Source organism: Gobio gobio (genome assembly GCF_949357685.1).
Source record: "Gobio gobio genome assembly, chromosome: 16".
Classification (NCBI taxonomy): Eukaryota; Metazoa; Chordata; class Actinopteri; order Cypriniformes; family Gobionidae; genus Gobio; species Gobio gobio.
The window spans coordinates 51,174,425-51,246,513 of record NC_137109.1 but is presented as its reverse complement, the minus strand read 5'-3'; the positions used below and the strand labels follow the sequence as shown (position 1 = coordinate 51,246,513).

At 34.6% G+C, this 72,089-nt stretch overlaps 2 protein-coding genes across 3 annotated transcripts in view; both read left to right on the top strand.

Annotated features, from left to right (window-relative positions):
- The first annotated feature begins 18,973 nt into the window (after positions 1-18,973).
- dele1 (DAP3 binding cell death enhancer 1) lies at positions 18,974-52,610 on the top strand. Of its 2 annotated transcripts, none has more exons than XM_079839645.1 (12): positions 18,974-19,139; positions 24,405-24,522; positions 24,602-24,698; positions 27,784-27,928; positions 32,590-32,754; positions 32,828-32,862; positions 35,211-35,292; positions 41,894-42,036; positions 43,454-43,615; positions 45,855-45,947; positions 46,054-46,198; positions 50,442-52,610. In XM_079839645.1, exons 1-12 carry the CDS (start codon positions 19,109-19,111, stop codon positions 50,678-50,680), a joined length of 1,455 nt encoding a protein of 484 aa, XP_079695771.1. In that variant the 5' UTR covers positions 18,974-19,108; the 3' UTR covers positions 50,681-52,610. The 2 variants fall into 2 exon arrangements, with proteins under 2 accessions (XP_079695771.1, XP_079695772.1); XM_079839646.1 differs by having other exon boundaries at positions 19,015-19,139; positions 46,147-46,198; positions 50,442-52,604.
- A 10,804-nt stretch (positions 52,611-63,414) lies between these two features.
- apbb2a (amyloid beta (A4) precursor protein-binding, family B, member 2a) overlaps positions 63,415-72,089 on the top strand; it is a gene marked incomplete at its 5' end in the record, with an annotated part of 73,794 nt that continues 65,119 nt past the window's right edge. The window contains 2 exons of the mRNA XM_079839357.1: positions 63,415-64,354; positions 67,816-67,949. Coding sequence (XP_079695483.1) covers positions 63,415-64,354; positions 67,816-67,949 — 1,074 coding nt within the window. The remainder of the gene's footprint in view (positions 64,355-67,815; positions 67,950-72,089) is intronic.

Sequence of the window (72,089 nt, the reverse complement as noted above, 5' to 3'; positions counted from 1 at the left end):
TGACTGTATTCTCGAAATATTTTGACTGTATTCTCAAAATATTTTGACTTTAATCTCGAAATATTTCGACTTTATTCTTAAAATATTTTGACTTTATTCTCGAAATATTTTGACTGTATTCTCAAAATATTTTGACTTTGATCTCTAAATATTTTGACTTTATTCTTGAAATATTTTGACTGTATTCTCGAAATATTTTGACTTTGATCTCGAAATATTTCGACTTTATTCTTAAAATATTTTGACTTTATTCTCGAAATATTTTGACTGTATTCTCAAAATATTTTGACTTTGATCTCTAAATATTTTGACTTTATTCTTGAAATATTTTGACTGTATTCTCAAAATATTTTGACTTTAATCTCGAAATATTTCGACTTTATTCTTAAAATATTTTGACTTTATTCTCGAAATATTTTGACTGTATTCTCGAAATATTTTGACTTTATTCTCGAAATATTTTGACTTTATTCTCGAAATATTTTGTCTTTATTCCCGAAATATTTTGACTTTATTCTCGAAATATTTTGTCTTCATTCTCGAAATATTTTGACGTTAATCTCGATATATTTTGAATTTATTCTCTAAATATTTTGACTTTATTCTGGAAATATTTTGACTGTATTCTCTAAATATTTTGACTTTATTCTCTAAATATTTTGTCTTTATTCTCGAAATATTTTGTCTTTATTCTCAAAATATTTTGACGTTAATCTCGAAATATTTTGACTGTATTCTCGAAATATTTCGACTTTATTCTCGAATTATTTTGACTGTATTCTCAAAATATTTTGACTTTGATCTCTAAATATTTTGACTTTATTCTCAAAATATTTTGACTTTATTCTCGAAATATTTTGACTTTATTCTCGAAATATTTTGACTGTATTCTCAAAATATTTTGTCTTCATTCTCGAAATATTTTGTCTTTATTCTCAAAATATTTTGTCTTTATTCTCTAAATATTTTGACTGTATTCTCAAAATATTTTGACTTTAATCTCGAAATATTTTGACTTTATTCTTAAAATATTTTGACTTTATTCTCGAAATATTTTGACTTTATTCTCGAAATATTTTGACTTTATTCTCGAAATATTTTGTCTTTATTCCCGAAATATTTTGACTTTATTCTCGAAATATTTTGTCTTCATTCTCGAAATATTTTGACGTTAATCTCGATATATTTTGTCTTTATTCTGGAAATATTTTTACTCTATTCTTGAAATATTTTGACTTTATTCTCTAAATATTTTGTCTTTATTATCGAAATATTTTGACTTTATTCTCTAAATATTTTGTCTTTATTCTCGAAATATTTTGTCTTTATTCTCAAAATATTTTGACGTTAATCTCGAAATATTTTGACTGTATTCTCGAAATATTTTGACTGTATTCTCGAAATATTTTGACTGTATTCTCAAAATATTTTGACTTTAATCTCGAAATATTTCGACTTTATTCTTAAAATATTTTGACTTTATTCTCGAAATATTTTGACTGTATTCTCGAAATATTTTGACTGTATTCTCGAAATATTTTGACTGTATTCTCGAAATATTTTGACTGTATTCTCAAAATATTTTGACTTTAATCTCGAAATATTTCGACTTTATTCTTAAAATATTTTGACTTTATTCTCGAAATATTTTGACTGTATTCTCAAAATATTTTGACTTTGATCTCTAAATATTTTGACTTTATTCTTGAAATATTTTGACTGTATTCTCAAAATATTTTGACTTTAATCTCGAAATATTTCGACTTTATTCTTAAAATATTTTGACTTTATTCTCGAAATATTTTGACTGTATTCTCGAAATATTTTGACTTTATTCTCGAAATATTTTGACTTTATTCTCGAAATATTTTGTCTTTATTCCCGAAATATTTTGACTTTATTCTCGAAATATTTTGTCTTCATTCTCGAAATATTTTGACGTTAATCTCGATATATTTTGAATTTATTCTCTAAATATTTTGACTTTATTCTGGAAATATTTTGACTGTATTCTCTAAATATTTTGACTTTATTCTCTAAATATTTTGTCTTTATTCTCGAAATATTTTGTCTTTATTCTCAAAATATTTTGACGTTAATCTCGAAATATTTTGACTGTATTCTCGAAATATTTCGACTTTATTCTCGAATTATTTTGACTGTATTCTCAAAATATTTTGACTTTGATCTCTAAATATTTTGACTTTATTCTCAAAATATTTTGACTTTATTCTCGAAATATTTTGACTTTATTCTCGAAATATTTTGACTGTATTCTCAAAATATTTTGTCTTCATTCTCGAAATATTTTGTCTTTATTCTCAAAATATTTTGTCTTTATTCTCGAAATATTTTGTCTTTATTCTCAAAATAATTTGTCTTTATTTTCGAAATATTTTGCCGTTAATCTCGAAATATTTTGACTGTATTCTCGAAATATTTTTACTTTATTCTCGAAATATTTTGACTTTATTCTCAAAATATTTTGTCTTTATTTTCGAAATATTTTGACTGTATTCTCGAAATATTTTTACTTTATTCTCAAAATATTTGTACTTTATTCTCGAAATATTTTGACTGTATTCTCGAAATATTTGACTTTGATCTCGAAATATTTTGACTGTATTCTCGAAATATTTTGACTTTGATCTCTAAATATTTTGTCTTTATTCTCAAAATATTTTGTCTTTATTGTCGAAATATTTTGACTGTATTCTCTAAATATCTTGACTTTATTCTCGAAATATTTTGACTTTATTCTCGCAATATTTTGTCTTTATTCTGGAAATATTTTGACTTTATTCTCTAAATATTTTGACTTTATTCTCTAAATATTTTGTGTTTATTTTGCGAAATATTTTGACGTTAATCTCGAAATATTTTGACTGTATTCTCGAATTTCTTTTGACTTTGATCTCTAAATATTTTGACTGTATTCTCGAAATATTTTGACTTTGATCTCTAAATATTTTGACTGTTTTCTCAAAATATTTTGTCTTTATTCTTGAAATATTTTGTCTTTATTCTCGAAATATTTTGTCTTTATTCTCGAAATATTTTGTCTTTATTCTCTAAATATTTTGTCTTTATTCTTGAAATATTTTGTCTTTATTCTCTAAATATTTTGTCTTTATTCTCTAAATATTTTGTCTTTATTCTCTAAATATTTTGACTTTATTCTCTAAATATTTTGACTTTATTCTCGAGATATTTTGTCTTTATTCTCGAAATATTTTGACGTTAATCTCTAAATATTTTTACTTTATTCTCAAAATATTCTGACTTTATTCTCGCAATATTTTGTCTTTATTCTGGAAATATTTTGACTTTATTCTCGAAATATTTTGTCTTTATTCTCGATATATTTTGACGTTAATCTCGAAATATTTTGACGTTAATCTCGAAATATTTTGACTTTATTCTCGCAATATTTTGACTTTATTCTCGCAACATTTTGACTTTATTCTCGAAATATTTTGTCTTTATTCTCGAAATATTTTGACGTTAATCTCGAAATATTTTGACTTTATTCTCAAAATATTTTGACTTTATTCTCAAAATATTTTGACTTTATTCTCAAAATATTTTGACTTTAATCTCAAAATATTTTGTCTTTATTCCCGAAATATTTTGTCTTTATTCCCGAAATATTTTGTCTTCATTCTCGAAATATTTTGTCTTTATTCTGGAAATATTTTGACTTTATTCTCTAAATATTTTGACTTTTTTTCTCTAAATATTTTGTCTTCATTCTCTAAATATTTTGTCTTTATTCTGGAAATATTTTGACTTTATTCTCTAAATATTTTGACTTTTTTTCTCTAAATATTTTGTCTTTATTCTCGAAATATTTTGTCTTTATTCTCAAAATATTTTGTCTTTATTCTCGAAATATTTTGACTGTATTCTCGAAATATTTTGACTTTGATCTCTAAATATTTTGACTGTATTCTCGAAATATTTTAACTTTAATCTCGAAATATTTCGACTTTCTTCTCGAAATATTTTGACTGTATTCTCGAAATATTTTGACTTTAATCTCGAAATATTTTGACTGTATTCTCGAAATATTTTGACTTTAATCTCGAAATATTTCGACTTTCTTCTCGAAATATTTTGTCTTCATTCTCGAAATATTTTGTCTTCATTCTCGAAATATTTTGACTGTATTCTCAAAATATTTTGACTTTGATCTCTAAATATTTTGACTTTATTCTCGAAATATTTTGACTGTATTCTCGAAATATTTTGACTTTGATCTCTAAATATTTTGACTGTATTCTCAAAATATTTTGACTTTATTCTCGAAATATTTTGACTGTATTCTCAAAATATTTTGACTTTATTCTCAAAATATTTTTACTTTATTCTCGAAATATTTTGACTGTATTCTCGAAATATTTTGACTTTAATCTCGAAATATTTCGACTTTCTTCTCGAAATATTTTGTCTTCATTCTCGAAATATTTTGACTTTATTCTCAAAATATTTTGACTTTATTCTCAAAATATTTTGACTTTATTCTCAAAATATTTTGACTTTATTCTCAAAATATTTTGACTTTATTCTCAAAATATTTTGTCTTTATTCTCGAAATATTTTGACTGTATTCTCGAAATATTTTGACTTTGATCTCGAAATATTTCGACTTTCTTCTCTAAATATTTTGTCTTCATTCTCGAAATATTTTGACTTTATTCTCAAAATATTTTGACTTTATTCTCAAAATATTTTGACTTTATTCTCAAAATATTTTGACTTTATTCTCAAAATATTTTGACTGTATTCTCAAAATATTTTGTCTTCATTCTCGAAATATTTTGACTTTATTCTCAAAATATTTTGACTTTATTCTCAAAATATTTTGACTTTATTCTCAAAATATTTTGACTTTATTCTCAAAATATTTTGTCTTTATTCTCGAAATATTTTGACTGTATTCTCGAAATATTTTGACTTTAATCTCGAAATATTTCGACTTTCTTCTCGAAATATTTTGTCTTCATTCTCGAAATATTTTGACTTTATTCTCAAAATATTTTGACTTTATTCTCAAAATATTTTGACTTTATTCTCAAAATATTTTGACTTTATTCTCAAAATATTTTGTCTTTATTCTCGAAATATTTTGACTGTATTCTCGAAATATTTTGACTTTGATCTCTAAATATTTTGACTGTATTCTCGAAATATTTTGACTGTATTCTCAAAATATTTTGACTGTATTCTCGAAATATTTTGACTGTATTCTCGAAATATTTTGTCTTTATTCTCGAAATATTTTGAAATTAATATCGAAATATTTTGTCTTTATTCTCAAAATATTTTGACTTTATTCTTGCAATATTTTGACTTTATTCTCGAAATATTTTGACATTAATCTCGAAATATTTTGACTGTATTCTCAAAATATTTTGACTTTAATCTCGAAATATTTTGACTTTATTCTTAAAATATTTTGACTTTATTCTCGAAATATTTTGACTTTATTCTCGAAATATTTTGACTTTATTCTCGAAATATTTTGTCTTTATTCCCGAAATATTTTGACTTTATTCTCGAAATATTTTGTCTTCATTCTCGAAATATTTTGACGTTAATCTCGATATATTTTGAATTTATTCTCTAAATATTTTGTCTTTATTCTGGAAATATTTTTACTCTATTCTTGAAATATTTTGACTTTATTCTCTAAATATTTTGTCTTTATTATCGAAATATTTTGACTTTATTCTCTAAATATTTTGTCTTTATTCTCGAAATATTTTGTCTTTATTCTCAAAATATTTTGACGTTAATCTCGAAATATTTTGACTGTATTCTCGAAATATTTTGACTGTATTCTCGAAATATTTTGACTGTATTCTCAAAATATTTTGACTTTAATCTCGAAATATTTCGACTTTATTCTTAAAATATTTTGACTTTATTCTCGAAATATTTTGACTGTATTCTCGAAATATTTTGACTGTATTCTCGAAATATTTTGACTGTATTCTCGAAATATTTTGACTGTATTCTCAAAATATTTTGACTTTAATCTCGAAATATTTCGACTTTATTCTTAAAATATTTTGACTTTATTCTCGAAATATTTTGACTGTATTCTCAAAATATTTTGACTTTGATCTCTAAATATTTTGACTTTATTCTTGAAATATTTTGACTGTATTCTCGAAATATTTTGACTTTGATCTCGAAATATTTCGACTTTATTCTTAAAATATTTTGACTTTATTCTCGAAATATTTTGACTGTATTCTCAAAATATTTTGACTTTGATCTCTAAATATTTTGACTTTATTCTTGAAATATTTTGACTGTATTCTCAAAATATTTTGACTTTAATCTCGAAATATTTCGACTTTATTCTTAAAATATTTTGACTTTATTCTCGAAATATTTTGACTTTATTCTCGAAATATTTTATCTTTATTCCCGAAATATTTTGACTTTATTCTCGAAATATTTTGACTTTATTCTCGAAATATTTTGACTTTATTCTCGAAATATTTTATCTTTATTCCCGAAATATTTTGACTTTATTCTCGAAATATTTTGTCTTTATTCCCGAAATATTTTGTCTTCATTCTCGAAATATTTTGACGTTAATCTCGATATATTTTGAATTTATTCTCTAAATATTTTGACTTTATTCTGGAAATATTTTGACTGTATTCTCGAAATATTTTGTCTTTATTCTCAAAATATTTTGACGTTAATCTCGAAATATTTTGACTGTATTCTCGAAATATTTCGACTTTATTCTCGAATTATTTTGACTGTATTCTCAAAATATTTTGACTTTGATCTCTAAATATTTTGACTTTATTCTCAAAATATTTTGACTTTATTCTCGAAATATTTTGACTTTATTCTCGAAATATTTTGACTGTATTCTCAAAATATTTTGTCTTCATTCTCGAAATATTTTGTCTTTATTCTCAAAATATTTTGTCTTTATTCTCAAAATATTTTGTCTTTATTCTCAAAATAATTTGTCTTTATTTTCGAAATATTTTGCCGTTAATCTCGAAATATTTTGACTGTATTCTCGAAATATTTTTACTTTATTCTCGAAATATTTTGACTTTATTCTCAAAATATTTTGTCTTTATTTTCGAAATATTTTGACTTTATTCTCTAAATATTTTGACTTTTTTTCTCTAAATATTTTGTCTTCATTCTCTAAATATTTTGTCTTTATTCTGGAAATATTTTGACTTTATTCTCTAAATATTTTGACTTTTTTTCTCTAAATATTTTGTCTTTATTCTCGAAATATTTTGTCTTTATTCTCAAAATATTTTGTCTTTATTCTCGAAATATTTTGACTGTATTCTCGAAATATTTTGACTTTGATCTCTAAATATTTTGACTGTATTCTCGAAATATTTTTACTTTAATCTCGAAATATTTCGACTTTCTTCTCGAAATATTTTGACTGTATTCTCGAAATATTTTGACTTTAATCTCGAAATATTTTGACTGTATTCTCGAAATATTTTGACTTTAATCTCGAAATATTTCGACTTTCTTCTCGAAATATTTTGTCTTCATTCTCGAAATATTTTGTCTTCATTCTCGAAATATTTTGACGTTAATCTCAAAATATTTTGTCTTTATTCTCGAAATATTTTGACTGTATTCTCAAAATATTTTGACTTTAATCTCGAAATATTTTGACTTTCTTCTCGAAATATTTTGTCTTCATTCTCGAAATATTTTGTCTTTATTCTCAAAATATTTTGACTTTATTCTCAAAATATTTTGTCTTTATTCTCGAAATATTTTGACTGTATTCTCAAAATATTTTGACTTTGATCTCTAAATATTTTGACTTTATTCTCGAAATATTTTGACTGTATTCTCGAAATATTTTGACTTTGATCTCTAAATATTTTGACTGTATTCTCAAAATATTTTGACTTTATTCTCGAAATATTTTGACTGTATTCTCAAAATATTTTGACTTTATTCTCAAAATATTTTGACTTTATTCTCGAAATATTTTGACTGTATTCTCGAAATATTTTGACTTTAATCTCGAAATATTTCGACTTTAATCTCGAAATATTTTGTCTTCATTCTCGAAATATTTTGACTTTATTCTCAAAATATTTTGACTTTATTCTCAAAATATTTTGACTTTATTCTCAAAATATTTTGACTTTATTCTCAAAATATTTTGACTTTATTCTCAAAATATTTTGTCTTTATTCTCGAAATATTTTGACTGTATTCTCGAAATATTTTGACTTTGATCTCGAAATATTTCGACTTTCTTCTCTAAATATTTTGTCTTCATTCTCGAAATATTTTGACTTTATTCTCAAAATATTTTGACTTTATTCTCAAAATATTTTGACTTTATTCTCAAAATATTTTGACTTTATTCTCAAAATATTTTGACTTTATTCTCAAAATATTTTGACTGTATTCTCAAAATATTTTGTCTTCATTCTCGAAATATTTTGACTTTATTCTCAAAATATTTTGACTTTATTCTCAAAATATTTTGACTTTATTCTCAAAATATTTTGACTTTATTCTCAAAATATTTTGTCTTTATTCTCGAAATATTTTGACTGTATTCTCGAAATATTTTGACTTTCTTCTCGAAATATTTTGTCTTCATTCTCGAAATATTTTGACTTTATTCTCAAAATATTTTGACTTTATTCTCAAAATATTTTGACTTTATTCTCAAAATATTTTGACTTTATTCTCAAAATATTTTGTCTTTATTCTCGAAATATTTTGACTGTATTCTCGAAATATTTTGACTTTGATCTCTAAATATTTTGACTGTATTCTCGAAATATTTTGACTGTATTCTCAAAATATTTTGACTGTATTCTCGAAATATTTTGACTGTATTCTCAAAATATTTTGACTGTATTCTCGAAATATTTTGACTGTATTCTCGAAATATTTTGTCTTTATTCTCGAAATATTTTGAAATTAATATCGAAATATTTTGTCTTTATTCTCAAAATATTTTGACTTTATTCTTGCAATATTTTGACTTTATTCTCGAAATATTTTGACATTAATCTCGAAATATTTTGACTGTATTCTCAAAATATTTTGACTTTAATCTCGAAATATTTCGACTTTATTCTCAAAATATTTTGACTTTATTCTTGAAATATTTTGACTGTATTCTCGAAATATTTTGACGTTAATCTCGATATATTTTGAATTTATTCTCTAAATATTTTGTCTTTATTCTGGAAATATTTTGACTTTATTCTTGAAATATTTTGACTGTATTCTCGAAATATTTTGACATTAATCTCGAAATATTTTGACTTTGATCTCGAAATATTTTGACTTTATTCTTGAAATATTTTGACTGTATTCTCGAAATATTTTGTCTTTATTCTCGAAATATTTTGAAATTAATATCGAAATATTTTGTCTTTATTCTCAAAATATTTTGACTTTATTCTTGCAATATTTTGACTTTATTCTCGAAATATTTTGACATTAATCTCGAAATATTTTGACTGTATTCTCAAAATATTTTGACTTTAATCTCGAAATATTTCGACTTTATTCTCAAAATATTTTGACTTTATTCTTGAAATATTTTGACTGTATTCTCGAAATATTTTGACTTTGATCTCTAAATATTTTGACTGTATTCTCAAAATATTTTGACTTTAATCTCGAAATATTTTGACTTTATTCTTAAAATATTTTGACTTTATTCTCGAAATATTTTGACTTTATTCTCGAAATATTTTGACTTTATTCTCGAAATATTTTGTCTTTATTCCCGAAATATTTTGACTTTATTCTCGAAATATTTTGTCTTCATTCTCGAAATATTTTGACGTTAATCTCGATATATTTTGAATTTATTCTCTAAATATTTTTACTCTATTCTTGAAATATTTTGACTTTATTCTCTAAATATTTTGTCTTTATTATCGAAATATTTTGTCTTTATTCTCTAAATATTTTGTCTTTATTCTCGAAATATTTTGTCTTTATTCTCAAAATATTTTGACGTTAATCTCGAAATATTTTGACTGTATTCTCGAAATATTTTGACTGTATTCTCGAAATATTTTGACTGTATTCTCAAAATATTTTGACTTTAATCTCGAAATATTTCGACTTTATTCTTAAAATATTTTGACTTTATTCTCGAAATATTTTGACTGTATTCTCGAAATATTTTGACTGTATTCTCGAAATATTTTGACTGTATTCTCGAAATATTTTGACTGTATTCTCAAAATATTTTGACTTTAATCTCGAAATATTTCGACTTTATTCTTAAAATATTTTGACTTTATTCTCGAAATATTTTGACTGTATTCTTGAAATATTTTGACTTTGATCTCTAAATATTTTGACTTTATTCTTGAAATATTTTGACTGTATTCTCGAAATATTTTGACTTTGATCTCGAAATATTTCGACTTTATTCTTAAAATATTTTGACTTTATTCTCGAAATATTTTGACTGTATTCTCGAAATATTTTGACTGTATTCTCGAAATATTTTGACTGTATTCTCGAAATATTTTGACTGTATTCTCAAAATATTTTGACTTTAATCTCGAAATATTTCGACTTTATTCTTAAAATATTTTGACTTTATTCTCGAAATATTTTGACTGTATTCTCGAAATATTTTGACTGTATTCTCGAAATATTTTGACTGTATTCTCGAAATATTTTGACTGTATTCTCAAAATATTTTGACTTTAATCTCGAAATATTTCGACTTTATTCTTAAAATATTTTGACTTTATTCTCGAAATATTTTGACTGTATTCTCAAAATATTTTGACTTTGATCTCTAAATATTTTGACTTTATTCTTGAAATATTTTGACTGTATTCTCGAAATATTTTGACTTTGATCTCGAAATATTTCGACTTTATTCTTAAAATATTTTGACTTTATTCTCGAAATATTTTGACTGTATTCTCAAAATATTTTGACTTTGATCTCTAAATATTTTGACTTTATTCTTGAAATATTTTGACTGTATTCTCAAAATATTTTGACTTTAATCTCGAAATATTTCGACTTTATTCTTAAAATATTTTGACTTTATTCTCGAAATATTTTGACTGTATTCTCGAAATATTTTGACTTTATTCTCGAAATATTTTGACTTTATTCTCGAAATATTTTGTCTTTATTCCCGAAATATTTTGACTTTATTCTCGAAATATTTTGTCTTTATTCCCGAAATATTTTGTCTTCATTCTCGAAATATTTTGACGTTAATCTCGATATATTTTGAATTTATTCTCTAAATATTTTGACTTTATTCTGGAAATATTTTGACTGTATTCTCTAAATATTTTGACTTTATTCTCTAAATATTTTGTCTTTATTCTCGAAATATTTTGTCTTTATTCTCAAAATATTTTGACGTTAATCTCGAAATATTTTGACTGTATTCTCGAAATATTTCGACTTTATTCTCGAATTATTTTGACTGTATTCTCGAAATATTTTGACTTTGATCTCGAAATATTTCGACTTTCTTCTCTAAATATTTTGTCTTCATTCTCGAAATATTTTGACTTTATTCTCAAAATATTTTGACTTTATTCTCAAAATATTTTGACTTTATTCTCAAAATATTTTGACTTTATTCTCAAAATATTTTGACTTTATTCTCAAAATATTTTGACTGTATTCTCAAAATATTTTGTCTTCATTCTCGAAATATTTTGACTTTATTCTCAAAATATTTTGACTTTATTCTCAAAATATTTTGACTTTATTCTCAAAATATTTTGTCTTTATTCTCGAAATATTTTGACTGTATTCTCGAAATATTTTGACTTTGATCTCTAAATATTTTGACTGTATTCTCGAAATATTTTGACTGTATTCTCAAAATATTTTGACTGTATTCTCGAAATATTTTGACTGTATTCTCAAAATATTTTGACTGTATTCTCGAAATATTTTGACTGTATTCTCGAAATATTTTGACTGTATTCTCGAAATATTTTGACTGTATTCTCGAAATATTTTGACTTTATTCTCGAAATATTTTGACTGTATTCTCAAAATATTTTGACTGTATTCTCGAAATATTTTGACTGTATTCCCGAAATATTTTGTCTTCATTCTCGAAATATTTTGTCTTTATTCTGGAAATATTTTGACTTTATTCTCTAAATATTTTGACTTTTTTTCTCTAAATATTTTGTCTTCATTCTCTAAATATTTTGTCTTTATTCTGGAAATATTTTGACTTTATTCTCTAAATATTTTGACTTTTTTTCTCTAAATATTTTGTCTTTATTCTCGAAATATTTTGTCTTTATTCTCAAAATATTTTGTCTTTATTCTCTAAATATTTTGACTGTATTCTCGAAATATTTTGACTTTGATCTCTAAATATTTTGACTGTATTCTCGAAATATTTTTACTTTAATCTCGAAATATTTCGACTTTCTTCTCGAAATATTTTGACTGTATTCTCGAAATATTTTGACTTTAATCTCGAAATATTTTGACTGTATTCTCGAAATATTTTGACTTTAATCTCGAAATATTTCGACTTTCTTCTCGAAATATTTTGTCTTCATTCTCGAAATATTTTGACTTTATTCTCAAAATATTTTGACTTTATTCTCAAAATATTTTGTCTTTATTCTCGAAATATTTTGACTGTATTCTCAAAATATTTTGACTTTGATCTCTAAATATTTTGACTTTATTCTCGAAATATTTTGACTGTATTCTCGAAATATTTTGACTTTGATCTCTAAATATTTTGACTGTATTCTCAAAATATTTTGACTTTATTCTCGAAATATTTTGACTGTATTCTCAAAATATTTTGACTTTATTCTCAAAATATTTTGACTTTATTCTCGAAATATTTTGACTGTATTCTCGAAATATTTTGACTTTAATCTCGAAATATTTCGACTTTCTTCTCGAAATATTTTGTCTTCATTCTCGAAATATTTTGACTTTATTCTCAAAATATTTTGACTTTATTCTCAAAATATTTTGACTTTATTCTCAAAATATTTTGACTTTATTCTCAAAATATTTTGACTTTATTCTCAAAATATTTTGTCTTTATTCTCGAAATATTTTGACTGTATTCTCGAAATATTTTGACTTTGATCTCGAAATATTTCGACTTTCTTCTCTAAATATTTTGTCTTCATTCTCGAAATATTTTGACTTTATTCTCAAAATATTTTGACTTTATTCTCAAAATATTTTGACTTTATTCTCAAAATATTTTGACTTTATTCTCAAAATATTTTGACTTTATTCTCAAAATATTTTGACTGTATTCTCAAAATATTTTGTCTTCATTCTCGAAATATTTTGACTTTATTCTGGAAATATTTTGACTTTATTCTCAAAATATTTTGACTTTATTCTCAAAATATTTTGTCTTTATTCTCGAAATATTTTGACTGTATTCTCGAAATATTTTGACTTTCTTCTCGAAATATTTTGTCTTCATTCTCGAAATATTTTGACTTTATTCTCAAAATATTTTGACTTTATTCTCAAAATATTTTGACTTTATTCTCAAAATATTTTGACTTTATTCTCAAAATATTTTGTCTTTATTCTCGAAATATTTTGACTGTATTCTCGAAATATTTTGACTTTGATCTCTAAATATTTTGACTGTATTCTCGAAATATTTTGACTGTATTCTCAAAATATTTTGACTGTATTCTCGAAATATTTTGACTGTATTCTCAAAATATTTTGACTGTATTCTCGAAATATTTTGACTGTATTCTCGAAATATTTTGTCTTTATTCTCGAAATATTTTGAAATTAATATCGAAATATTTTGTCTTTATTCTCAAAATATTTTGACTTTATTCTTGCAATATTTTGACTTTATTCTCGAAATATTTTGACATTAATCTCGAAATATTTTGACTGTATTCTCAAAATATTTTGACTTTAATCTCGAAATATTTCGACTTTATTCTCAAAATATTTTGACTTTATTCTTGAAATATTTTGACTGTATTCTCGAAATATTTTGACGTTAATCTCGATATATTTTGAATTTATTCTCTAAATATTTTGTCTTTATTCTGGAAATATTTTGACTTTATTCTTGAAATATTTTGACTGTATTCTCGAAATATTTTGACATTAATCTCGAAATATTTTGACTTTGATCTCGAAATATTTTGACTTTATTCTTGAAATATTTTGACTGTATTCTCGAAATATTTTGTCTTTATTCTCGAAATATTTTGAAATTAATATCGAAATATTTTGTCTTTATTCTCAAAATATTTTGACTTTATTCTTGCAATATTTTGACTTTATTCTCGAAATATTTTGACATTAATCTCGAAATATTTTGACTGTATTCTCAAAATATTTTGACTTTAATCTCGAAATATTTCGACTTTATTCTCAAAATATTTTGACTTTATTCTTGAAATATTTTGACTGTATTCTCGAAATATTTTGACTTTGATCTCTAAATATTTTGACTGTATTCTCAAAATATTTTGACTTTAATCTCGAAATATTTTGACTTTATTCTTAAAATATTTTGACTTTATTCTCGAAATATTTTGACTTTATTCTCGAAATATTTTGACTTTATTCTCGAAATATTTTGTCTTTATTCCCGAAATATTTTGACTTTATTCTCGAAATATTTTGTCTTCATTCTCGAAATATTTTGACGTTAATCTCGATATATTTTGAATTTATTCTCTAAATATTTTTACTCTATTCTTGAAATATTTTGACTTTATTCTCTAAATATTTTGTCTTTATTATCGAAATATTTTGACGTTAATCTCGAAATATTTTGACTGTATTCTCGAAATATTTTGACTGTATTCTCGAAATATTTTGACTGTATTCTCAAAATATTTTGACTTTAATCTCGAAATATTTCGACTTTATTCTTAAAATATTTTGACTTTATTCTCGAAATATTTTGACTGTATTCTCGAAATATTTTGACTGTATTCTCGAAATATTTTGACTGTATTCTCGAAATATTTTGACTGTATTCTCAAAATATTTTGACTTTAATCTCGAAATATTTCGACTTTATTCTTAAAATATTTTGACTTTATTCTCGAAATATTTTGACTGTATTCTCAAAATATTTTGACTTTGATCTCTAAATATTTTGACTTTATTCTTGAAATATTTTGACTGTATTCTCAAAATATTTTGACTTTAATCTCGAAATATTTCGACTTTATTCTTAAAATATTTTGACTTTATTCTCGAAATATTTTGACTGTATTCTCAAAATATTTTGACTTTGATCTCTAAATATTTTGACTTTATTCTTGAAATATTTTGACTGTATTCTCAAAATATTTTGACTTTATTCTCGAAATATTTTGACTTTGATCTCGAAATATTTCGACTTTATTCTTAAAATATTTTGACTTTATTCTCGAAATATTTTGACTGTATTCTCAAAATATTTTGACTTTGATCTCTAAATATTTTGACTTTATTCTTGAAATATTTTGACTGTATTCTCAAAATATTTTGACTTTAATCTCGAAATATTTCGACTTTATTCTTAAAATATTTTGACTTTATTCTCGAAATATTTTGACTGTATTCTCGAAATATTTTGACTTTATTCTCGAAATATTTTGACTTTATTCTCGAAATATTTTGTCTTTATTCCCGAAATATTTTGACTTTATTCTCGAAATATTTTGTCTTTATTCCCGAAATATTTTGTCTTTATTCCCGAAATATTTTGTCTTCATTCTCGAAATATTTTGACGTTAATCTCGATATATTTTGAATTTATTCTCTAAATATTTTGACTTTATTCTGGAAATATTTTGACTGTATTCTCTAAATATTTTGACTTTATTCTCTAAATATTTTGTCTTTATTCTCGAAATATTTTGTCTTTATTCTCAAAATATTTTGACGTTAATCTCGAAATATTTTGACTGTATTCTCGAAATATTTCGACTTTATTCTCGAATTATTTTGACTGTATTCTCGAAATATTTTGACTTTGATCTCGAAATATTTCGACTTTCTTCTCTAAATATTTTGTCTTCATTCTCGAAATATTTTGACTTTATTCTCAAAATATTTTGACTTTATTCTCAAAATATTTTGACTTTATTCTCAAAATATTTTGACTTTATTCTCAAAATATTTTGACTGTATTCTCAAAATATTTTGTCTTCATTCTCGAAATATTTTGACTTTATTCTCAAAATATTTTGACTTTATTCTCAAAATATTTTGACTTTATTCTCAAAATATTTTGTCTTTATTCTCGAAATATTTTGACTTTAATCTCGAAATATTTCGACTTTCTTCTCGAAATATTTTGTCTTCATTCTCGAAATATTTTGACTTTATTCTCAAAATATTTTGACTTTATTCTCAAAATATTTTGACTTTATTCTCAAAATATTTTGACTTTATTCTCAAAATATTTTGTCTTTATTCTCGAAATATTTTGACTGTATTCTCGAAATATTTTGACTTTGATCTCTAAATATTTTGACTGTATTCTCGAAATATTTTGACTGTATTCTCAAAATATTTTGACTGTATTCTCGAAATATTTTGACTGTATTCTCAAAATATTTTGACTGTATTCTCGAAATATTTTGACTGTATTCTCGAAATATTTTGACTGTATTCTCGAAATATTTTGACTGTATTCTCGAAATATTTTGACTGTATTCTCGAAATATTTTGACTGTATTCTCGAAATATTTTGACTGTATTCTCGAAATATTTTGACTGTATTCTCGAAATATTTTGACTTTATTCTCGAAATATTTTGACTGTATTCTCGAAATATTTTGACTGTATTCTCGAAATATTTTGACTGTATTCTCGAAATATTTTGACTTTATTCTCGAAATATTTTGACTGTATTCTCAAAATATTTTGACTGTATTCTCGAAATATTTTGACTGTATTCTCGAAATATTTTGACGTTAATCTCGAAATATTTTGACTGTATTCTCAAAATATTTTGACTTTATTCTCTAAATATTTTGACTGTATTCTCAAAATATTTTGACTGTATTCTCGAAATATTTTGACTTTATTCTCAAAATATTTTGTCTTCATTCTCGAAATATTTTGACTTCATTCTCAAAATATTTTGACTTTTTTCTCAAAATATTATGTCTTTATTCTCGAAATATTTTGTCTTTATTCTCAAAATATTTTGTCTTTATTTTCGAAATATTTTGACGTTAATCTCGAAATATTTTGTCTTTATTCTCAAAATATTTTGTCTTTATTCTCGAAATATTTTGACGTTAATCTCGAAATATTTTGACTGTATTCTCGAAATATTTTGACTTTATTCTCGAAATATTTTGACTTTGATCTCTAAATATTTTGACTGTATTCTCGAAATATTTTGACTGTATTCTCGAAATATTTTGACTTTATTCTCTAAATATTTTGTCTTTATTCTCGAAATATTTTGACTTTATTCTCGAAATATTTTGAAATTCTAGATTTTTTTTAAGTCTAAACATGTTTGTGATGCATTAGTCAAACACAACAGACACACACACACACACACACACACACACACACACACACACACACACACACACACACACACACACACACACACACACACACACACACACACACACACACACACACACACACACACACACACACACACACACACACACACACACACACACACACACACACACACACACACACACACACACACACACACACACACACACACACACACACACACACACACACACACACACACACACACACACACACACACACACACACACACACACACACACACACACACACACACACACACACACACACACACACACACACACACACACACACACACACACACACACACACACACACACACACACACACACACACACACACACACACACACACACACACACACACACACACACACCTCTGCTGGATAACAACTCAAGTGTTTAACTCAAAGTCATGCACTTTTCATGCATTCATTCAAGAATACAGCAAATATGCCATTCATACAGGAAATGACTGGAATGCAGCTCTATTACGATGAACAGCTGTTTCTAAACCATAACGGTCACTCTGAAGTCCTTTATGTGGAAACAGAGGAGGAAAGGGTTGCAGTGGTGGACCAGTCTCAATAAATACCATATATCAACATGTATGTTATCATGTATGTATGGGGTTATTACAACATATACTCACATGTTTATCACTTTAGCAGTGGTTTATGAACCTTCAGAGGTTTTCCTGTAAAATCACCAGTATTGACAGACAGACAGACAGACAGACAGACAGACAGATAGACAGATAGACAGATAGACAGATAGACAGATAGACAGATAGATAGATAGATAGATAGATAGATAGATAGATAGATAGATAGATGGATAGGAAGTTTAAGTGAGTCTCAGTGGTTTAGAAATAGTTCATAGAATGTCAGTTAATGGAGTCTGATGAGCCTCTCCAACTGTCAAAATTTGAATTTTGTCAGTTGGAGTTTGAACTGTCTTGGCTCATCTGAACATTCATTCAATTAAAGTCAATGGGATTTTTCAGAGTTTTGATCGTCAATTTTAGGAAAACCTTAAGTTTGATCAGTTAGAAAATATATAGCACACTAAGTCAGAACAGTCTGAAGTTCTGAGCCGAATTTGGAGTTTGTAGAGTTAAAGCTCTAGGAGGAGATAGAGTTGTAAATTTTAGGGTCAGAAGACAATAGGATTTCAGTAAGTTGGCTCTCTCAAGCCAACTTAATTATATTATTAAATTTGAATGATCATTTTGCTCCAAATGTTGAACATATGTTATGTAAAATGTAAATGTAAATACTGAAATTGCTACACAGATGCTTCCATGTAATTAAGAGTGTGTGTGTGTGTGTGTGTGTGTGTGTGTGTGTGTGTGTGTGTGTGTGTGTGTGTGTGGCGGCCTCTGTCGGCAGAACACTGAACTTCATGCTCATGTTGTTTGGGGTGGTTTCGTCATATCCGCCGTTCGCCCTTCGCTGAGCTCCTCCTGTGACTCGTGACTGTCGGAGAGAATCATGGCGTGAGTTTATTAATAATCATAAACACAGAAAACCACAACAGCGAGCGACATGTGGAGGATCCAGAGCGCCGTGGGCAGAGGTGAGAGGTCATCACACACTCTCCAGCTCTCACACTGTTACTGTACATCGACACTGATATGATATCTGATATATAGTTACAGTGTTTCTTCATTGTGTGTCAGCTCCATTGATATGAGCGTGACTTTAGTTGTGTCTTAATAAAACACACATTTGAACAAGTCTGAGGATAGTTTCAGTTCCTGACGTGTGATCAGAACAAATGTCAAATATATGATCATTAATGTGAGAAATTAAAAAACTGGTTGTTTCATACGAGTAGAGTTGCTCACAGTTATTGAGTCGCGCACAGATGTGCTTTACTGATTTGTGAAGGAGACGCACCACACAAACAAACTATCTTTCACTTATACACACACACACACACACTCATGTTGTGTTTTCATGTTTTATGGGGACTTTATTATATTCTATCCATGGGCGTCAGTTTGGTTTGAGATGTGCTGGGGACAGAGACGCATTCAGAAGTGCTGGTACATGATGCATTATTTTCTTTTCTCTTTAGCGCAGGTCCTGGGGCAGATATGTTTAAGCTTAGTTTGTGCCAATCCTGGGTTTTAGGTACCATTAAAGTGGTTTGGCTTTTAGCCGTGTTCATCTCCATAGTAACTTACCCTCCATGGCTAACCTGCTCCAGGGCAGGTTATGTTCTGGACTCAAACTGAAATTGGACCAATCAGCTGTGAGCAAAGTGACACGCCTCTGATGCAATGAAGCCACGCCCCCTGTTTCTACTCCAAATTAAAGGTCACTACATAGCAAATGGTTTTAAAATACTAAAGCGTCCCAATTTTAACAATGCTTATTTACAATAATAATAATTTTGACTGATTTAGATATAAGTTATGTCATTATTATACCCCTAATAAATTACACATGTATCATTTTAGTTAATCAATCATTAAAAGGCACTTAGTTAAAAATTAATATAAATAGCCTATATACAGGTTATACAAATAAGCTTTAAAATAAATAAATAAATCTATACAAATTACTACATGTGAGCTTAAATGCTTTCATAGACAGCTCTTTTCTTCTTCCTGTGTAAATTTGTTTAAATTCTTAATATTTTTCAATCATGTAATATTCTGCAGAAGACGGAAATGAATCTCAGTTTGACTGATCCACAGCGTGTGATTGGCTGTTCACTGCTGATGTCACAGCTAAACTCAGGATCAAAGCCTGAGTTGACAGAGAAAGCTGATGATCAGCATCAGGGGACCAACAAAGCCTGAATAGATTGGTTTGGTTTTGTCAACTCGAAACTTATCCTGTAACCCTGAGTTTGTTAAACTACCATCATGTTACAGGCCCCTGTTTTGAAAGACTATGTCCTGTAGCTTACTAATGTAAATAAATAAAAATGTCAGCTGAGAGACATTGCGGGTCTTATAGCCTATCTTACTCATGCCGACGAAAGCGCCCCGCGAATTATTTAATATTTTTCATTTTTGCAATTTTTTTTACCACTTCTCAGAGTCCCACGTGTTTTTTTTTTTTTATCCTCCCTATTACACATTAGTTGCAGCCATTAAAATAGTTCAGTTTTGTTTTTAATGTCAAAGTAGTTATATTTCGTTTCGTTTCTTTATTAAGTTAATTTAGAAAAATGTTTGAAGCATTTTTTTGTTTGTTAAACTAAAGTTTTTGCTTTTTAAAGTGACGACCAAGCGGCCAGCGGCCGACAGTGAGTTAACCCAACACTTTAGCCTCTGAAAACAACACTTGACTTGTCTTGCTTATTAAATCCATATAAACACTTAAAGCATCGTTTAAACGTTTAGCCTATTATCACCACCATCACAGTAAAAAGGCATTTTTGACAAGATGAGGCAGGCAGATCGCAGCGGCACGCGCAAACAAAACGGGCTACACAATCTAAACAAATAATTAAAAATAAAAAACATGCTGGTTGTCTTACCTTAGGCTACACCTCTCCGCGAAATGAATATAAATCCGATCTTCAATTCCCGTGCTATATGCACATTTAACGGAGTTCATGTCAACGAAATCAACCGATATGAGTATTTTATTCATCAGCTCTTTTCAACATCAAAGACCGCATTATGAGAACGAGCGACCTAAACACTGGTAAGAGCATTTAGTCTCATTCATTTTAATGAAGATGATTGTGCTTTTGAGCATCTAAAACTTAGCTTATTTTCAGTTTCACTTGTGGCAGTTTGCGTGTTGCCTTGCTTTACTCATTTGCGGCGATGCGTGTTGCATAGCGCCGTCCTATAGCCTAAAAAAGCCCGAAGCCCGGCCCGCGTCTGAGGTAGGCTATGACTGGAAAATTGGCCCGAAGCCCGGCCCTAGGGCGTAAAAAAGTCGGGGCCCGTCGGGCTCGGGCAGAAATGTAGGGCTCTACTTTGAGTAAGGCTGAAAGCGTCTTTCTTTTTAATACATTTCTTGAATGTCTCAATTACAGTAGGCCTAGCCTATAGATAATTATGATATTTGTGGCTGCACCGGGGTCCGTCATTACGCTAAATCATGAGCGGTCCATGGCTCCTGCTACCCATGGCTGTTAAGAACTGTATAGGCTACATCAATCCATTACAACAATTTCGTGCTATGGGCACTGCCACTGATACAGGCAGCGGAAGAGCCTATTTTACGGAGCTTGCTTCTGCTTTTCAAACGTTAAAACGACATAAGATGTCGTTATTATGAGAAAAGATCTCGTTATTATGACACAATTGAGTGGAAAAAATAATGTGTGTGTCAGCAATGCTTCACCGTAAAATTGAACTCGAGGTTTAAAAAAAAAAGAAAAAAAAGTGGTGGGTACAAAAGGACTCATGACGAAATCTGGTGGGTACGCGTCCCCCCCCGAAATCGACACCAATGATTCTATCCCCCTACACTGCCCTAAACCTACCCATCTCACACACACACACACACACACACACACACACACACACACACACACACACACACACACACACACACACACACACACACACACACACACACACACACAGCCCCTAAACCTACCCATCACACACACACACACACACACACACACACACACACACACACACACACACACACACACACACACACACACACACACACACACACACACACACACACACACACACACACACACACACACACACACACACACACACACCCCCTAAACCTACCCATCACACATACACACACACACACACACACACAGCCCCTAAACCTACCCATCACACACACACACACACACACACACACACACACACACACACACACACACACACACACACACACACACACACACACACACACACACACACACACACACACACACACACACACACACACAGCCCCTAAACCTACCCATCACACATACACACACACACACACACACAGCCCCTAAACCTACCCATCACACACACACACACACACACACACACACACAGCCCCTAAACCTACCCATCACACATACACACACACACACACACACACACACAGCCCCTAACCTACCCATCACACACACACACACACACACACACACACACACACACACACACACAGCCCCTAAACCTACCTATCACACATACACACACGCGCACACACACACACACACACTGCCCCTAAACCTACCCATCTCACACACACACACACACACACACACTGCCCCTAAACCTACCCATCTCACACACACACACACACACACACACACACACACACACACAGTGCCCCTAAACCTACCCATCTCACACACACACACACACACACACACACACACAGCCCCTAAACCTACCCATCACACATACACACACGCGCACACACACGCGCACACACACACGCACACACACACGCACACACACACACAGCCCCTAAACCTACCCATCACACACACACACACACACACACACACACACACACACACACACACACACACACACACACACACACACACACACACACACACACACACACACACACACACACACACACACACACACAGTGCCCCTAAACCTAACCATCACACACACACACACACACACACACACACACACACAGTGCCCCTAAACCTAACCATCACACACACACACACACACACACACACACACACACAGTGCCCCTAAACCTACCCATCTCACACACACACACACACACACACACACACACACACAGCCCCTAAACCTACCCATCACACATACACACACGCGCACACACACGCGCACACACACGCGCACACACACGCGCACACACACGCGCACACACACGCGCACACACACGCGCACACACACGCGCACACACACACGCACACACACACGCACACACACACGCACACACACACGCACACACACACACACACACACACACACACACACACACACACTGCCCCTAAACCTACCCATCACACACACACACACACACACACACACACACACACACACACACACTGCCCCTGCCCCTAAACCTACCCATCACACACACACACACACACACACACACACACACACACACACACACACACACACACACACACACACACACACACACACACACACACACACACACACTGCCATATCTTAACTGGATTATGCTCATTTGCACTGCCGACTGTATTTATAGTACCAATGTTTACATTTGCATTTTGCACTGTACTTCTAACTGTAATATGCAACCACTTTCCACTGCACTTTACACTTTTTTTTTTCCGGATAGCTCTGTCCATAATTTATTGCACTACCCTAATCCACTGCTATTCCTCATATTAGCCTAGCATATTATTGTATACCTCTATCTGTAAAATTCTGTTTATAGTAATAGCCATCTGTATATTTATTCACTGTACATATTCACCTGTAAATTCAGTTCTGTTTATAGTAATAACGTCTCTCTATTTATACATATTTATACATATTCAGTACATATCCATGTCCTGCACTTACGCAACCATTGTATATCCTGCACTTGCTGCTATTGCACTTCTGGTTAGACCTAAACTGCATTTCGTTGCCTTGTACTTGTACTTGTGTAATGACAATAAAGTTGAATCTAATCTAATCTAATCACACACACACACACACACACACACACACACACACACACACACACACACACACACACACACACACGTAAATACACACAAAGACTTCCATAAGAAACACTGTAGAAAATGTCTTCCTTACACACACACACTCGTTCATCTGATCCTTGACTGTAAAACTGCGTGTGTTTTGCCAGCTGATGTTGTATTTGTCTGCTGATGAACCCAGAGCTCATAAACGCGCCGCTTCTCTCTCGTCCTCAGTGTTGAGCCGCTGTCATGGCTCCGCTCCGCTGCGGCTCTCTCAGGGTCATCATGTGGAGGATGAGGTCCTCAACTCCTCCATCCGGACCGGCGGCCGACACGCCTCGGACAGCTCCAGGTACCGCAGCACACGCGTGTTCAGTGATGTCACACGTGACCCCGCAAACAACCCCATTAACGTTGTGTGTGTCCGTCAGTTCTCAGAGGGGGCAAGAGGAGCAGAGGCGGAGACGGACATCTCACTCCTGCCTCAGCGGACTGCAGAGATACAGCGCTCTGGACGCCGTGGGCTGGGTATGGCTCCACCAATCAGGAGACAGGAACTAGGGCGGCACGATTCTTCGAAACCGAACCACGATTTGGCTTGTGTGCAATTATGAAAGCGCAAAGGCTGCGATTTTAAAGGGTTAGTTCACCCAAAAATGTAAATTGTGTGATTAATGACTGAGCCTCATGTGGTTGGACACCCGTCAGACCTCCGTTCATCTTCAGACACAAATGAAGATATTTTAGTGTAAATCTGATGCTCTGAAAGGCCTCCATTGGCTCAACTTTACACTCTCAAGACCCTTAAAAGACACTAAAGACTAAAGTTACAAAGTCCATCTCACTACAGTGGCTCTACAATAACTTTATGAAGACGAGAATAGTTTTTGTGCGCAAAAAAAACCTAAATAACGACTTATATAGTGATGACGATTTCAAAACACGGCATCATGAAGCTTCGAAGCGTTATGAATCAGTGAGTCGATTCAGCAGTTTGAAGCGTTATGAATCAGTGAGTCGATTCAGCGGTTTTGATCGTTATGAATCAGTGAGTCGATTCAGCAGTTTGGAGCGTTATGAATCAGTGAGTCGATTCAGCAGTTTGGAGCGTTATGAATCAGTGAGTCGATTCAGCGGTTTGGAGCGTTATGAATCAGTGAGTCGATTCAGCGGTTTGGAGCGTTATGAATCAGTGAGTCGATTCAGCAGTTTGGAGCGTTATGAATCAGTGAGTCGATTCAGCAGTTTGGAGCGTTATGAATCAGTGAGTCGATTCAGCAGTTTGGAGCGTTATGAATCAGTGAGTCGATTCAGCGGTTTGGATCGTTATGAATCAGTGAGTCGATTCAGCAGTTTGGAGCGTTATGAATCAGTGAGTCGATTCAGCAGTTTGGAGCGTTATGAATCAGTGAGTCGATTCAGCGGTTTGGAACGTTATGAATCAGTGAGTCGATTCAGCAGTTTGGAGCGTTATGAATCAGTGAGTCGATTCAGCAGTTTGGAGCGTTATGAATCAGTGAGTCGATTCAGCAGTTTGGAGCGTTATGAATCAGTGAGTCGATTCAGCAGTTTTGAGCGTTATGAATCAGTGAGTCGATTCAGCGGTTTGGAGCGTTATGAATCAGTGAGTCGATTCAGCAGTTTGGAGCGTTATGAATCAGTGAGTCGATTCAGCAGTTTGGAGCGTTATGAATCAGTGAGTCGATTCAGCAGTTTGGAGCGTTATGAATCAGTGAGTCGATTCAGCAGTTTGGAGCGTTATGAATCAGTGAGTCGATTCAGCAGTTTGGAGCGTTATGAATCAGTGAGTCGATTTAGCAGTTTGGAGCGTTATGAATCAGTGAGTCGATTCAGCGGTTTGGAACGTTATGAATCAGTGAGTCGATTCAGCAGTTTGGAGCGTTATGAATCAGTGAGTCGATTCAGCGGTTTAGAGCGTTATGAATCAGTGAGTCGATTCAGCGGTTTGGAGCGTTATGAATCAGTGAGTCGATTCAGCAGTTTGGAGCGTTATGAATCAGTGAGTCGATTCAGCGGTTTGGAGCGTTATGAATCAGTGAGTCGATTCAGCGGTTTGGAGCGTTATGAATCAGTGAGTCGATTCAGCGGTTTGGAGCATTATGAATCATTGAGTCGATTCAGAGGTTTAGAGCGTTATGAATCAGTGAGTCGATTCAGCGGTTTGGATCGTTATGAATCAGTGAGTCGATTCAGCAGTTTGGAGCATTATGAATCAGTGAGTCGATTCAGCAGTTTGGAGCGTTATGAATCAGTGAGTCGATTCAGCGGTTTGGAGCGTTATGAATCAGTGAGTCGATTCAGCGGTTTGGAGCGTTATGAATCAGTGAGTCGATTCAGCGGTTTGGAGCGTTATGAATCAGTGAGTCGATTCAGCGGTTTAGAGCGTTATGAATCAGTGAGTCGATTCAGCGGTTTGGATCGTTATGAATCAGTGAGTCGATTCAGCAGTTTGGAGCGTTATGAATCAGTGAGTCGATTCAGCGGTTTGGAGCGTTATGAATCAGTGAGTCGATTCAGCAGTTTGGAGCGTTATGAATCAGTGATTCAATTCAGCAGTTTGGAGCGTTATGAATCAGTGAGTCGATTCAGCAGTTTGGAGCGTTATGAATCAGTGAGTCGATTCAGCGGTTTGGAGCGTTATGAATCAGTGAGTCGATTCAGCGGTTTGGAGCGTTATGAATCAGTGAGTCGATTCAGCGGTTTGAATTGCCAAATTTCTGCGGTTTGGCGGTTTGACACGCGATCCGAATCATCATTCGACTCACTGATTCATAACGCTTCAAACTGCTGAATCGACTCACTGATTCATAACGCTTCGAAGCTTCATGATGCCGTGTTTTGAAATCGTCATCACTATATGTCATTATTTGTGTTTTTTTTGCGCACAAAAACTATTCTCGTCACTTCATAAAGTTATTGTAGAGCCGCTGTAGTGAGATGGACTTTATAACTTTAGTCTTTAGTGTCTTTTAAGGATCTTGAGAGTGTAAAGTTGAGCCAATGGAGGCCTTTCAGAGCATCAGCTTTACACTAAAATATCTTCATTTGTGTCTGAAGATGAACGGAGGTCTGACGGGTGTCCAACCACATGAGGCTCAGTCATTAATGACACAATTTTCATTTTTGGGTGAACTAACCCTTTAAAGACATAGACTTTGATATCACAGATAAAAAGCACAGATTTTTATATATATATTTTTTTTACTATAAATCCAAGACCTTTAGTCATAGGCTGTCTGGATATTAACAGGTAACCCATAATGTTTTAGTTTTCTGTAAAATATAAGTATTATACTGTTATATTTATTATTAAATGCTCTATTTTAATTTTGTAATAATGAATGTTATTGTAATAGTAATATTTCTTATTTTTATTTAGCCATAATAATAATCATAATTATTATTAGTAATATTAATATATAAAAACAATGTTATATACACTTTTCATTTGTAAAATACATAAATAATTGCATTTTAAATCGCAATTTTAACCAGAATAAATCGCAATTCGATATTTTCCCCAAATCGTGCAGCCCTAACAGGAACACACCTGTTAATTTCATAATCATAATCATAATGTGTGTTTCTTCAGGGCGCCGCCGCCGTCCTCTTCATGCAGATCTGTCGCAGGATTCACTCTCGGTTTTCCTCTCATGCGGATCAGAACCCCGGACCGGCCCGGATCAGAGACGTTGGGCTCGTGGGGAAATGCTCCTACAAGGTCCTCATTGACATCTGTGAGTCCTGCTGTCACACACACACACACACACACACACACACACACACACACACACACACACACACAGACTCAGGGTTCCCACGTTTCTTGAAAGTTCTTGAATTTCAGACACATGGTTTCAAGGCCTGGAAAGTGCTTGAATTAAGCGTGAACTATATTTTGTTAGAGTAGCATGTGCTATTACAAACATTAGCCTTCATGCGCAGCCAAAGCCAGAACAAAACCGCATTACGGGAGGAAGATATTTCAATATATTTCTGCTGTTCCATAAGCGCCATCTACTGTCTAAACCCTATTCGGACGGTAATAGTTTCTCGTGGGGTCCAGTGTTAATTTTGACAGCAGATTTAGTTTTACTCATAGTCTTTTGACTAAAATGCCATAGTCATATTTTAGTCGCCTGAATTGTTTTTAGTTTTAGTCTGGTTTTAGTCTCTTAAAATCTAATGAGTTTAGTTAAATTGTAATACATTAAGCATTTAAGCGTCACATAACCGACTGTCACTTGAACTGACATTTTGTTTTTGACATTAAAAATACACGAAAGAGCTCAATTCACTTGTTTGTTTGTTTTTAAAAACATCTATATAGTTTTTATAACTTTGTATTTGTTTTAGTCAGTAGGCCATATCAGGTTAAGCTAAAGCTTCAAATAAGTTTTATTTATTTTTTTAATTTAATTAATTAAATTTCAAGTAATGAAGATTTTTTTAATGGTTTTAGTGAACTATTATAAACCTGATACTTTATTGAATATGTGTCAAATACTGGTCTTTCCTCCTGACTATGAGTTAAATGGGAATGAAATTAAATACAGTTTATTGTGTAAGCAAAAACGAATATATAATGCGTGACTTTTAATGATAAACAAGCTGGAAATACACAGAGACTCTTATTTTGAAATGTCTGCCCCTCTATTGCAGTTGCAGAATGCTTCAAGTTCAGATGAGGAGATAAAATATGCATTGTTACAACCGTCTAAAACACATTACTATATAAACATGGTAAAGTAAACATTGTCATAATTCATCAGCATTAGTTCATAAACAATATCCTGGCATAAATGTGTGTTATTGATTAACTGAGCCGCGCTGGATTGGCGATGCGTGAGCCGTGTTTTCCCGCCGTTAGATCAGCGCGGTCAAATCAAATGTGGATCTCTTCCGAACTTTTTCGTCTCGTTTTTATTTGTTGATGAAAATGACAGTTGATTTTCGTCATAGTTTTTGTCATCCAACACTAGTTTTTATTTAGTTATCGTCTCGTTTTCGTCAGTGAAAAAAGGTCGTTGACGAAAATGATGACGAAAATGATTCGTCAACGAAATGAACACTGGTGGGGTCGTGAGGTATTTTCATCATTGTCTGGGGCTAGTCTGTGATTTTATTGCTGTGTGAATCCAGAATGTCAGTGTTTTTCTTCCACCACCCGCGTAAAAATCCCTGTCCGAATTACAGACTGTTTTTAGACAAACACCAAGGACGTGTGGCCATTTAACTGCCATCCGAATCCACAGTTTTCAAGATGAGATCGCGTCAAAATTCACTGTTTATATCCTTTTTGACCCCTGCAGGCCACCGTACGGTTGTAATTTGAAAGCATTTTAAAGATCTAGACTTTCATTACTGAAATGCTGGCGTGTATTTACAAGAGCAATATTTCCTCAGAGCTCAAAAAATAAAAAGAAGAAAAGCACGTAAACATTTGAAATGACAGCGATTTATATCTGTTAAATATAATATATGTGCAGGTCTTAAAAGCCTTCAAATTGATTTTTAAAAAGGTACATGTACAGGTGATTTAATAAATAATTGTGCATATTTTTAATGCCTAACAATTAAACTTGTCCATATCTTTTCATTTAATTGGAAAATTCAAGTATACAATATTATCTCTATATTATGATGTTTTAATTAAGTATACTGCAAAAAATGCTTTTCTTACTTAGTATTTTTGTCTTGTTTTCAGTCCAAATATCTAGAAAATCTTACATTAAGAAGCATTTACTAGACAAGCAAAAGTTTTTGTCTTGTTTTGGGGGAAAACAACTCAAAATTAAGGGAGTTTTTGCTTAAAATAAGCTAAATAATCAGCCAATGGGGTAAGAAAAATATTCTTAATTCAAACAGAAAACAAGATTATTTTTCTTACCCCATTGGCTGATTATTTTGGCAGATTATTTTGTTTATTTTAAGCAAAAACTCCCTTAATTTTGAGTTATTTTCCCCCAAAACAAGACGACAACTTTTGCTTGTATTGTAATAACTCAAAATGAAGGTAGTTTTTGCTTAAAATAAGCAAAATAATCTGCCAAAATAATCTTAATTCAAACAGAAAACAAGATTATTTTTCTTACCCCATTGGCAGATTATGTTGCTTATTTTAAGCAAAAACTCTCGTAAATTTTTGTTATTTTCCCCCAAAACAAGACAAAAACTTTTGCTTGTCTAGTAAATGTTTCTTAATGTAAGATTTTCTAGATATTTGGACTGAAAACAAGACAAAAATACTAAGTAAGAAAAGCATTTTTTGCAGTGTGTTGATTTATAAAGAAAGCTAAAACTAGTGTGAAATAAATGTTAAAAGCAGGACTAAGAGCTGCAAACTGCATCTAGCCTCTTTCCTCATTGGAAATTGTGTTTAGTCGTCAGTATAAGCCTTAGCGTTACTGCATTAATGACAGGTGTACCGTAGGTGTTTGATATATGGGCAGTAACACACCCAGCTTTATCGTGTTTGTGCTTGATTTAAAATAAAAGGTGCTTTGAAGCTTTGAATCTGTTGTTCATGAAAGAGTGGTGTTGTGAACTTCTGTTGTTTCTTGAAGTAGAGACCAGGAGAACTTGGAAAGGTTTTTCAGCAGGATTCTTTATTGAGAAAAACGTGCTGTCTTTCCGCTGAGGTTTCAAGTCTGACTAAAGCCAGTTGAACATTGTATTTTATATACATTTCAAGGGGAGGGATTATACAGCCAGTCCCTCCAGAAAAACGCGATTATGCGATCGCGTGATTTAACGCATAATCAGCCAAAGTCCGCATATTCATGCGGGGGCCGCATTTTTTCAAATACGCCGCACTTTCGCCGCATAAATTGCCTATTTCCGCGTGCAAAATATGCGGGGCTATCATGATTTCATAATCCCCGCATTTTCGTTGCAAAAAAAGTCATATATATTAGCAGAAAGTTGAAAAATGTTCGTTTACTTCACACAAGAGCCGCCATTTCCGCCTATTGCCATGGGAACGTTTTGAATTGACGTGATTACCCGACGCGAACGTCATCGAAAAGCTTCAAACCCCGTGGAGAAACCATAGATACCGGTGAAACCATGATGAAGCACAAACTCCCATTGGCCAACAAAAATAACAGCAAAAGAGCAAAGCAGTTTCCCTGTGTGCTGACTGATTTCAAAACACAGCATCATGAAGCTTTGAAGCGTTATGAATCAATGAGTTGATTCAGCGGTTTGAAGCGTTTTGAATCAATGAGTCGATTCAGCGGGTTGGATCGCCAAAGTCACGTATTTCAGCAGTTTGACACGCGATCCGAATCATGAAACGACTCGATGATTCATAGCATCATGATGCTGTGTTTTGAAATCAGTCATCACTATATAAGTCGTTATTTAGTTTTTTTTGCACACAATAACTATTATCGTTGCTTCATAAAGTTATTGTAGAACCACTGTAGTGAGATGGACTTTGTAACGACGTCTTTAGAACCTTTTATGGGTCTTGAGAGTGTACATTGTGCCAATGGAGGCCTTTCTGAGCCATCGGAATTCAACTAAAATATCTTAATTTGTGTCCAACAACATAAAGGGAAGTCATTAATGACAGAATTTTAATTTTTAGGTGAACTAACCCTTTAAGAGATTGCACTTTGTGCATTGGAAGCACTCAAATGTCTGTTTTGTATAGCGACATCTGTAAAACAGGAAGTTATTTATTAATTTTTTCAGAAGTTGTAGCATATTCCTTTTGTAAAGCTACAGAACTTGATTGACTAAATGTTTTGTAAATTTGAGCCATTATTAAGGTCTTCAATAAAACAAGATGAGAACTTAAATATTCCCAGCACTTTCTGTGATGTAGTGCTTTTTTTCTCTTTCTCATCAAACCGCAGTTTTTGCAAGTTCCCGCAATTTTAGCGCATAAAATTGCATAAATATCCCGCATTTTTCATCGCATTTTTTAAGAAAACGTGCCGCATAATCAAGGATTTTTGCCCGCAACAATCACAAAAAAAAGCCGCATTTTTCTGGAAGGACTGTACAGCAGCGGAGGAGACATTCAAAATAGAGACACACCCCAAACATTCCTGTCTCATCAGCCGTAATTCAATCAGCATAAGTGTCATTCAAATGCATAATCCAATCACTCAGGCAGTATTGCTCTAAACTTGTCATGGTAAATAGTCAGGAAGTGCATAAAGACAAAAGACTTAATGTCTCTAACACTTACACAGCCTCTCCTTAGAATTTCCTCAAGTTTACTTCAAAATGTAAAACACAAATATAGATAATGTTTTCAGTTATATTCTATTACATTGGGACCTAGATATAACGATGTATAAATGTGTAATCCAACAGTGGGAACCCTGAACACTAAACACACACTAAAACATTGGCATTAGTAACGTTGTGCACACACACACAGTGTCCAGGGAGAGTGTGTTATCCGGCGGCGTGACGGTGAAGTGCCTGCAGGGGGCGCTGCAGACTCCAGAGCAGAGTCGTCATGACGACAGCAGTGATGGAGATCTGACCTCTGACCCCTCTGCTCACCAGCAGGAGGAGACAGCGAGCGGCCCGTCCATCTCCGGTCAGAACCAGCGCCGTTACAGATTCATATAAGATGTGACTTGAAGTTGACTTGATTCTTGATTTTCTTACAGAGGAAACTGTTTTTCCTGAACAAGCGACACCGAAGGTAACATTTTAGACCTACATCCACAGGTCGTTTAAAGGGGCTGTATGTAGAATTCAGAAATTCTGCGTTATTACACTGCAAAAAATGCTTTTCTTATTTAGTATTTTTGTCTTGCTTTCAGTCCAAATATCTAAAAAATCTTACATTAAGAAGCATTTACTAGACAAGCAAAAGTTTTTGTCTTGTTTTGGGGGAAAATAACCAAAAATTCAGAGAGTTTTTGCTTAAAATAAGCAGAATAATCTGCCAATGGGGTAAGAAAATTAATCTTGTTTTCTGTTTGAATTAAGATTATTTTGCTTACCCCATTGGCAGATTATTTTGTTTATTTTAAGCAAAAACTTTCTTAATTTTGAGTTATTTTCCCCCAAAACAAGACAAACCTTTGCTTGTCTAGTAAATGCTTTTAAAAAAAAAAAAAATGTTTTATTAGGAGTGCAAAATTTACAACATAGGGTGAACACAGAACACAACAACAAAACACAAAAACAACAATAAAACAGCAGTAATAATAACAGCAATGAAAAATAAGCAGAAATGACAGATAATAATAATAACAAAACCTTTGAAGTAAAAAAAGTAATTTATATAGTATTAACTTAAATACAATTATAAAATGTTACAATATTTGTTTTATTTATCATATATGTTTTATTTTTGTAATGTGTTTTTGTTAAAGTCATGTTACAATATTGTTTTGAACTGCTTATTTACAATGGTTAGCTTACCAATTAACTGTTTTCATTGTTTTTTATTGTATTAAATTCAGACCAAAAATCCTAATAATCAAACTAATTAATAATAATTATTAATGTTAATAATAATATAGGGACTCCACAACAACAACAAAAACATTCAAAAATGTATTGTCCCTGTTTTGTAATTAAAATATAATAACAAATGAGATTTGAGTGATATTTTGACCACTCAAATAGGAAATGTCCCCGGTTTCCATTTCAGAAATATGGTCACGGTTTTCACTAAATTAGTTTGAATCACTACATTTTAGTGATGAGAAATATTTGCAATAAATTTAGTCATGGATTATTATCATTTAAAATCTTCTAAATAGTTTATTTTTTTCAAATGTTTGAATTTTGAATGTGTTTATCTGTTCCAAAGTGTAATAAATCAGACACTGATGGCACAGTGCTCTGTTTTAAGTCTTTTTTTCCAACCAAAAATGCTTTGCGCTAGTTAGGGGGTACTTGGCGGAAAAAATATTTCACAGGGGGTACATCACTGAAAAAAGGTTGAGAACCACTGACCTAGACCAGTGTTTCCCAACCGGGGTGCCGTGTAAAAGTCCTTCAAATATATATATATATATTTTTTTTTTCCCCAAAATTTTTCAAATAATGTAAACTTTGTTCAAAGCATGCGAGTGCTGCCATATGTTCGAAAATGACCAGTCATTTTCGCCGTCATCACCCGGGTTTAGTGCCAGAAGACGCGAATGAGAAGTTGCGCGCACATCCGAGAGCGCGCACACGTCTCACAGCGCGCAAATATTGAGTTCTCTTTCAAGTCTTGTTCTTGAACGGACAAACTCACACAAAAAGTATGTCAACATGTCCATCTTGATGAGTATCCTAGCAGACATAGTCTGTATATGCCTTAAGTAAACTTTATACAGTCGAGAAAGACGACGCATATCCATGCTTTAGGTCTTAAAGGGGCAGTAGCTTTAGGTCTTAAAGGGGCAGTAGCCTTTACTGCCGTCTGTTTAATGTCAAACAACAAAAGACAAGGACATCACTCACTGCTCTTGATTGAATAGCTTTTGTAAGTTTAATAGAATTAATCTTTAATTTATACACTCAAATATGCAATGTTATTTTACATTTGATCAATTTCTGTATCTGAAAACTAATGTTAGACGTACCTGAAAAACCTGAAAAGCATAATTTATTTTATTAGTATCTTTACTCAATAGTATTTATTTGTGCTGCTGCTTGTATTTAAATTATTTTTTCTTATTAGTTTTTTTCTTTTTTATTTGACATTAGTCCCTTATTTCCCTGAACATAGCAAATACTGAACCGTACCGAAACCGTGAACCTAAAACCGTGACACAAACCGAACCGTGAGCAATCTGTACCATTACAGCCCTAGTGTAACGTATGATGGGGGAGCCACAAAATGGAGAACATTTTCAAAGGGTGCCATGACCGAAAAAAGGTTGGGAAACACTGGCCTAGAACACCTAGGTCAAGGTCTAGGCAAAGTTTCGTTATAAGCGGTTCGCACATTGGGAAAACAAAAAAAATGAAGATTCTCACATATAGCCTCTTTGAAACATGTTTTGCTGTTGATAACCCCTTCATCATCACGTGTGTTTCCCGCAGGAACGCCTCGCACCCGATGAAGCGGCGCAGAATTTGAGACGCGTGGCGGACCGAAGCGTTCCCATAATCCTCAACATCATTGGTAATGATGACCTCACACTCACAGATAGGGTTGCAAACCTTCAGTGTGACAAAATAAGGGACACCCCCCCCCAAAAAAAATAAAAAAATAAAAATAAAGGACTCAAATAAAAAATAAACTCATGAACTGATTAATTCAACAATCAACCATTAGAAAACCTGAGATCAAGTATGCGTACTTGCAACAGAACACATGTTACACTATTTTACGTTTGATTATTTTATTTATTTCTAAAGAACTCTTTGGTGCACTTTAAAGGGATAGTTCACCCAAAAATGAAAATGCTGTCATCATTTACTCTCCCTCATGATGTTCCTGTGTGAGTTTCTTTGTTCTGCTGAACACAAAAGAAGATATTTAGAAGAAAGTTTGTACCCAGACTTCCATATTAGGAATGAATCTTCCTATGTGTTCAACATAAATACATTTATACAGGTTTGGAACAACTTGAGGGTGAGTAAATATAATGACAGAATTTTTGGGTGAACTGTCCCTTTAAGCAGTCATTCTGAACCAGTAAGCACTTTTTGTGACCGAAATTCACAAATGTTAAATTTTTTTATTAATTTATTTAAATGATGATTATATTATGTAATTATTTGTCCCATTTTTATCTAAATATTTTTTTAAATGTCATAAGCTTTATATGACAGGATTATTTATTATTTATTATTAACATAGCCTAGCTAAATGATAAATGAATAATAACATTAATTAGGCTATAATCTATTAATTAACCTGTCTAAGAAATAAGCCAAGCTCCGATAATATTATATTAATATATCATCCATAAAAAAAAACAGCAATATGCCTACCTTTAGAAGCACGGATGTGTGGGTCACCGCATGTTGTTTTAAGTCAGTCAGTCTGAATCCGTATGTGTTTATTGAACTATGTGTGGACCTATGTAAAATACGGGACAAATTGCGTCTCGTATTGGTTTGAGGTGGACAAAGTACACTTTACTTGAGTAAAAGTACTATTGGTTAAATATTACTCCATTACAAGTGAAAGTTGTAAAGATAGATTTTTACTTAAGTAAAAGTACAGAAATTCTTGCTTTGAAAAGTACTTAAGTATCAAAAGTAAAAGTAAACGCATTATTTTATTATCGTTGCATTGTTGTATGAATGCACTGTTCCATCACGGTGGTTTAAGCCAGTCATGCTAGCATACCTTGAACTCATTTAAATACTTGTTTAAAAGTTACAAAGCTCTTATCAAAGTCAAAATCATACTAGAAAAGAAAGGCTTCTACATTGTGTTTATTTGACAGGATTATGTAAAAACATATTTCTGAAAGGACTTCAGTTAACATTATTAGTCCACCTATGTCGTTTTTGCATGCTAACTAACATCATTGTGGAACGTTAGCGATGCGTTAGCGCTCTATACACAAGGCTATGGCAACTTGGCAGGTAAATCTATAAAAATGATTTGACCGATCATACTTCATACAAGTGTTGCTTAATTTTGACAGCAAATTTTGATTTAGTTTTAGTCAGTCTTTTGACAACAACATTTTAGGCATCTGAATTGTTTTAGTTTTAGTCTAGTTTTAATTGACTATAATAATATTTTAGTAGATTCAATAGACTAAACTGCAGTACTTGTGGTCTGGCGTCTGAGAGGCAGCTTTCTGTGCACTTTCGTGTCTGAATTTTAACTTTTAAGTATGACTATGGTTGCGCATCTGGGAAATGCCGCCTTCTTTTTTGCCATCAATTGATTAGTGTTCAAAAAATACTTGGAAATCATTGAACTTCATGTGATCCTACAAGAGTGACTACTGATAGCCTGTCTGCCACAAAAACTAATCCCGTTTTAGAGAAAACAAATCATTCACTGACTTTCAAAGCGGCTACGATTTTCTACTTCGAGGCCCTTGATAGAAATGTAGTGGAGTAAAAAGTACGATATTTGTCTTTCAAATGTAGTGAAGTAAAAGTCATAAGTTTCCAGAAACAATAATACTCAAGGAAAGTACAGATACTCAAAAAGTGTACTTAAGTACAGTAGTCAAGTAAATGTACTTAGTTACTGTCCACCTCTGCATTTTGCTTGTAAATACGGGACAATTCCGTTAGGACTGTAATCTCCCAGTCGATTATTAGCCGATACGTTCTGGCTCGACCAAAATCCTGATTGGTTGATTTTTTGCCGCGTTCATTTAATCAGTTTTGCTGCGTTCATTTCATCAGTTTTGCCGCGTTCATTTTTATCAGTTTTGCCACGTTCATTTTTATCAGTTTTGCCACGTTCATTTTATCAGTTTTGCCGCGTTCATTTCATCAGTTTTGCCGCGTTCATTTCATCAGTTTTGCCGCGTTCATTTTTATCAGTTTTGCCGCGTTCATTTCATCAGTTTTGCCGCGTTCATTTTTAGCAGTTTTGGCGCGCATTTTTATCAGTTTTGCCGCGTTCATTTCATCAGCTTTGCCGCGTTCATTTTTATCAGTTTTGCCGCGTTCATTTCATCAGTTTTGCCGCGTTCATTTTTATCAGTTTTGCCACGTTCATTTTTATCAGTTTTGCCACGTTCATTTTTATCAGTTTTGCCGCGTTCATTTCATCAGTTTTGCCGCGTTCATTTCATCAGTTTTGCCGCGTTCATTTCATCAGTTTTGCCGCGTTCATTTTTATCAGTTTTGCCGCGTTCATTTCATCAGTTTTGCCGCGTTCATTTTTATCAGTTTTGCCGCGTTCATTTTCATCAGTTTTGCCGCGTTCATTTTTAGCAGTTTTGGCGCGCATTTTTAGCAGTTTTGCCGCGTTCATTTCATCAGCTTTGCCGCGTTCATTTTTATCAGTTTTGCCGCTGCCGCTTTCATTTTTATCAGTTTTGCCGCGTTCTTTTCATCAGTTTTGCCGCTTTCATTTTTATCAGTTTTGCCGCGTTCATTTCATCAGTTTTGCCGCGTTCATTTCATCAGTTTTGCCGCGTTCATTTCATCAGTTTTGCCGCGTTCATTTTTATCAGTTTTGCCGCGTTCATTTCATCAGTTTTGCCGCGTTCATTTCATCAGTTTTGCCGCGTTCATTTTTATCAGTTTTGCCGCGTTCATTTTCATCAGTTTTGCCGCGTTCATTTTTAGCAGTTTTGGCGCGCATTTTTATCAGTTTTGCCGCGTTCATTTCATCAGCTTTGCCGCGTTCATTTTTATCAGTTTTGCCGCTGCCGCTTTCATTTTTATCAGTTTTGCCGTGTTCATTTCATCAGTTTTGCCGCTTTCATTTTTATCAGTTTTGCCGCGTTCATTTCATCAGTTTTGCCGCGTTCATTTCATCAGTTTTGCCGCGTTCATTTCATCAGTTTTGCCGCGTTCATTTCATCAGTTTTGCCGCGTTCATTTTTATCAGTTTTGCCGCGTTCATTTCATCAGTTTTGCCGCGTTCATTTCATCAGTTTTGCCGCGTTCATTTTTATCAGTTTTGCCGCGTTCATTTTCATCAGTTTTGCCGCGTTCATTTTTAGCAGTTTTGGCGCGCATTTTTATCAGTTTTGCCGCGTTCATTTCATCAGCTTTGCCGCGTTCATTTTTATCAGTTTTGCCGCTGCCGCTTTCATTTTTATCAGTTTTGCCGCGTTCATTTCATCAGTTTTGCCGCGTTCATTTCATCAGTTTTGCCGCGTTCATTTTTATCAGTTTTGCCGCGTTCATTTCATCAGTTTTGCCGCGTTCATTTCATCAGTTTTGCCGCGTTCATTTTTATCAGTTTTGCCGCGTTCATTTTTAGCAGTTTTGGCGCGCATTTTTATCAGTTTTGCCGCGTTCATTTCATCAGCTTTGCCGCGTTCATTTTTATCAGTTTTGCCGCTGCCGCTTTCATTTTTATCAGTTTTGCCGCGTTCATTTCATCAGTTTTGCCGCTTTCATTTTTATCAGTTTTGCCGCGTTCATTTCATCAGTTTTGCCGCGTTCATTTCATCAGTTTTGCCGCGTTCATTTTTATCAGTTTTGCCGCGTTCATTTTCATCAGTTTTGCCGCGTTCATTTTTAGCAGTTTTGGCGCGCATTTTTATCAGTTTTGCCGCGTTCATTTCATCAGCTTTGCCGCGTTCATTTTTATCAGTTTTGCCGCTGCCGCTTTCATTTTTATCAGTTTTGCCGCGTTCATTTCATCAGTTTTGCCGCGTTCATTTCATCAGTTTTGCCGCGTTCATTTTTATCAGTTTTGCCGCGTTCATTTCATCAGTTTTGCCGCGTTCATTTCATCAGTTTTGCCGCGTTCATTTTTATCAGTTTTGCCGCGTTCATTTTTAGCAGTTTTGGCGCGCATTTTTATCAGTTTTGCCGCGTTCATTTCATCAGCTTTGCCGCGTTCATTTTTATCAGTTTTGCCGCTGCCGCTTTCATTTTTATCAGTTTTGCCGCGTTCATTTCATCAGTTTTGCCGCTTTCATTTTTATCAGTTTTGCCGCGTTCATTTCATCAGTTTTGCCGCGTTCATTTCATCAGTTTTGCCGCGTTCATTTTTATCAGTTTTGCCGCGTTCAATTCATCAGGTGGAAAGCACTAATTGCTAATGGGGGTGTTTTCAGATCATCCCTGTTTCACAGGTAACAGTCTGTCTTCAGAACACCCCCTTGTTTTCACTTCATTTGGATTAGCCCAACCCACTGGAGGAGAGAGACAGATTGGCTACTTTGCTGTATATTATTTATTTAATTGTGAGAGAGTTTTTCTAGTCAGTCTCTTCTACCATGTCAACAAAGACATCGGCAGTGTGGCAACATTTTTTTCAAATAGAAAATGGGAAAAAGTCGAATACAAATTTTGCAAGCAACAGTTTGCACATCACAGCTCGAAGACAAACATGTCATATTACCTAAAAACGGTAAGCTAACTTGACTGCGTTAGGTCGCCCCGTCTGTTTTGAGCAGGGCTTAAAAACGGAAAAAAATATCAATGGGTTCACTCCGAGCAGAATCGATATTTTTGCGTTCCTCAATAAACATTACTGTTCCGAAAACGGTTTGATTTGAAAAAATACCGGTTAATAACGTTATTTTAATTTAGCCTATACTTTAAACAAATATGTATAAATAGACTTATTTTCACTCAATGATAATATAACGCATGGTAATTAAACTTGAATATTTATTTCATAACATTTTTAAAACCACAACAGAAATACATGCATTAATTACAAAGCATAAACAGCGGACCTGTTTTGGAGCGTTAGACAATCGAAAGTCGCTCTTACATTCTTTGTAACGTTACATAACTTTTTTTCAACACGACTTGTTTTAAAAAATGTATAAATAAAGAATAAATAAACTGGATAACCATTAATGCACCGTCAACTGGTAATTTCAAAGCAAACACTGCGCAACACGTCCTTGCATCCCATAATCAAATTCAGTCAGCTAATAAAGCTTGATCATTTAATGCAATATAACACCATTTAATACGAAGCATCAACCGTATAGAAAACATTGAGCTGTATTGGCAATCTGAAAGACTATAGGACAAATGTTTGATAGATGCTATAGCCTACTTGGATAGGCTTAAACGAAATCCACAAACTAGCCTAAATCAGACTATTTGAGCTTAAAGTCCGTTCTGCTTATTTAAACGTTCGAAAAGAATGTCCTCCAATACCTGCGCTTTCATTGATGAGCTCAGCGGGGAAAGAAATGTACTTGAGGAATGTAAATGCACTCTCACTGATTCGCGTTAGCGGTAGATTCACAGATGACATTTCACTCTCGCTTGATCCGTCAGCGTCACATGCTGAACTACTCTATTCATGATTGGTCACTGCCAAATTAAAATATTAAAGAGAACGATAAAATAACGTTATTAACCGGTTAATGGCCATTTCAAATTAACGTTTCTGTTCAGAACGATTCAAATTGATTTTGATTTCGTTTTCGTTTTTATTCCTCTTAATTTCGTTCGTTTCCGGTTTTCGTTTTCGTTCCTTGAACCGGTTCAGAGCCCTGGTTTTGAGTTGCACTTTATTTAGTTTCTGCTCTTGATCTGGCTTATTTAATAAATATTCCTTTTTTATTAAAGTTGATGTGCATTTTATGTTTAAGAGTAAAAGCTTTAAGTTAATAGTCTATTCGTGTCTCAGCAGCAAAGCTGAGCTGATCCTATGTTCGAGCTGAAATCATAGTGTCTGTCAGTTATTATAATACATATGACAAAAAAAATTGTCTAAATTATGTTGCAAGTTCTTGTGATGATATCACTAGTTGACAACATAGTAACAGTTACTATATTTTGGGAAGTCATAGGCTATGATATTGCGCAGGTGCACGTGATGCAATGCTGTCAGAGCCGAAAGACTCGTGTGTCAGACTCATTTCAGTGCAAAATAAAAATGTCAAAAACACTTTAATGTACTGCAAATAGCCTACTTGTTTTTTATGTTTATTTATAATTCATTTAGGCAGACAACAAGGCCACCAAAGTACTCCGCACAATGTGCAGCTAATTAATTGAAAGTATTTTTTCCTAACGTCATTTTTTGTCAAAAATTTCAGGACCTCAGTCGACCAAGATTTTCTTTGGTTGATTACAGCCCTAGATTCCATATTTCACTCACAGCCATCAGTGGATGATATAAGAACATGTGTGTGGTGTTTCAGGTCTGGAGAGCGCTAAAGCGAGGGATTACGAGACCGCGTTCTCCTGTTTTCTGGCTTCGGCTCAGCACGACTACAGCAAAGCTCAGTTTAACGTGGGAGTTTGTTACGAGAGAGGACGTGGAGTCCGGCGAGACCACAGCAAGGTAAACTCACGTGTGTTAGTGTTAGACCGATATATCGGCCGATATTTGCGATTTTTACGTGCATCGGCCGATATAAGGCTGCTGCGTTTGCCGATATTTGCGATTTTTACGTGCATCGGCCGATATAAGGCTGCTGCGTTCGCCGATATTTGCAATTTTTACGTGCAACGTCCGATATAAGGCTGCTGCGTTTGCCGATATTTGCGATTTTTACGTGGAACGGCCGATATAAGGCTGCTACGTTTGCCGATATTTGCGATTTTTACGTGGAACGGCCGATATAAGGCTGCTGCGTTTGCCGATATTTGCGCTTTTTACGTGCATCGGCCGATATAAGGCTGCTGCGTTCGCCGATATTTGCGATTTTTACGTGCATCGGCCGATATAAGGCTGCTGCGTTTGCCGATATTTGCGATTTTTACGTGGAACGGCCGATATAAGGCTGCTACGTTTGCCGATATTTGCGATTTTTACGTGGAACGGCCGATATAAGGCTGCTGCGTTTGCCGATATTTGCGCTTTTTACGTGCAACGGCCGATATAAGGCTGCTGCGTTCGCCGATATTTTTTCCCCTGCATTATTTCCAGACAGGCGTCCACAGGGCAGCTCTCACCGTCTTGAAACTGTCTTGCTCTCCCTCCCTCGCGCATATTAATCAAAATCAATTGAGAATTGACACGATGGTAAAAGGTCGAAATACTGAAGTTTGGGAGATTTTTCCTGAATTACCGCTGGTGTTGCTCTACAAGAGATTAAGTGAAGTGCACCTACACTCTAAAAAATGCTGGGTTAAAAATAACCCAAGTTGGGTTGAAAATGGACTGACCCAGCAATTGGGTTGTTTTAAGCAAACATTTAACCCAACCGCTGGGTCAAAGCAACCCAATTGCTGGGTTAGTCCATATTCAACCCAACTTGGGTTATTTTTAACCCAGCATTTTTTAGAGTGTAACCATTAAATGACTAGGGTGTAAATAGTTTTAAAATGAAGTATAGTACAGTCAGTGTGCACTTTATTATTCCGCTTGCTTGTTGATACTGTGCGCAATAGTGTAATTATTTTATTTATGCTTAGTTATTTTCACCACTGAACTCTTTTTTTTTTCTTGTTCTACCTCACCTGTTTTTACTATTTGTTAAATATTGTTTTTTTTTTTAGTTCAATAAATGTTCCTTTTTTAAATTGTAAATTTTAAATTGTTATTATGATCATTGTGTCATTTTTATGTTGTAAATTGAGGGAGCAAAAGCAGTATCGGCTCAAGAAAATCGGCAGCCTGTATCGCTCATCGGCTAAGGCGGATGAAAAAAAATCGGTATCGGCACTAAAAAATCCATATCGGTGGACCCCTAGTGTGTGTCTCAGGTTTAGATGGTCTCTTCCGTGTCTAAGCACATGTGACTGTCGTCTCTCAGGCGGTGCATTACTACAGACGCGCCGCAGCCGCCGGCCACCGTCAGGCTCAGTATCGCTGTGCTAAACTCCTCCTGAGCAGCAGAGGGCAGCAGAGCTCAGAGACGGACGCCGCGGTGGCACTCAACTTCCTTCACGCAGCGGCAGACGCCGGACTCACAGAGGTACAGCTCATCTTTACATGCCCCAAGTCTTATCTACATTATCACCTGTATGAGCTCTAGATCCTTCCGAAGTATGTTTTTCAGCAAAAAAAAGTTCAATCCTCACATTGGTTCTAGAAAATGTCCCCTTCGTTCTAGAGACCTGTCCTCTGAATATGATGTCCAGGGGGGAAATGTACATATATGTGACGTCAGGAGCCCCTGGGAGAGTGTCCCTTTGACCTTGTTTAATACAGGATTGGCCCAAAAAGAGACGCTAGTCCGCAATCTACCTGTGAAATATCCATTTGCAAGCGGAACATCCACAATACAGAGGTCAAAAAGTTGCAGTAACTAACACATGCAACTAATCACATTGATTTTCATATGTATTTGATGGATATCGCTCAGACAGGGCTGAATGTCTCAAAATTGACATTTATATCATGTCACAGGGCCCCTGGGGGACCTTGTTTAATACATGATACAAGAGACGCTTGTCCACGATCAGCCCACAAGATGTCCATTGAATAAGTTGCAAACGGGACGTTCGAAATATAGGACTTGAAATTTGGCACAGTTGACCACCAAGAGCCTCCGAATCAGGCCCCCAAGTTTCGCAGCTCTAGATGCTTCCTGAGCCTATTGGCCCTTGGGAAAGTAACTGTTGCATGAGGCCTTTACAGCCACACGCCCCCATAGAGATCTGTGATGGCTTTTAATGGCTTGAGTCAAGCACACAGAACACTTAACCCTTAATCGGCCCTTGGGCTCCAATTGACCCCACTGGACTTTTCCTCCATTTTTTAAAAGTGTTCCCTTCATCTCAGGGCCATGAGACTCGGTGACTTTTCCTAAATAATCTAAACATGCACAAAAAATCTGGGCTTGATTTGGTTGTTCTAAAGGTGTGTAAAAAATGTTTTACCGTTTAAGTCCCTCAGGGTCAGATTGACCCCACATTGAAAATGAATGGGAAAGTGTAAAAAATACATTTTTGTCACTTTTTTTGTCAATTTTTTTTTACTAAATCCAGTATAAATCTGAAAATGTCCACATTTATATCAAGGTCTGGTCCTAGAGCATAAACACAAAGTAGAACGAACTTTCTATCTCATACACACACACACGTACACACACACACACACATGTGTGTGACTGCAACAGAGAGTATTTTTATTGAAATTGGCAAATAAAATCAACAAAACTGGCATAAATCTGAAAAAAATCCATACATAAATGAAGTACTAATACTAGAGCACAGATGCAACATGGAACAAGCATGTTCACTAACACGCACACACACACAAACACAAACACACACACACACACACACACAAACACAAACACAGGTGTCTGGAGCATTTTTTTGGATTTTGGCAATGAATGGGAAAATGTAAAAAAAAAGCTTTTTTTCACTTTGTTTGTAAAAAAGAAATCAACTAAATCCAGTATAAATCTGAAAATGTCTACATTTATATCAAGATCTGGTCCTAGAGCATAAACACAAAGTGGAACGAACTTTCTGCCTCACACACACACACACACACACACGTACACACACACAAACACACACATGTGTGTGACTGCAACAGAGAGCATTTTTATAGAAACTGGCAAATAAAATCAACAAAACTGGCATAAATCTGAAACAATTCCATACATAAATGAAGGACAAATACTAGAGCACAAATGCAACAATCATGAGAAAGAGAGGGAAAAGGGCAAATAAAAGAAAGATGAAAGGCAGCTTAACTTTTGCATAACTTCCCTCTGGACCTCTAGTGGATAATGTGGTCATTGCACTCTCTCTCTCTTTCTCTTTAACTATAATTCCTAAAGTTTTTCCACAAACCTACAGATGGCGGTATTCTATCCCTAACACATAGAGCAATGTCCAAAAACTATTTATATTTATTTAAGATCATCATTCAAGTGATTTTTTCATTAAAATTTTTTTTTTAATGAGCCAATTTATGACATAGTTAAGTATTTGTGCAGTAAATAGGTAAAAAACTACCAAATACCCACAAAAACACAGCATAAATGTATAGTTGAGAAGTAAATAAAAAAAATGATATATAGTTTTCCATGTAAAAAAATTATATTTCCTTATGCAATCGCTCTGTAAAAGTTTGGGGTCTATCTGACCCCAAGGGACTCAAACGTAAACCCTACTTGAGGGGCGATTAAGGGTTAAGGAACCACACAGCAACAGATAAATAATCTCCCATCCCTCTGTCTCTGTCTCTGTCTCCAGGCTCAGGTGTATCTGGGTGTTGTGTTGTCTCAGGGTTCAGAGTGTGACGAGAAACAGTCCGCTCATTACTTCAGGATGGCGGCTGAGCGAGGGGTAACACACCTCTTCATATCTTCATACTCTATACTAATGATGTGATGTTGATGAATGAGGAGGTTTATTGTGTTTATCACGTGTGTGTGTGTGTGTGTGTGTGAAGGACACCGGTGCTCTGGTGTGTCTGGCTCAGTGTTATGAGAAGGGTTTGGGCGTGTCTCCGTGTGTCCAAACCGCCGTCTCGCTGTATCAACAGGCAGCAGCCAGAGGAAACCAGCAGGCCAAAGACGTGCTGAGAGACAGACAGGGTGAGGACACACTTACAGAGATAAAAAAACATGCATTTCTGACTGAATATACATGCATTAAGGGACTGTCTGTATGTAATGTAGCTGAAATTTGATTCTAAATCAAGGTTATAATCGTAAACAAAACAATACTACTGAAAAATATTTTTTGTTAATTGAAATAAAGCGGAAATAAAATAAAATATAGCTGCAAGCAGCAATACCGGGGCCAAGCGCAACAGAAGCAAACAAGGAAGCGAGCAGCAGACCAACTGCAAAAATGAGTGAAGACAAAAACATTAAAACATTGAGTTGTATAGAGGCAATTTCATATTTTGTTTAATTATAGCGCCACCAAGAGGCACAATCCTACATTTTTTTGTATGTGTCATCAGAGTGAGCCCATACATGTGTGTGTCAATTTTGGTGAAAATATCTCGTTTCGTTTTGGAGTTATAGACATTTATATGAAAAAACATGTAAAAAATTACTGATACCTGACTTTGATTGGATTTTACTCCCCCTTCCTATCAATATTTTGACATTTGGGCATTAGCGTTTCGCTATAGACCTATGTTTCTGATTTTCTGCCGCTGGTTTCGTCTCGATCGGACTAGCGGTTTCGAAGATATCAGCTAACGTTTTTTAAGCGCTCAATTACAACGCTGCACAAACCATACGCCGAAACCTGGCAAGTCTGGTATCGTTGGACTCGGCGAGGATTCAGGAGACAAAAAAAGTTAGTCCCATGAAAATAAGTCAACCACACCCAAAGTTATAAGTAATTCTCCACTAGGTGGCGCTGTTTCAAAACTTCTCAGGCTCCTTCAGGGCATCGTGCTGATGACCCATACCGAGTTTCGTTCATGTGTTCATAAAATACAGCATTTCAGCACATAATTCAAAATGGCCTATATGGTAAAAATCGGATATCATGCCATATGTCGGATATCATGCGGCATGCCGTCCCGAATCTAACGATACCACTTTTATGATTTTTAGACAAACAGGTCAGAAGTTATAAGCAAAAATAGGCATTTTTTTGTATCTCCGGACCAGTTGGTGGCGCTGTGCCGAGACGCTGCATGTTGCCTCAGGTTATGCTTGTGATCAGAGCCATAGAGAGAGAGAGTTGCGACAACGGAAGTTCAAAACGCTTGATAGTCACGTGATTCATGTAGACCTTGAATAGTTCCAGGAAGTGCTTTGACGGGCAATTCAAATTGATAGTCACAGTGACAGAACTGCGCTTTTTGGTAATTAATAGTCAATAAATGCATTGATTTTCAATAATTTTATTACACATCGACTTGTGTATGTAGCATGAGTATGTAGTTACAGCGATGTTGTTTTTAAAAAATATATTTTTTTAATGATGAATAATCTACACAAGCAGGCTTTAATGTACAAGTTATTTTGATTAAAATGTGCTGATCATTTAAAATCTTACTGATTAAACGTCTTACCTTTTAAAAGTGCATCACAAACGGTCTGTTCTGCTGTAACTCTATGGCGCGGCTGCTACTTCCGGGAACTATTGAGAGTCTCCGCGAGCCGCCATTGCTGTAAAAAAAACCGTTCCATTGGAGTCTATGGAGTTGTCGCAACTCTCTCTCTCTATGGCTCTGCTTGTGATGACATGTACCAAGTTTGGTTTGAATACGATAAAGCGTTGCGGAGATATAGCCATAAGTGTAGTTTTGCAACGCTACGTAAAATTTATTTGCGCGTTTATCGAGAACTATTTGGCGAATCAACTTGAATTCCATACATTTTGGTCAACATGGTCTGGAGATGATCTGGTTCCATTTTCGACTAAATCGGACCAACGGCCTAGGAGGAGTTCGAAAAAGTAGGTTTTCGGTTAGTTAAAAATGTCGGGAAAATATATATGACGAAAAATGACGTCATATGGTGCAATCGAATCGGCTTGAGCCAAGGAATCAGAGGGAAAAATATTTTGTTTCTATCCCTTATGGTTCAAAAGTTATTATTATAAACATGAGTGAAACTTTGGACAGTTGTTGGCGCTAGAGGGATTGATTTAGAGACTCCAAAATTGGTGTGGTTAATGTTGGGCCAGTCCTCTATCTGTGTGCCATATTTCATAACTTTCCCGCAAACGGTTCTATGGGCTGCCATAGACTTCAATGGCGGAATAATAATAAGAAATCTAACGGTTTCAATAGGTGCCTCCGCACCTTTGGTGCTTGGCCCCTAAATATACATATTAGATAAAAAACTTAAACATATTTAGTTCCCAGGCAGCATTTCTAATATTTGTTTAGTTTAAGTTGAAGCATTAAAATACTAACTGGAAATAAATACAAACTAAAACAGAACTAAAATAAAAAGAAATGATCAAAATAGTAATATTTAAAAAACAAAAATGAATAAAAATGGCGAAAGCATATAACAAACTAAAATGAAAAAGATATAGACAAATTCTAAATATTAATAAAAAACGAATAAAATATTGTTCTAAATATGTAATACATACATAATATTTTTATAATACTAAATATAGCTGCAAGCAAGTGATGCGATAAAGACTATTTTAAGCAAAATGGTTGAAAGCCCATAAATACAAGCACTTGTAATGTGACATAATTGCTTGTTACTTTTGACCAATAGGTGGCGCTGACACCAAATTGATCTGGTGTGGTCAGTGTTGGGTGGCAATGACACGCACCAATTTTGGTGTCAATATGCCAAATCTTTCCAGAGATACAGCCTCAGATGCAGCTTGGCATCATGACATCAAATTAATTAATGCGGTTTCGTCTATCGACACCAAATCTCGAACTTTTCCCAGCAAAGTCGAGTTTAGAGAAAGTCTGATCAACTGTCTAGGATAAGATATTAGTGTTTTTGGAGATTATTATAATTTTTGACCACAAGGTGGCGCTGCCATGAGACTTTGAGTACCTTCAGGGCATTGTGTTGAAGACACATACTGAGTTTTGTAACGATACGCCAATGCGTTCATAAAATAGCATTTTATGAGAATGCCCAAATCGCCGACATGGGAAAATTGGGTATCGTTTGACTCTGTATAACACACAAAATCGAGGTCTTATGATTTTTGGCCAAACTGTTCATAAGCAAAAATAGCGTTACCAGTAGGTGGCACTGCGGCAAGCGGATCGTAGTTGATCCGTACGGACCAGGGCCTTCCTTGAGCTTGAACCATAGATATACATAATAAAGGCTAGATGTCTTACGGCGGAGTCTCTAACGTCATCACCGGCGGCCATCTTGTCACAGGCAAACTTTCTGGCGGCCATCTTGTCACAGGGCTCTGTGGCTCCTGATGCAAGGCGAGTGATCTGAACACAAATACTCTTATCTCGCTGAAATCTTGACGGATTTACAAATGGTTTGGTTTCTTACAAACGTTATTAACGTGGCTATAATTATGGATGCTTGAACAAATTATGAAAGATTATTCATAACTATGCAGTGTCATAACTACATCTCTGACGTTTATAACAAACCAAACAGTTTGAAAATCGGTAGAAAATTTAGCAAGTTATGGTTATTTAAAAAGTGCAAGCACCATTAAAACACAATGTTACGAGTGAGCGAGCTGACCGTGACAAGATGGCCGCCAGGTGCTGACTGTGACAAGATGGCCGCCAGGTGCGGACAGTGACAAGATGGCCGCCAGGTGCGGACGTCGACCTCCATTGGCCAGCAGCGCGGACGAGACATCTAGCATTTAATATGTACATCTATGGGTTGAACGACCTTCAAAAACACAAAACTATGTGTCCCTGCAGGTATTCTCGTAAACACAGCCGGTTATGTCTTAAGTGAGCTTTAACAAAGATTAATCTATATATAGTGAACACTATAGTGTTGTTTAAGGGCTAATTATTACATTTCTGTAGCTGAATACTACAGTTAGACTTACTTTATTTGTCAATTTTTGTAATTAATGTGTTTGTTCCTCGCTGTCTTAACGGGCAATAAGTAAACTTCCTGACGCAGAATTAGAGGGAAAAATATTGTGTTTCTATCACTTCCGGTTCAAAAGTTATAAGAATAAGCGTGAATGCAACTTTAGACAGTTGGTGGCGCTAGAGGGTTTAAGTTACAGACTCCAAAATTGCTGTGGTGAATGTTCAGACTGTCCTCCATCTGCGTGCCAAATTTCACAACTGTTCACCATACGCTTCTTTGTGCTGCAGAAGAACGATTACAATATGTACCATTATAGCAATACATATAAAACAACACATTTCTCTCTCTTTCTCTCTAGTCCTGCGCTCGATCCGATCTGCACCTTGCTTCTCTGTGATTGGTCAACGCAATCTGAACTCCATCGTTCCTCAAGAGACCAGAGATGAGAAGCCCCGCCCACAGCAGCGATCTGACTGTCAATCACAGCCGCTTCCTCATTCCTGGAGCACAGGAAGTCTGACTGCCCTGCCGTCAATCACGCTTCAGATGCTCAGTGCTGACAGCGGACACAAGGTTTGGACGCTAGGGGTGCGATAATTCCCCTATCGTCCAAAACATTCTCTATCATCACTGGGATTTTAATGGTGATTTAACACGTATAAATAAAAACATACACACAAGCATTTAGCTGTTAGAAACGCACACGATGGAAACTACCTGAGCCAGGCTCAGATCTGACACATGAATGTTCTCAGCCAATCTGGTGAGTTCAGAGCTCTGTGATTGGTTGATTTATCTATGAGATGTGATGGCTTTTGTTTGTGTTTTTGGCAGTGGGAATCTCTTTATAATGTGTTTGGTTTTGTGTATGTGTGTGAGTTTGGTTATGAAGAGTGTGTGAATACTGTAGGAGCTTGTTTCTGCCACGGAATGAAGATATAAAAAAGGTCATTTTGACTTTTTTTCATCTCCTAGTTCTGTCTAAAACGAAATTCTGTCTAAACTCTTGAGGAAAATAGTCTGAATTGCGAGAGAAAAAATTGAGGTATACAAATTTCGAGGTATAAAAATTACGAGAGAAATTGTGAGAGAAAAATTACAAGGTAAAAAAATTTGAGATATAAAAATTTCGAGGTATAAAAATTACGAGATATAAAAATTAAGATAAAAAAAGTACGAGGTATAAAAATTACGAGATATAAAAATTACGAAAGAAAAATTACGAGGTATAAAAATGACGAATAATTTTTATTTTTACACCTCGTAATTTTTATACCGTCATTTTTACACCTCGTAATTTTTATGAGATATATAAATTACGAGATATATAAATTGCAAGATATGTTAATTACGAGATATATAAATAGTGAGATATATTAATTTCGATGAAAATATTCAGAATTGCAAGATAAAATTACGAGATATAAATTACGATATAAAAATGATAAGATGTAAATTACGATATAAAATTGCGAGTTATAAACTCAGAATTTTGACGAAAATATTCAGAATTGCAAGATATTAATTGCTTGATATAAATTACAAAATATAAATTCAGAATTGTGAGATATAAATTACAAGATATGTTAATTACGAGATATATTAATTTCGAGGAAAATATTCAGAATTGCTAGATAAAAATAACGAGATATAAATTACGAGATGTAAATTACGAGATATAAAATTGCGAGATATAAATTGTGAGTTATAAACTCAGAATTTTGACGAAAATATTCAGAATTGCAAGATAAAAATAACGAGATACAGATTACGAGATATAAAAATGATGAGATGTAAATTACGTGATATAAAATTGCGAGATATAAATTGAGTTATAAACTCAGAATTTTGACGAAAATATTCAGAATTGCAAGATATTAATTGCGTGATATAAATGACAAGATATAAATTCAGAATTGCGAGATATAAATGACAAGATATAAACTCAGAATTTTGAGGAAAATATTCAGAATTTCGAGATATAAATTTTTAGATAAATTTGAGGAAGTTTGCAAGATGTAAACCTGTAATTCTGTGAAAGCGTCTGAATGGCCTTTTTTTGATATTTTCATTCTGCGCTGGAAACAAGCTTCCATAGAATACAGTGAAACTGAGTGAACGTGTTTTTATTATTATTGTAGAACGTGATAGAATAAACTCATCTCTAGATTATCTGTGTATAATCTACTCTCACACTGTCAAGGTCACATGACGCTTTCATTCAAAGTCATGTTCATGTTTTCTGTGTTTTTCAGAAGAGTTTACATGATTAGACTAACACTTAAGTTTCATTCAGAAGCAGAATTATGAATTGTCAAGAGATTCACTCCATTAGCTCCATTTTCCACTGAATTAATAGCACGTGCCAAAGGTTTAATTAACAAATGTGCCTAAATTGTACATAAATACTGTTTTGTTACAAACCCCAAATATCAGAGCAGTTTTATCTCTTCAGCACTTTGAGGTTTATTAAAAATAACTTCATCCTAAAGCGCTCAATAGAAATAAAGACTTCTTTTTTACATTGTGTTTGTGTTTGACTGATATACTCTTAAACAAAAATGTACCATTTTGAAGTAATTTTGATATAGATTTAATTTGTATATAATTATTTAATGTATATATTTATATAATTTATAAATATTTTGGCCTCATTCATGAAACTTTCGAAGGAATGCTGTGGAATCTGCTGGACTTCTTTCTCAGGTTTGGCTCCAGTATTTTGCATAAATGCTAAAGAGACTAATTGGCCATAAGCATAGCAATAAATATTCAATTATCATGTGTCCACCACAGTGTTAATTTTGATTTAGTTTTAGTCATAGTCTTTCGACTAAAATGGCATTTAGTTTTAGTCATATTTTAGTCTCCTGAATTGTTTTTAGTTTTAGTCTAGTTTTAGTCTCCTAAAATCTAATGAGTTTAGTTCAATTGTAATAAATTAAGCTTTTAAGAATCACATAACCGACTGTCACTTGAACTGACATTTTGAAATCATTTTGTTTTTGACATTAAAAATACACGAAAGAGCTCAATTCACTTTATTGTTTGTTTTTTAAAAACATAGTTTTTATAACTTTGTATTTCTTCTTTAGTTAGTAGGCCATATCAGGTTAAGATAAAGCTTCAAATAAGTTTTTTTTTTTTTTTAATTTCAGTTCACATTGATTTAATTTCAAGTAATGAAGATTTTTAGTTAACCATTATAACCCTGATACTTTGATACTTTATTGAATATGTGTCAAATACTGGTCTTTTCCTCCTGACTATGAATTAAATGGGATGAAATGAAATACAGTTTATTGTGTAAGCAAAAACGAATATATAATGCGTGACTTTTAATGATAAGCAAGCTGGAAATACACCGGGACTCTTATTTTGAAATGTATGCGGCTCATGCAGTTGCAGGAGCTCATTCAAGTTCAGGAGATAAAATATTCGTTGTTACAACCGTCTTAAACATATTACTATATAAACATGGTAAAGTAAACACTGTCATTATTCATCAGCATTAGTTCATAAACAATTGCCTGGCATAAATGTGTGTTTAAATCGACCCTCCCTATCATTTTCGTCTCGTTTTTATTTGTTGACTTTGTTGATTTTCGTCATAGTTTTTGTCATCCAACACTAGTTTTTATTTAGTTATCGTCTCGTTTTCGTCAGTGAAAAAAGGTCGATGACGAAAATGATTCGTCAACGAAATGAACACTGGTCCACCAAAGCATTTTAAACCAGCTAAAAAACGCCTGGTGCTCTTCTGAAAACGGTACTTTGGTTGCTATGATACAGAATATCCATGGCACTAATGAGTTACTAGTATCTCATTTTGAAGAATATTACTGATATAAAAATGCAGTTAAAAGCAGTATTAACTTCTCCATTACTGTTGTTCAGTCGGTGTACACGTAGGATGATTGGTCGGTGTAGTTTTTGTCCCGCCCCTGAGCTGAGGTGATGACTAACAGACAGCAGACAAACGACCACCTGTCACTCAAAGTGGCCACGCCCTTAATTATGCAGAACTTTAAGGCTTTATATAATGTAAACGAATGAGTTATAAAATAACCCCCCCCCTCACAGTCGTCATGAAGGGCAACATTAGCCGTACAGACCAAAAGCACAGTTTGTCCCAGACTGTAAACATTTGTTCTTCTGCTGTAGAGTCGGCCATTTTAACTTGAGCTCAGTGAGATTCTGCTCCTTCTGGAGTCTCTAGTGGCCAGTCCATGAACTGCAGTTTAACTCACTTCCGTATCGGCTTCAGGAGAAACTGCGGGAGGAGCCGCTTGATTTTACCCAACGTTGAACAGTAAAACAAATGCAATGTCATCAGTTTCCCTAAATTCGAACACCTAACATTTAAATATTTTACGCGCCATTCACTAGGGAGCAGGTGTACATTTCTGTCTTACCAACTATACATGAACCGTGAATCCGAAAAAGTACGTCAGAGCGGCTTTACGAACTATTTACTCGTTCTGCTCGTGTTTCATGAATGAGGCCCATTATATCTACCCAATTAAAGGGTAACTAAACCCTAAACCAACTTTTTTTAGTTAATGATCTGTAATAATGGGGCTTTATTAATGCTGTTCATTGATTCGAGTAAATGTTTTGACATTTGAGTATAAAGTGTTTTAATTCTATAAAATATGGTGTAAAACCGCCAAAGTGCTGCCCTCTTAAGGTTGAACGGTGGCTACTGCAGTTGAATTTTCCTATTGGACGTTGTGGTACATCATGACGTAGGATGGTATCTCCAACGGCTCACTAGCCACGCCCCTAGCACGAGCTCACCACGCCCTCAGAAATGTTTCCCCCAATCACATGATGAGAACGGCTTCACTCCAGTATGAACTGTCATATTACATGAAGTAAACATTATGAATGAAACTCACTTGACACTTGCTTTAACATTGTATTGAAGAAAATACGGTTAAATAATGCAGTTGTCAGTACACGTCAGGCTTTTCTTGCGATATTATTGCCGCCCGTCATCTGTACAGATAATTTTCATACATGAGACGCGCTTTTCAAACCCTGACACGCAAGTGGTTGCCGCGGACGCAGATAGATTAGGTCAGTTCTCTTGCGCGGCTGCTTCACTAGCATCGTCGGCATCGGGAGTTAACGCAGTTTGAGCAGCGGCTCGCATTGATAAGGCTCCGGGTTTGTGTCTGTTACAGACAATCCACCCTCCTCCACTTCAGGTGAAGGTAGGAGAAATGACCGCTCTGTTGCAAAGCTGGCGTCACTCCAGTCATTCTCCATCTTTGCAACTCGCGAATCTGACAGCTGTCAATCAATCCGTCACTGCGGGTCTCAGGTGCACGCCCTCCGCTCAGCCCCGCCCTCGGTTCGTCCCCTCTGTGTCCGCCGGGCTCTGCCCACTTTTCCAGCATTTTTTGAAAATTGCCAGTGGGTGGAGTTAAGCTCTGATCAGGGGTTTAGTTACCCTTTAAAAGTTTATGTCATAAGTTTTAGCAATAAAATGTTAAAAGATTATTATTTGACGTGAAATATAGTTATTAGGGCTGTCAAAAGATTAATCGCGATTTATCGCATCCAAAATAAAAGTTTGTGTTTACAAAATATATGTGCGTGTACTCTGTTAATTATTATTTATATATAAATACACACACATTCATGTATATATTTATATATAATCTATAATATATATAAATATAAATGTTTTATATATAAAAATAATATTTTTTTCTTAAATATATACATGCTTGTACACACACATATATATATATATTTTTTTATAATAGTCTTTGAGATTTTTTTAATACATATTCAAATCCATCAAAAATAAATCATTAAATGTGTTGAAAAGAGAACTAGTGAATTCTGAAGCCTCTCCATAGAGACCTCTAGTGGTTACACACATGGTTGCAGGATTTCTTAAATCATTCCAAAAGAGGCTAATCTGCCTTAAAAAATATATATATTGAAGGCCTAGTCTCTATTTTAACCTGAAAGACTGCAATAAAAAAAAAAAAAATTGTCTAATTTTCAATGGCAAAAATAGACCATAATTATTGCATAAATATTAAAAAATACCATCAAATCATCTCAAAATAAAAAATAAAAAATAAAAAATATTATTGAAGAAAAATAAATTGCATTGGTTTTACTGGAGTGGAGGAAGTTTAATTTGTAGGAGTCCAGAAGACGACCAATGAAACCCCTAAAGCAAGAGCAGCAGAGGGTCAAACAAGTTCAACAAATTATTGAACATTAAGTAAAGTTTACTAAAAATACTTAGTAAGAACAACTGTTGGATCTTACAGAGTATTGTTACTATATTTTAAGTGAGTTTAATATTAATATAATACCAGTAGTGATATAATATCTATATGAAATGTATTTGTGAGGGTTGTTGTTTTAGAGGGTTTTAAGTTCAGATGAGAATTTATTATAAATGTTTTGAAAATGTAATTAATTTCATGAACATGTGACCCAACAGCAGTCGCGATCTCACAGGTTTATCTGTGCCAATAGCAAACAATACATCGTATGAGTCAATATCAATTTTTCCTTTATGCTAAAAATCATCAGGATATTAAGATCATGTTCCATGAAGATATTTAGTAAATGTCCTACCGTACATATATCATAAATGTATTATTAGTAGTGATATGCATTGCTAAGGACTTCATTTGGACAACTTTAAAGGAGATTTTCTTAATATTTAAATTTTTGTGCACCCTCACATTCCAGATTTTCAAAGTTTGAAAGCTTATTTATTCAGCTTTCAGATGATCTATACATCTCAATGTCAACAAAACTGACCCTTATGACTGGTTTTATGGTATATCTAGCGCGACCTGATGAATATTAATGCGGCGGCTTGCGCTCAGCGCTCGGATTGGTCGGCGCGCGCGTACCCGGAGCGCATGCGCAGAGAGGCGCGCATCCTGTACGCGGTGCGGAGAGGTCTCGGGTTGCGGGCGTCTGGACTTTAAAAGCGGGCGTCACCTCGCGGCTCCGCATCAGCATCTTCAGCCGAGGGAAGCGGACAGCTGGAACACACACACTCACACACACACTGCTGCTGCTGGTGAGTGCCTGTCTCTCTGAACAGATGACGTCATGTCCACACACACACACACACACTGATCACACCGATTGATCCAATGCATCTTCGTTGCAGCAACTTTATAGCGTTGAGGATTGGGTCGAGTGTGTCCTGCTCAGGATATGCGCGAGCGTGACTTGACACTTCCCACTGTCACATTATGTCATGTAGGGATACATCTGTGTGCGCGCGCGCGCGCGCGTGTGTGTGTGTGTGATGCTGTTGCATGGAGCATTTGTTGCAGACTGTGTGTTTGTGCAAGTTGAGCTGTGCGTCGTCATGATGTTCGGGGCCGATCTGACCGGATCTCAGGACGAAATGCAACTTCTGTGCGTGCTCGACATGATGATGTCATGGCCAAACTTATGCAATGCTCACTTTTATTTTAATCGCATCAATATTTGTGTTATTGAGTACTGTTTGCCATGTTGCATTTTCAATTAAATGGCACGTATGATTATAATTGCATGCAATGTGTGTTATACTATAATTTTTGCGGTTATGTCCCATTCCCGATTGTTTCGCATATATGATTATAATCAGAATGAGCAGTTATTAGTGCCTTTTACTGGTTGCTATTGAGTCTTGCATGTTTGTTGTGATATCCTCCTTCAGATGTAGGATTGTAATCAAAGATCTGCATGAATGATCTGAGAGACTGGTGTAGTCGTGCATGATATCCGCTTTCATCTTTATAGGATTATAACCGGAGTTATGATATGCGATCATTGCTGTAATGTACAGTAGGAAAGTGTTTTAGTCCTGCATTTTTGCGGTTTGTATACATTGTATTGCATACGAAAAAAATGCTGGGTTAAAAATAACCCAAGGTGGGTTGAAAATGGACTAACCCAGCAATTGGGTTGTTTTAAGCAAACATTTAACCCAACCGCTGGGTTAAAACAACCCAATCGCTGGGTTAGTCCATTTTCAACCCACCTTGGGTTATTTTTAACCCAGCATTTTTAGAGTGTATAGGATTATAATTAAAATGTTTGTAATTATTTTACAAGAGTATTGTTATGCAATACTATACGATAGTAGGCTTTTTTTTCGATGTTGCATATATGATTTTAATAAAATACTTGTATATTCAATAATATGCAATACTGTATTATGCTAGTAGAGTATTTGCATTTTTGCTTTCATGTTCTATTTCAAATGTCATTGCATATAGGATTTATATTAAGAGCTAGGCCTAATTCAATACACTATAAACAAAACAAAAAAAGTTCTAAATGGCACCAAAAATGGTTCTTGGCTCGTAATCATAGGGGAACCTTTTTTAGTGCTATATAGCACCAATTTTGGTTCTTCAGCGGTGCTATATAGCACCTTAGTCAAAGAACCGCTGAAGAACCGCTGAAGAACCGCTGAAGAACCGCTGAAGAACCGCTGAAGAACCGCTGAAGAACCGCTGAAGAACCGCTGAAGAACCGCTGAAGAACCGCTGAAGGAACCGCTGAAGAACCGCTGAAGAACCGCTGAAGAACCGCTGAAGAACCGCTGAAGAACCGCTGAAGAACCGCTGAAGAACCGCTGAAGAACCGCTGAAGAACCGCTGAAGAACCGCTGAAGAACCGCTGAAGAACCGCTGAAGAACCGCTGAAGGAACCGCTGAAGAACCGCTGAAGAACCGCTGAAGAACCGCTGAAGAACCGCTGAAGAACCGCTGAAGGAACCGCTGAAGAACCGCTGAAGAACCGCTGAAGAACCGCTGAAGAACCGCTGAAGAACCGCTGAAGAACCGCTGAAGAACCGCTGAAGAACCGCTGAAGAACCGCTGAAGAACCGCTGAAGAACCGCTGAAGAACCGCTGAAGAACCGCTGAAGAACCGCTGAAGAACCGCTGAAGAACCGCTGAAGAACCGCTGAAGAACCGCTGAAGAACCGCTGAAGAACCGCTGAAGAACCGCTGAAGAACCGCTGAAGAACCAAAATTGGTGCTATATAGCACTAAAAAGGTTCCCCTATGATTACGAGCCAAGAACCATTTTTGGTGCCATATAGAACCTTTATTAGAGTGTTGTGTCTTTTACTGAAATGATTAAGTTTGGCATGTTTGCCGTTATATTTATATGTTATATAGAGACTTCACTAGCACAGTATTGCATATTGTTATATATTCGAGTTCATTTGTATTGCATATATGATTATACGTATAGGTGTGATGCCATACTGCACTGGATTGAGTTTTATATTTTTGCTGTTATATTGTATTATTTCAGATATTATTGCATATGCAAATATAAACTATTTGTAAGATGTGTGAAAGTGAAAAATCTAGATTATACCAAAATATCTTTATGAGTTTAATATCCAGTTGTCGTGTTGAATAACTCTATATTTAAGTATATATGAGTTATTAATGGAGACAATAACATTCTGTATCACTGTTGTGATCAGTCAAAACAACAGGTTTTAGCTGATGCACGGACAAACAGTCACGCATTGTGTGTGTGTGTGTGTGTGTGTATGTGGGCTGTTGTGCTGAATATGGCTGTATAATCACACTGATCTTCAGAGAAAATCTGCAGCAAACACATTTTCCACCCCAGTTCGTCAAAGCCTGTGTGTGTGTGTGTGTGTGTGTGTGTGTGTGTGTGTGTGTGTGTGTGTTTGCTGGCGTTTAACTTGAGACGCTGTGCTGACTGTGCAGTTCATGTAAAGGTGATCGGGTCTATTTGCGTGAAGTTGGACGCTTGAACATTTTGAGTTTACTCGCTTCCAGTCACTACAACTGACTATTGTCAATTCTTGATAATTCGCACATCAATGTTAGTAATTGTAGCTGTGTGGCTTACATTATGTCTGGCTGTCATGTTTTTACACTTATACGGTTTTTAATTGTGACAGTGGCAAACCCACAAGAGGGTCAGGTGTTAATATTCAAAGCCTTACTGTACTACAGTTCACACTGGGATATGAATGTTTTTTATTTTTATTTGTTTTATTCTTTTAAGTAGCCTAGTCTCTTATGCTGAATATGCTCACTTTTCCCCAGGATTCTTTGATGAATAGAAGGTTCAAAAGAACTAGAAAGCTGAAATAGAAAGCTTTCAAAAAATCCTAAAAATATTGTACACAACTGTTTTTAACTCTGATAATCATAAAAGTTTGTTGAGCATCAAATCATCATTTTAGAGTGATTAGTGAAGGATCATGTGACTCTGAATACCGGAGTAATGATGATAAATTCAACTTTGATCACAGGAATAAATTACACTTTACTATATATTAGGGATGCCACAATTCTCAATATAATATTGAACCGTTCGGTACGGCATTCACGGTTCAATACGGGCCTGTGAATTGCGGTTTTTCGGTTTTTGCATTGAATTAATAATTTTTCTGCAAATTCTATCATTTTCCTCCATCCCAATATACTGAACAACACGACATACATTCACATCACATGTTAGTGGTAGAGTTATACTCACAGAACACTAGAGTTATTCACAATCACCAAAGTTCATTATTTGCATGCGTTTTAAAGCCTTGCCGGCTCATTCGCGTGCGCGGTTTAACATGCGCTTTTCAGAGCGCGCGCACTAAACGCCTGTCAAACACGTGATTACTGGACTAAATAGTCGTCTTACTGCGCTAATACTGTCAAATACACACAAGGTTAACATAAACACAGTCGGTTATGTCTAAAGTGAAAGTAAAATCGGTGTGTGTGTCTGTATATTAGATGTGTGCAGGTCTTTAATTGACAGCGGCGCAGCCTATAGTGAACACGCCGTCCTTAAAGGGACAGTTCACCTCTAAAATGATGTCATTATTTACTCACTCCAATATTGTTCGAAACCTGTATTAATTTCTCATTTTTGAGTGAACTATCCATTTAATGTTAATACAACAACAAAAGACAAAGAAAATCACTCACTGCTCTTGACTGAAAAACTTTAATACAGTAGCTTTAATAAGAATCAATGTATATTTTATAGTGAAGTCTATATAGTGTTTTATTTTTACATTTATTCATTCAATTTCATACTTAAATGCTGCTGTACAGCTCTGAGCTGCCAGTGTAAATCATTATATATATATATATTTTATATTATACAATACACTAGGAATGTGTACAAGTTTTTTTTTTTTAAGTAAAGTTTTAAGTTAAGTAAGGTTTTTCAAATCATATATAATATATATATATATATAGGCTACGTTGTTTTATTTTTGTAATATTATATGGTTGTGTCTTTCAGGTTTTTTTTGAAGAGACACTGCCCATCTTGCCTCCTTCTTGACAGCCTACATTTCGAATAATAGCTTTGATTAATGATGAAAATTGAGGTTTCAAAATCGTGATTGTTTGGATTGTTTTCCTTCCGTCGAGCAACAGGCGTTCCCTGAATGGCCCTCGCGAGCCTAGAGCTTCCCGACCGCTGTTGTAAGCAGACAATTATGAATCTGAGATTACAGATACAAACTTATTGTATTTTACTTTTACAATGTACTTTTACATATTACAACACAAAGAAAAATATATGGAGGAGGCCGTGTCAGAATGAGCAGTCAAGCAAGACACGCCCCATAGCAACACGTCATGGCAACGACATTTCAGACTGACAGACACGTAAAAGATGAACGGGACATTTGAGCGCCTTGTTACTGTTTTGTACGCGCTGTTATATTAATTATAATTCAAATTCTGTTTTATTTGTCACAATATTATTGATGATTGTTGAGAGGGGCACTTTTGATACATTTTTAAAAGGGCAGGGGCTCGAGCGAGCTCCCAAAGCCCCTCCCCTCTGCACTTGCCTGGTGTGTGTGTGTGTCCTGTCACAAAATGCGGCGAAAACTCCTACACGACGTTAATAGTTAGATTAAGGTGTATACATGTCTACAATGCACTTCGATAATGCGACTAAAATAGGCATACTCCACATGTCTTAATTCGATTTTTGTTTAATTTGAGTATGGCTTTAACCGGATTAAGGTAATTAGAAATCGCTGTTTACATGGTAGATTCATAATCAGAGTATGGTCTTAATCAGATTAATATCGGAGTATTGTTGTCCATGTAAACGTAGTCATTGACTTCACAACAGACGTGATTCTCCTCATGGGCGGAGCTTCTGCCAGCGGCTCGTCTCATTGAGAAATGGCTGACATGGGCTGTGTTTACACGTCTGTTTTGTTAAAATCTACTGTAAATGTGTGACAAAACGTAGTTTTAAGACTTTTTCAGGCGATAATGTAGTGGTTTAAAGCTCAAATCTGTGGTTTATTTATAAAGAGAGCGCCTAATAGTTGTGATTATTAGTTTAGTTGTGAGCTCCTGTGGATCAGCGGCGCTCATTAACCCGGCGAGATCAGCCTTTCCTCAGCCAGTTCTTCTGCCGCTGGCTCTGATGTCTCTGTGGCGTCTCGAGCTATAATTCGTCTTGTAACGGCTGATCTTTGGTCTCATGGATCTATAATTTGTTCCCTGGCAAATCGTTTAGGCTGAAGGCAAAGAGAAGTTTCATTACCTTATATTTTTAGGCTATTTAACTTTACATTAACGTTGTAGCCTACTAGCACTGACTTTGAATGTTTGACTGAATTGTTTGCTTTATTTCATGTGTAGCTTCTTATACCTTTTACTTATACTTTTGTATTATTGATCAAACATAAACTTGCATTTAACAAAAAGAGACTGGGTTGTGTTTCATGTCATTTAATGTTATCACAGTGATAATCATATTGTCTGAACCAGATATTAATATACAGATTTTCTCCTCATTGTTGTCACTACTAGAGCAAGCTCCTGATTGGTTAACACGAATCGCGCTGCAGAATGTTGCGTCTTTGCATTAAAGGGGCTATATGCGTTTTTCTGAAATTTAAACTCGCAACTGACACCTGTGGCCAAAAAACAGAACTGCTCTCATTTTCTGCTCGCTCTCGCAGCGGTGGTGACGTCACATCCGCAGACAGCGCGGGAAAAGACGACCCGCCAGAAAATAGGAAAAATAGGATACAGGCTTATAGGTGCACCCACTGTGAGCGGACAAGGTGTCAGTATGCTCATCAGGAGATGTTTGAGTCATAAATGGTAAAATAAAAAGGCTATTGTTACGTTTATTTTGGGGAAAAAGTTGCATATAGCCCCTTTAACTTAACATGTAAATCACTTGCGCGAATCGCGTCCGATGTGAACGCACCATAACACAAACACACAATGAAACATGGCCTTTGGTAAATATGTTTTTTAATGTTCTCTCTCTTCACAGCCGATTTATCGTTTGCAATGATGTCACTGCGGAAGCCTCCCCTCAGGCGCAGCGCATCGGCCGTAGAATCGACCAATCACAGCGGCCTGTTGTTGACTCCGCCCACCTCCCTCAGTTTACGCTCCTCCCACAACCAGCAGCTGAGCTGCGACACCATAAAAGAAGGCGTGGTCAAGGAAACGCAAGGCTCTTCGAAGAGCCGCCAAAAATACGCGTTGACGAATATTCAGAACGCGATGGGTTTGAGCCAAAGCCACGCCCCTTTGAGCCAAAGCCACGCCCCAACCAAATCCGCCTCCTCTTCGTCTCTCTACTGCTCCTCGCTTTCCTTCTCCACCTCCAATCCCAAACTGGCCAAGAACGGCACGAACCTGCAGCTGAAAGAGGAGCAGCTGGACCTCAACAAGAACGACAAGAACCTCCTGAGCAGGAGCAGCTGTGATTGGCTGGAGGGGAAGGACAACCAGAAGAACCCTGCGATCAGAAGGAGGACCAAGAGCTTTCTAGAATACCATCGAGAGGAGGAGGAGGCGTCCAGCAGCCCAAATAAAGACACGCAGGCCGAGGAGAAACACCTCCTGCCTAAGCCCGAGGCGCAAACCTGGGCCAAGGAGAACCATGTGGAGGTGCATCTCACCCTCCCCCAGAACCACCTGCTCCTGCTGGCCAGCGAAGAGGAGGAGGAGAGTCCAGAACCGCCAGACGTTTACCAACACGTGCTCCGGCCCAACAACGAGCGCCTCAGAGACGGGACAGAACCCGCCTCTTCTCCCGGGGGAAAGGTCAAAATGAGGCCGCCCTCCACGCTACATCTGGAGCTGAGAGGAGCCGAGGAGTCGCCGGAGCGCCTGGTACGTCCCGAAAAACATCTGGAGGAGGAGGAGGAGGAGGAGGAAGACTCCAGCTGGACGACACTATCACAGGAGAGTCCGTCTGTGGAAACGCCTCAGGAGACAGGTGACACTCACACTGATCAAAAGTACTGTACAAATGTGACATTACAATTTATGCTATTATGCAAAATTCACTTGTTTGAACATAAATGTATCCCATAATTAGGGTTGGGTACCGAAATCCGGTTCCAATATGGCACCGGTACTTTTATAACCGGTATGTACCGGACCGAATCAGAACGCAGATTTCGGTTCCTCATTTCGATGCCAAAATTCAAACGTGCTTTCGCGCTTTGGCTGAGCCAGAGACAGACGCTCAGCACTGGTCACATCACAACTCATGACAACTATTCAGTGTTTTCAACCACAACTCATGACAACTATTCAGTGTTTTCAACCACAACTCATGACAACTATTCAGTATTTTCAACCACATCTCATGACAACTGTTCAGTATTTTCAACCAGATCTCATGACAACTATTCAGTGTTTTCAACCACATCTCATGACAACTATTCAGTGTTTTCAACCACAACTCATGACAACTATTCAGTGTTTTCAACCACATCTCATGACAACTATTCAGTGTTTTCAACCACATCATGTTTATTTCAGGTTTCAGACATTTAAATGCTCATAAGTACTAGCAAAAAACACACACTGATGTCTATGAAAGCGGCAATGACAATCCTTTCAGACGGTTATAATTTGACTAACGTTACGTGTTTTATTCACATCAGATACATGCACATTATACAATAACTATATAGTTTACTCTATTATTCTTCCAGTTCACTGGTCACTTACTTTCATGTATTTCGTAAGACGAGAATGAACTCAAGTGTTGTAAATCCGACAGATCCGATTCTGAGGCGCAAACTAACATGGCGCCGCCGCGCTTTATAGATCAACTAACACACATTCACTCACACATGAACATCAGATAGTTCGTGACACAGTTAAGAAGTTTGTGAATATTTTGAATAAAAAGAAAAAATGAAATAAACCCGATACAGCTGAGCTGTCAGCGCTATTGCGTGTCATGTGAGAAGCATGACGCGTCGTCATGGAAACATTAAGGCGATACATTCTAAAATATTTAGCCAGAGAATATGATCATATTTCAAAATAAAGCTGAAGCTCGAAGCTGGTTTGTAGCAGAGCAAGAACACAGACGACTGCTGTTATTACTGTAACTGTTATTAGAGTTATATTAGGCTTGTTGTAGTTGGGTTAGGTGGCTTAGGTTTTACTGTGAATTTGTAAATAAGTCAATAATAATTTGTAAATAAGTAAATTGTTTTGTATTTATTTATATTCATACATTTAAGTATACATTAAACTTTTAATAAATGGTTCAATTTAAATAAAAAATAAATAAAAAGCCATTTAATGTCATCCACCTTGTTTTGTGGCCTTTTTAAAAAAGAAAAAAGTATCGGTTCAGGCACCGTTTAGGCACCGGAACCGTTTTAAAAGTATCGGTTTGGCACCGGTTTGGAATCGAAAAAAACCCAAACGATACCCAACCCTACTCATAATCCCCATAATTAATAATAAACGCATGCAAAAAATACACTTTCATGAGGATGAAGATCTGCCGCGTGATCGCGATAGAGATAATCAAAACCAAACATGTTTTAGCTTTTGGCAGAGTATCCAAGGCAGGAGCTGTACAGGCTCCGCCCTCTTCTGGATAGGGGGCGGAGCAGCAGCTCATTAACATTTAAAGATACATTGGCTAATAAATGCTTAGATTTTACTCGCCAGTGTGTGTGTGTTATAGATATATTTTCACTCGCTGAACGTTTCGCTCTCTGTCAAAAGATCTGTCTATTTTTATGCCTATATTTGATATACCGTAAACTCTAGTGTAAAGGTGCACAACTTGCCGTTGCTTTGCCGAGAGCGCTGTTACACACACACACACACACACACACACAGAGAGAGAGTCTTAAATACCACGCAGAATTGATGCACTACATGTAAACGATATTCTTTGTTGTATTTTCCAGTCAAAACAACATTTTTTTGTGGAAATATTCAGCTTTTAAAAGTGCAAACTTCTCTACAAAGCGCTAGTCACTCTCCGACGACCACATCTTTGTCCTGTGTGGGCCACCGTAGCTTCTCTATGTGCTTCGAAAGGGAGGGGTGAGCAGTGGACGAGTACAATTCATAACCTCACCACTAGACGCCGCTAAAATGTACACACTGCACCTTTAAGAACAATCAGAAGATATGCCCGGTAGTGGACGGAGCTAATGCGCAAACTGCAATCTCATTGGCTGGTGCTCATCTATTACCTTCACTCTTTTGATTTCAGCAAATCAGTTTAAGCGAACGCTGGCAACGTGATTAATATTCATGAACCCAGCAGCTCATCAATTCTTAGTGCGTTGTATAATGTTATTAATAGTAGAATTAGTAGTAGTAGTATTATCTTTTAATAATAATTATCTTTTTAGGTTCAGTTAAAGTGACAAATATGCATTCATGCATGATTAAGTTTTAGTTCTAATTACTACACTCTAAAAAATGCTGGGTTAAAAATAACCCTAGTTGGGTTGAAAATGGACTAACCCAGCAATTGGGTTGTTTTAACCCAGCGGTTGGGTTAAATGTTTGCTTAAAGCAAACCAATTGCTGGGTTAGTCCATTTTCAACCCAACTAGGGTTATTTTTAACCCAGCATTTTTTTTAGAGTGTAATATTCTGTCATTAAATAGTGCTTGATAATCATAATAACATAATATAATGATTGATTGGTGGATTCAAATATAAATAAATATATAAAGTTCATTTTTACATAATATGTGTGTGTGTGCGTGCGTGCGTGCATATATATATATATATATATTTTTTTTTTATTAGGGCTGTCAAAAGATTAATCGCATCCAAAATAAAAGTTTGTGTTTACATAATATATGTGTGTGTACTCTGTTAATTATTATTTATACATAAATACACACACATTCATGTATATATTTAAGAAAAAAATATTATTTTTATATATAAAACATTTATATTTATAATATATTATAGATTATATAAATGTATATACAGTATATACATGCAAATATTTCTTAAATATATACATGAATGTGTGTATATTTATATATAAATAATAATTAACAGAGTACACACACATATATTATGTAAACACAAACTTTTATTTTGGATGCGATTAATCTTTTGACAGCCCAACTAACTAACTAACTAACTAACTAACTAACTAACTAACTAACTAACTAACTAACTAACTAACTAACTAACTAACTAACTAACTAACTAACTAACTAACTAACTAACTAACTAACTAACTAACTAACCAAATATATATAAATATATATATAAATATTTCCTTCCACTCAAAAATGGGCACTTACAACATTTATTTTGAGCTGAAACATCACAGACACATTTTGGGGACATCAGAGATTTATATTACATTTTGTAAAAAGGTCCCATTTAAAAATAGCCATTTTCTGTGTGTGTATATAGTGTAAATATATTGTGTTGTAGGAGTTTGGGAAGAGCCGGCTCAACCACAGGAGCACTTTTGGCGAGATCAGCCTGACGCCCGCTCAGACCTGGAGGCGGAGCCAAGAGTGAAGGGGGCGTGTCTTCCTGTGCCCTGCACTAAAGCACAGACTGAGGTAGACACATTTACATTCATTCACTTTTATCCAAAGTGACTTGCACATGAGGAGTACAGCAACGGATTGATCTCCCAGAGGCGATAAACACAGGAAGAGCTAGAACAGGAAGAGATTACGGAATAATGAAAGCATATTTAGATCTTCAGCTCAGCTTTCCTGCAGGTGATGATGTGTTTCTGATTGACATATTGAAGCCCTTGCCCTTTTTTTATTTTTAAGTCAGCATGAAACATAAATTGCAATCATCTTTTCTTCCCTATTGTGGCGTATAAATGAGTGAAACGGCTTCTCCAATGAGAAACAAAAAGTAGGGACATGATTTATCCATTAGGAATTGATCGAATTGAAATATGTACAGAGTTGACATGGAATTTCAAGCTTATTTCTAGTGTTTTATTTAGAGCAGTTGTCATGTTTGCAGAGGTGTAAAAAGTACATTTACTGAGTGAAAATTGTACTCAATTAAAAGTAAAAGTATCTGGCCAGAATCATACTTGAGCAAAAGTAAAAAAAGTACCACATTAAAATTGTACTTGCGTATTAAAAAAGTAACAGCAATAATGAAAACTGGAGATTCTTAAACTTTTAATCTCTAATAACATGAAGTGAATGAACACATACAAGGTTTTATCCTGCAGTGTTTCCCACAGGTTAGAAACCAATTTGTGGTGGCGATCTTGATTCAGTATCAATTCGTATGTATATAGCCTACTGTACATATAAGGAAAAATACGTTTGTCTTTTTAACACTATTTTAAACTTTTACCGGGTTAAACTGTATTAGCTCGCATTCATTAACATTCACTCGTGTTTGCTTATATAAGTATCATTAAAAATATTAGGATGCAAGTTATTAACGTTTTAAAACTTCATATTTAAAGAAATCTAGTGTTTGATCATGTCTAAATATTTATTCAAATGCAAAACCTAAAAATAAGTAAGCAGTTATGATCTGCAATACTTTGAGCAACCAGACTAGATACATGTATTAAATTTATTAAAAACCACCTAGTGGGTAAACGATGGCTTTACAAATGAAAATTATTATTTTTCCAGCCACAAAATGACTCTAATTTGCCTCTTTGCAGTGGAATTCTCTATTTTAACCTTAATTACTACACTAATTGTAATATAAATAATAAAACATATTTTAAGTGGGTATTGATGGACCATAATCATTGCACAAATAGTAGGCCCATTTAGTACCAAAAGATATCCTCAAAATATTCAATAAATATTATTAAACTAAAATATAGAATATTTATTTAACCCTTAATCGCCCCTCAAGTAGGGTTTACGTTTGAGTCCCTTGGGGTCAGATAGACCCCAAACTTTTACAGAGCGATTGCATAAGGAAATATAATTTTTTTACATGGAAAACTATATATCATTTTTTTTATTTACTTCTCAACTATACATTTATGCTGTGTTTTTGTGGGTATTTGGTAGTTTTTTACCTATTTGCTGCACAAATACTTAACTATGTCATAAATTAGCTCATTAAAAATTATTTTTTTATGAAAAAATCACTTGAATGATGATCTTAAATAAATATAAATAGTTTTTGGACATTGCTCTGTGTTAGGGATAAAATACCGCCATCTGTAGGTTTGTGGAAAAACTTTAGGAATTATAGTTAAAGAGAGAGAGAGTGCAATGACCACATTATCCACTAGAGGTCCAGAGGGAAGTTATGCAGAAGTTAATCTTTCTTTTATTTGCCCTTTTCCCTCTCTTTCTCATGATTGTTCCATGTTGCATTTGTGCTCTAGTATTTGTCCTTCATTTATGTATGGAATTTTTTCAGATTTATGCCAGTTTTGTTGTTTTTATTTGCCAGTTTCTATAAAAATGCTCTCTGTTGCAGTCACACACGTGTGTGTTTGTGTGTGTGTATGTGCGTGTGTGTATGAGACAGAAAGTTCGTTCCACTTTGTGTTTATGCTCTAGGACCAGATCTTGATATAAATGTAGACATTTTCAGATTTATACTGGATTTAGTTGATTTTTTTTTACAAACAAAGTGAAAAAAAAGCATTTTTTACATTTTCCCATTCATTGCCAAAATCCAAAAAAATGCTCCAGACACCTGTGTGTGTGTTTGTGTGTGTGCGCGTGTGAGTGAACATGCTTGTTCCATATTGCATTTGTGCTCTAGTATTAGTACTTCATTTATGTATGAAAATCTTTCAGATTTATGCCAGTTTTGTTGATTTTATTTGCCAATTTCAATAAAAATACTCTCTGTTGCAGTCACACACATGTGTGTGTTTGTGTGTGTGTGTACGTGTGTGTGTATGAGATAGAAAGTTCGTTCTACTTTGTGTTTATGCTCTAGGACCAGACCTTGATATAAATGTGGACATTTTCAGATTTATACTGGATTTAGTAAAAAAAAATTGACAAAAAAAGTGAATTTCTCTCATTTTTTACACTTTCCCATTCATTTTCAATGTGGGGTCAATCTGACCCCGAGGGACTTAAACGGTAACTTTTTTTTTACACACCCTTAGAACAACCAAATCAAGCCCAGATTTTTTGTGCATGTTTAGATAGATTATTTAGGAAAAGTCACCGAGTCTCATGGCCCTGAGATGAAGGGAACACTTTTAAAAATGGAGGAAAAGTCCAGTGGGGTCAGCTGGACCCCAAAGGACGATTAAGGGTTAATTGAAAAATAGTTAAGGTGTACGGTCACATTTGACCACCAATGAGTATAAGTGTGACTAATTAGTAAGGAATATCTGAGGGCTAAATACAAGAAAACATTAACATTGTCGCATCTCCATCACTCCATAATAAAATGATCCTGTAAATATGGTTGACGTAATAAAAAAAATAGCATAGTAAAACTGTTGTGTATCCGCTTAAGCCATTCAAATGCATTGACAGAGCGCTGGGTTGTTCTAGAAGCTCTGTGAACCATGTGATTAACGTTTTAAACGTTTTAGCGCTTTAGCGTTTTAGCGCCGTTTTAGCGCTTTAGCGCCGTTTTAACGTTTTAGCGCCGGGAGATGAGAGTTTTTCAACCACTGTTTGTATGCCACTTTAGCGCCAAAAACGCTATTTATTCAATTTTAAAAGCTTAGACTTTCATATCAAAAGCAGGTTTGGCAGTTTTGGCGTGAGATTTAAAAAGATAATGAATAATGATGCACAATATGTGGCGGCCGGTGTTGATTCTGTGGCGCACCGCCGCAAATTAGTCTATGTGTGGGAAACACTGCCCTGCTTTAGAATTGTTTATATTTAATTGTATTTAATTATCAAACTATAAGACTACTACCTAATGCCAGTATGAAACGTGCTACTCAAAGTTGTAAGACCTCAGATTTAACTTCAAAATTGTGAGTGTCAAGCAAACACTGTAAATAAATATGGACGTAGTGACGTGATTCTGAAGAGCAGTTTTGAAGCGTAAAGTCGGGTCGAGCTGGCCGTCGCCATCTTGTTTTCGCTTCACTCCTGGATAACAGAAAATGGGCAAAGAGGCGGGACGTGGGCGGAGCTTAGGTGACGACTAACAGACAGCAGAGAAACGGCAATCCACCTGTCACTCAAAGAGGCCACGCCCTTAATTATGCAGAACGTTAAGGCTTTATATAATGTAAACGAGTGAGTTATAAAAACATCCTCACAGTCGTCATGAAGGGCAACATTAGCCGTACAGACCAAAAGCACAGTTTGTCCCAGACTGTAAACATGTGTTCTTCTGCTGTAAAGTCGGCCAATTTAACTTGAGCTCAGTGAGATTCTGCTCCTTCTGGAGTCTGTCTGCGTCCGCAATCGAATACTTCTCTACTATATAGTGTGCGAAAAACAGTACGCCAACAGGGTAGTATGTCTGAATTCATAGTATTCGAAAAACAGTCGCGAACAGTCCCCGGATGACCAGCGAGATTCTGAAGTGTGCATACGATGGACACTTTACTATCCCATGAGGCCACAGGAGGCGATTTATGAATGGAGGTGATGGGATATAACTGACGCTGGTAGGTCACATGATAACGACAACATGGCGGATGTACGTCCGGATTACATTCATACTACACTCATTCATACTATATAGAACGTACTTTTTTAATGGTCGCGAAGTTCGTTCAAATTCAAATGTAGTACCTATTCATATAGTACGCG

Excerpts from the sequence above, each read along its gene's own strand:
- dele1 (XM_079839645.1), top strand. The coding sequence starts at position 19,109 with ATGTGGAGGATCCAGAGCGCCGTGGGCAGAG. Across the intron at positions 19,140-24,404 it reads CCAGAGCGCCGTGGGCAGAG|TGTTGAGCCGCTGTCATGGC; the intron begins GTGAGAGGTCAT and ends TCTCGTCCTCAG. Across the intron at positions 24,523-24,601 it reads CACGCCTCGGACAGCTCCAG|TTCTCAGAGGGGGCAAGAGG; the intron begins GTACCGCAGCAC and ends TGTGTCCGTCAG.